The 71534-nt window shown below is 39.1% G+C and overlaps 2 protein-coding genes and 1 long non-coding RNA gene across 16 annotated transcripts in view; 1 reads left to right on the top strand and 2 right to left on the bottom strand.

The window, feature by feature from the left end:
• Positions 1-18201: 18201 nt before the first annotated feature.
• Positions 18202-38124, bottom strand: GASK1B (golgi associated kinase 1B). Of its 3 annotated transcripts, XM_054823387.1 has the most exons (6): positions 36473-36663; positions 34600-35881; positions 27164-27378; positions 23263-23489; positions 22835-22964; positions 18202-20805 (listed from the first exon to the last, which is right to left on the bottom strand). In XM_054823387.1, exons 2-6 carry the CDS (start codon positions 35591-35593, stop codon positions 20728-20730), a joined length of 1644 nt encoding a protein of 547 aa, XP_054679362.1. In that variant the 5' UTR covers positions 35594-35881; positions 36473-36663; the 3' UTR covers positions 18202-20727. The 3 variants fall into 3 exon arrangements, with proteins under 3 accessions (XP_054679362.1, XP_054679361.1, XP_054679363.1); XM_054823386.1 differs by lacking the exon at positions 36473-36663 and adding an exon at positions 38027-38124 and having other exon boundaries at positions 18202-22964; XM_054823388.1 differs by having other exon boundaries at positions 18202-22964; positions 36473-36723.
• A 173-nt stretch (positions 38125-38297) lies between these two features.
• On the top strand, positions 38298-58143 carry TMEM144 (transmembrane protein 144). 11 transcript variants are annotated; one of them, XM_054823396.1, is made up of 14 exons: positions 38298-38804; positions 39358-41650; positions 44406-44491; positions 45645-45844; positions 46419-46541; positions 46941-47040; positions 47562-47642; positions 49542-49623; positions 50776-50849; positions 51748-51866; positions 53140-53259; positions 53749-53846; positions 55865-55918; positions 57066-58143. In XM_054823396.1, exons 4-14 carry the CDS (start codon positions 45706-45708, stop codon positions 57147-57149), a joined length of 1074 nt encoding a protein of 357 aa, XP_054679371.1. In that variant the 5' UTR covers positions 38298-38804; positions 39358-41650; positions 44406-44491; positions 45645-45705; the 3' UTR covers positions 57150-58143. The 11 variants fall into 11 exon arrangements, 10 of the variants coding, with proteins under 10 accessions (XP_054679371.1, XP_054679373.1, XP_054679369.1 ...); XM_054823394.1 differs by lacking the exons at positions 38298-38804; positions 39358-41650 and adding exons at positions 41717-41997; positions 44024-44110; XM_054823395.1 differs by lacking the exons at positions 38298-38804; positions 39358-41650 and adding exons at positions 41717-41997; positions 43886-43989.
• Positions 58144-68470: 10327 nt separating this feature from the next.
• Positions 68471-71534, bottom strand: part of LOC129205613 (uncharacterized) — a 13373-nt gene continuing 10309 nt past the window's right edge. For both annotated transcript variants that reach the window (XR_008576800.1, XR_008576801.1), the window contains exon 3: positions 68471-71534. This exon is cut by the window's right edge. This is a non-coding gene — a long non-coding RNA (uncharacterized LOC129205613).

The following is a 71534-nucleotide window of genomic DNA, read 5'->3' as shown; positions in this document are numbered from 1 at the left end:
CTCCACAACCACCATTGGTGCCATCGTATTCTTCCTAGTTACATTCTTAGGAACATATAGGTTCACCATCCCCCAATGCTCATAGGCTATCCGCGCTGCACTTAACTAAGGAATGCTGCGCTGGGCTTTTTTTTTTTTTTTTTTCCCTTTTTTCTTTCTCTTACTTCACACCCTACCTATCCACTCAGTTTTGCTGCCTTTTCCTGAAACCTTTCTAGCTTATCAATGTCTTCCCTCTAACGTAGTGCAGTGTGATTCTTTAAATTTAGTGGAATTAGATTAACATGGAGAAACACAGACCCCTTCTTGTTTTATCAGCTGGAATTCTGATTCTGCACCTCAGAAAAGATTTGCAACTATCTTTTCTAGCAGCCGTAGTGTGCTGCAAACAGTTCAACTTTGGTGTTCTCCCTCAAATTTAGGCTTTTTTCTTCACTTCTCATTAACATAATTATTTTCTTGTTATATATATAGATAAAATCCTTACAAAACTCCTCTTTCCTCCAGAGATATGACTTTAAAAATTCATAACTTTTATAAGTACATTGGCCTACTTCTTTTTCACATAGTAACATTATTTTCTGTTGATACTTGTTACCCCTAGATTCTTTGTGCATTTTCTTTCTTTTCATTGCTGTTTTCATTGCTTTCAATAGTCATTTACATTTTAATTAATTAGTTTTATTTTATATCTTAATTTAGATCAACCATTACAAAATCCATTACATTTAGAATTAACATTAAATTACTGAATAGGAACATCTGGGAAGAATATAAAGCACATATAAATTATCTCCTCATTTGTCTTACAGTTTCAAAAGGAAAAAAACTGGGGAAGGAATTCTTGAAACAAGGACTTTTAAGGACAGGAATACATGCCACTTTAAATGTATTATCTCTGGATTTGTTCTTGAGATATTTAAAATTTGTGAAAAAAATCCCAAAAGATTAAACAATACAGTTATCAGTCTTTTCCTATGCCCTAATAGCAACTAATGAGCTGGTTTTTGGGATCATAACAACTCTTATTCTAAACCCATAGCAGAAAATGGAGGTGAATGTTCCAACTGAGCAGCTAGAAAGGCAATGAGATTCAGAAAACGAGACTTTTTTCCTTGGGAGTAGCACCGCTCCATGTAAGTATTGGCAGTAGGAAGTTAGGAGTTGAGTAGAATGAGAATGGTAAGAGATTCATGCATATTTATTGTTTCCCGTGGCTCAAAAGGACACTCAAAGATGAGGGAAACAATGCTAAGATATCCCACCAACTCAGCACCCCACCATTTACACTGCAAAGATTAATCTATGCTGAAATGAGCACATTGTGAACAACCGTAGTTCGCTGAAGGCATTAATAAGTGTTGACACATTTATTTTAATTAGAAAACAACGAATAACCTGGTTATCCCAGCAGAATTTTTCAAGCCTTGAATCTATCCATAGAGGTGGAAAAGTTAAAATATAACATTTGGATTTTGCCTGTGTGGGAAAGTTTTTTCAGTATAAGTTATGATATGACTTTATGTCAAAAATTGAGGCAGGAAAACCATGTGGCTCCATGTGGCTTGTGGCTTTAACTGCCATATTTTGTTTTGGCTTACCCTATGTCATTTTAAGAGGAGTTTTAGTATGCACAACTGTGCACTTTGGCTCCAGTGGTAATTATGCAAGTGTAACTGACAAACTCTCTCTTGCAGGCAAAACCTTAGTTTTCCTAGATCTGATGCCTGGAGAATAGTTATGGCTTCAGGAACATCCTGAAACAGTCACCCCACAAATCTTGCCTAAACAGCATTTTAAACTCTCTGCTGGGACATATTAAATCACCACTTGAATGACACATTGTGATCATTCCAATCAAACCAAAATAAAGTAATTAAGTGAATAGCATTGGTGTGATGGCCTTCCAATTTTGCAGCTGTACCCATCTTACAGGCACCAAAAGATTTGTTCCTGCTTGGATGAGCAGTGACAAAGAAATAAACCTCTCTCTCCATCTTCTTTGGCAAATAAATGCCTCTGTATACACTTGCTATACATTTGATATACACCCTTCAGCTTATCCAGACTTTTCAATGTATTATACATATTTCACTAGACCAGCCACTGCTTTACTGCTTTTAAAATTTCAGCATAAAGAAAACATTAATCATCAGTCTTAACTTTCCTGTATTTTTTCTTCCCTGTGAGCAAGTCATTACAGTATGTCTGATTATTAGGAACAAGGAACAAACATTTCCCCTCTGTGAAGAACAGGAAACAATGTTTGGAGAACAATCAAGTCAATTCTCCATGGAAAAAAAAATGTAGCAACAGGGGAGAGGCTTGAGTGTTTTCCAATTAAAAAAAAAAAAAAAAAGGAATCCATTTTCATCTGAAGAAGAAGAAGAAATCAGCTTATGTATTCACCCAATCTGACCTCTTTTCTGAAGATGTATTTCATTGTAAAGTATATTTAAATATCAAGTATAACCATGAAAGGAAACCAAAATATTAGGAGTTTTGGACTAAGTATTTTGCTTTCATCTTGTGAAATTCTTGCTTACATCTGCCTGTCATTGTAAATTATGTTTTCAGCAGAACATGAAAAAATGCACAAGATACAAAGAGAGGCCATTCCCCTACATGGCGCACACATGAGCATGCACTGCCACCTGCTCACAGCTGTGGTTTACATGGGGGAGTTAGGCTGGGAAACAACATCAGCAAAGGCAAAGCGACTGCTCTGACCACAGTCCAGCTGGGGTTTTGTAAACATCAACAGTTCTCTTCTCTGGTTGGAGTTTTTCATTTCATTCTGTATTTTTTCCAATATTTATTAAAGATCAGGGAGAAAAAAGGTGAGATAAACGTGTATGGCAGTGGCACATACATTGATTCCCTTAATATAAGACAGTTTGAAGTCATACAGGTATGTATGCCTCCTGTCACCTGTCTCATCCAATTGCATTTCATACTTCAGATTTCTGTTGTATTGCATAGTTCTTCCCTTTGGACTAATAATTAATTCTTCAGTGTGGGGCAATATGTAATTTTGTTGCCACAGCAGCTAAGGAGTCACAATATGGTTCCCCATTTGGCCCAAAGGAAGGAAGTAATTGATGCCAATTTTTAACTGATGAACAATACTTCCCTCTGTGTCAGCTCAGACATGTGGTTTGTGCATCTGGGAGCTAAACACAGGGTTTAAATGTTCCCACTTGCACCCCACACAGCAGAAATTTGATGGAAATTTTTCTCCTCGCTGTGCTGTACAACAGCTGCACTGATCGTCTCAATACCGCCATTAAAATCCCTGGGTCAGTACTCCCTCTCTGGCCCCACGACAAGTGCCATGAGAACATCGACATCTCAACACATTATATTGCAGAAGAAAATACAAATTTACCAGTCATATGCAGCAACGATGTTGCCAGAGCTTACAGTTTTAGTATTGGGTTTGCCCTTTTGGGAAGTATTTCCCAACTTGCTAACCAGCAACAGAGTCTCAGGGAAGGGAGATTTTTTTTTTTCCTCTCTTTAAAGCATATTTCTAGATCTCTTGGCGGCTTGAGAAAATGAAACATACACAGTTGTTGGGGCACAGAAAAAGGGGGCCGCAGGATAGAAGCTAATGTTTATTTGTCATATTTTTGAATTCACTATTTTTCATCTGAACTCATTTCCAGGGATGAAGTCATGGTTTTTAGACACCTGAGTCCAGCATTACTGAAATAGCAAATGCTCCTTGCAATCCCTCTCCATGTTTAAAGCTGACACATTTCCACCACCGAGCTCCCAGCCTTCATGCTCACTTGACGGGAACAGCATAGCCACTCTGACCTTATCGTGTCCAAACCCAAGACATTAAGAAAGGGCAGCAAGAAGATCAGAACTGCTTATTCTAAGTGGAGAAAGACATGTTGCAAAGGCAAATGCAATGAGTGGTGCCTCTCAGATACAAATTCCTACTCGGAGCTCACAGGACATTGAGGAAACTATGTTCCTTAAAAGGCTGGACACTTAAAAAAATTCTGTGAACTGATAACCCGTGAAACTCATTGCCATTAGACGCTACAGAGCTTAAAACACATCAAGAAAAAGATTAGATACATATGGGTGAATTCAAACACTGACAGGCACAAGGACATGAAGAAGCCAGGAAGAATTTGACCTGGCAAGCAGGAGGGTATGAAGCAGTACCTGCAGTATGTAAGGATTATGGGTTTTTTCCCCCAGAAAATAATGCTCCATTGGTGCTTGCCAAAGCACTCAGCCACCATCTGACATCAGGCTGAGAGCTTGTTGATTAATATGTGTAGAATAACCTTTCTGGCACATTTCTTTAAAATTACTGGTCGCATTGTAGCTGTGTTTCAGATTTTACTCCCTCTAGAACCAGATAGTCTGTCAAATGCATTCAGCAAATAATATGTTTACTGAATTTCATGATGTATTAGAAAGCTATTATTCAAAGGAATGTTCTCAATGGTTCATTCAGCTCTGGTCAAGGCTCTGCCATATGGGCTGTTGTTGACTGAATTTGCAAATCCTCCTACACATGCAGCAAAATACCAAGGCATCACAAGAACAACTTCATAAATCTCAATCACCTTTTCCCTTTGCTTGAAACAATGCTGCTATTATCTGATTTGCAAAATTCCTCTTGGGATATAATGATCTTTAGTCCCAACATATCACTGTAGTACCAAGAAATCTTAACTTTTACAGTTTGTTTGCAAAATTAAGCAATTAAGCTTGCAAACTCAAAACTTGTCAAAACATTTTTCATCTCAGAAATGTGGTGTCTGGGGGCTACTTTATAAAACATAAGGAGCAAATTCTGCCAGTAGCTGTCTCAGATTGAGTACCGAGCAAAAGACTGATAACCATATCTTAGAGATTTAGCTATACATTTATCATAAACTGTGGGAATATTCTAGCAAGCTATAATTAGTATTCGTTAATCACAAAAAATGGATTAATTTCTCTTTTTGCATTCCATTCAGGTTTTAATGCATATTATGGACTGGATTTCACCTATTTTGTGTGTCTTTCCCATTTAAACTCATTCCATTTGTACAATTAGAGTTAAAAAACAAAATAAAAGTTGGCAATTGGACATTCCTTCATAACTCTGTAGTCATGCTAAAGAAATTACATATTACCCAAAAAGTTAACTTCCGTTTCCACTGGCACTGGAAAAGCATTTCTAAATTAGCCTTACAGCAAAAAATAACTGTCATTCTGTTTTATCCTGTGAAGATTTAGCGCTGGGTGTGCAATCCCTTCTGACCGGCAGAATACTGAATCTACTGATCCAACCTTTTTCTTTGCAACACTGGGCCTTGTTCTTTCTGTACCTCCTGCTAACTGTCAAATACATATTGCCTTTTTGTACAGAACAAAATTAGGGTTATCTATTGACCTGTATAAGAAGCAACCCCCAGTGAAAACAATAGCAAAATGCTAGTGACACCATTTCTAGTATGGTAATGGGCCTGGCACCACGGGCCAGTCAGAGCCTGTGGATTTTGGCACCACCACATGATAGAGTTAGTCATAGGAATATGCCGTAAAACTTCTCGAAAGGGGGGACAATGTTTGCATTCGGTGAGTTAGGGAATTGAAGGCTACCAGTAAGATCCAGAAAGAGCTGCTATGGTCACAACCGTTGCTAGTAGTGCTATGAAGGGCTGGATATATGGCCACATTGCAATTAGCAAGCGCACCCCAGAGGAACGGGTGTTTCAGGACTCCAGGCCTGATGTGACACCTTGTACAAAACTCTTAGCTGTGGGTGGAAGAGAGAGGGCTGTATGCTGCACAGAAGAATTGCAAAACTGAACTTAACAGCAAAGTTGTAGTCCTGAGTGACAAGCCAGCTATTGATGTCCACAGTGACAGAGGATCTGTTGGAGAGGATTTGAGGAAAAAGATTAAAATCTTCATTAAACTTTAGCTGCTGGCAAGAAACCCATGAGATGGTATCAGGAAGAGGCCAGTCAAAACAAACTGGAGGCTTGGTGTTTCAAGCCAGTTTAAAACATAGAGACAATGAGGAACTGTTTGAAACAACAGTGAACTTTCAAATTCTTTTTATAGTTTGTCTTGAATTTTTCCCAGAAGAACACTATCTTGCTGTGAAAAGTGGCATGCAATAGTGAAAAATTCATACATTTCTGCGTATTCAAAGAACTTAAAAGGCTACAGAATTAATATATATATTTAGTGCACACTTCTAATCAAGAATGACCTGTCTCTATAAGGATTATATTAAACATATATTATGATTATTAAACATATATTAGGATTTTCCTTAGCCTGCTGTTTGATCCCTTCAGACATCTAGTGTATTTAAATCATTATGCTCTTTACTATTTACTCACTGTCATGACTGAAAGTCTTTCTATAGCAAGAGCATGACTTCACATCAGAGGCCTTTTAATTACAGCTTCTTCCAGTATTTTCTGCCTTTTCCTGGCTTTCCCCAGCTTAGCCTTACCTCAGTCCCACATCCCAGCCCTGCAGTGCCAGGATGTGGGAGGAAAACCACTTTATACAGGGCAGCTGGAGAGGAAGTGGAGATGGAGACAATAAGGCTCAACTGAAAGGCTAGGAGGGAAAACAAAGCTTTGTCTCCTAAATTCTTTTGCCTTAAAAAAATTTGCACCTCCAATTTGCCTTAAAGGAATTGCACCTCTGAGTCCTTAGGCAGCCACGACTGCCAAACACAAGCTGCCATACCCCCTCTTGCCCCTATACACACACCCTTGGCTGGGCCTCCCTTCCACTCCTCCACAACGAACTTTAGCACCCCTCCATTTCACTGTCATCTTCGAGAAGAAACTTATGTATTTTCATGTTCTCTCTCCCTAAACTACCTTCCACTTGAGAAAATTTGACCTTGCCTGAGCTATATTATACATACGCTGTGCCTGGCCTTGCACTTGCCTTGTGACTATGTGGACTTGCCTGGTGGTCACCATGCTGTTGGCTGAACTTGGTTTCACTGGACCCGCTCTGTCCCAGCTGGCTAGGGATGGGGGGACAGCACTCTTGCCCCTGGGGCCAGCATCAGCTGCCAGCTTGCCTCCACTCCCGCAAGCCCCTGAGAGAAACGGCTGGGGACAATCCAATCTTCCAGTGTTCCTCCTCATTGCTTTCCCCATTCTTAGGAAGGCGATTCTTTCTCTATGGCTAGTACTGGGGACCTGCCTTTTAATGTGATGCATTCAGCTGATTTATCCTTAATCTTGCTTTTATTTTTTCTGCTTTGCTCCATTTCTGAGCTAACTCTATGACAAGCAGCCCAGCCTAGATAACCAATCCCATACACAATCTGCATCCTAAAAAAGACAATTTTTTCCCAGTCCCTGTGTGGCTGGATGGTTACACAGATGGTATGACCATCCCTCTGCATGAAAATTTTGGCTCTGGCATTGTTTGTCTCACAACTGAACACTCACTGTCCCACAATGTCTCCTTCATTTACACTGAATTGTTCAGCAGATTTACAAAGTCTTGCATTCTCTGTCTCCACTTTTCAGAAGAGCAAAAGGCTCAGGAGAGGCTTTACTGATCACTTCTGCCAAAGTGAGCAAAAATTTTCAAGGAGATGCTTTATGGTATTCATTTTCCAGTGGCTGACTTGACTCGCCATGCTCCATTAAGACAGAGTTGTGTACTAAGTAAGCCTCAGAAATGGAAAATTGCATCTTATGGTAATTTAGACACCCCCTCCCCTCAAAAAAAACCAAACCCCAAGGTTAATTCCTATAGGATATGTGCTGGCACAGTTCCAAGCAGCTGGGTTTGCACAAAGCAGCCGGGCTTGCACAAAGCAGCCTTTTTTTCTTTAATAGATTCTGGTGAAGTTTTGTCGCTGTCTATAAAAATTGCCTGTATTATCCTGAAAATAGAAGCAATTGAGCTTTCCCTGACCTGATCTGGAGGAAACATAAAAAAGCTCATCTTGTTAGGAAACCTAATTAACTTACACTCTCAAAGTTCATCACAAAAACTTTCTTGAAAAGTACTTGGGAAAGCAAAGGAGGCCTCAAAAATGCTGTTATTTACCATCCATTGTGTGGCTGAAACCCATTCTGATTCCCAGAGTGTACTCTGAAAGTTTTCTATGTGCAACAATTGCACAACAGTATGCAAAACAGACACAGGATTTCCTAATATTCTCCAGTTTCATGCTGGAGAACTGTTAAAAACAACTATTTGCATGGTTTGCTGGGATTCAAGGATAGGTTCACAGCATCATCACATTGCTTTTGCAAATGCTAAAACAGAAGCAAGGGTGCTGGGTGCCCTAAACAGAGATGTTCATCCTGCATCACAGTATTATTCTACACCAAGGATTATTTTTAGAAACAATCTCCCTATGTTGAGTAGTCAAAAGACATTTAAGGATTTATTTAATTTTCATTTAATATTTTTGTCCTGTTTTTTGTTTTCATTGAGGTCAGCTTGAAAGTGTTTATAAAGCTAGCTTAGAAAGCTCAAACAGTGAGTTCTGCATGGCTGAATTATAGAAAAATAAACAAAACTAACCCTACTACTATAGTTAAGTATCTATCCTTTTGGATTTTTGGTTTTCTGGGTTTATTTGGGGGAGGTTCTTTTCTTTTTTTAAAGCCTGTCTTCGAAGTATTGCTCTATTCTGGATTTTACCTGTCTCTTTTGAGTAATTGATTTTGAAGTATGTCTATCGTACATTTTATTTTTAAGGACATCACTAATTTTATCCTCAAAATTATATGTATTTCAAACCCCTACCAGCTCTCTATTTGTTGAAAATGTGATAAAATCAGGATTTGAGAAGAGGAGGCTAAGAAAACATTCAGTCAGAATGTAGAAAGAAGTCTATATATGTGATGTATGGCTCCCTTTAATGTACTAAGGATCTTGATCTTTGAGCAAAGCAATTTACAGAAATAGACGATAGCTTTGAAGACATTATTTGATACACTTGGAAAAAATACGCAAGTTTTCAGGTGCAGAACTCCAGTCACTTGTAATTCAATGGTGCCTCTCTTGCAATTTTTAATGTAGTTATTCTTATCACAGGTCAGTACATCAGGTAAGAGCCGCCATTTTACCAGCTGTGAATCAAAGTACATAGGCAAATAAGTAAAAGTATTGCTATCCTAATGATAGTCATGAGAATTATACACTTAACTACACTTACAAATCTGTGCTCTAGCTATTTGCGTAGAAACATACAGGGTACCTGATGTGGAAGAGAGACCTGAGCACTTGTGCATGAGCTGAACACCCATTCCCACAATCCCACAGTATAAACAGGTCTTTCTGCCATGTTTTGTTTAAACATGCAATTATCTTTTTAAATACTTGCATCCTACTTTTGGGCAGAAAGAAAATGCCATGGAACAATAATCATGTAAAAACTGAAGCTAGACCTCAGACAAGCTCTACAGGCAAACTAAATTCTGATTTGAAAGCTTCCAAGTTAAGGAGTGTTTCCAAAACTCAAATAAAAACTATCTGATTACATGTAATTTTTAGAGTGCTCTGGTTTTTCAGTCCATCATAGTTCATAAATGTTCTTTTATGTAACTGAAGTGTTTTGGATGTGTGAGAAAGTGTATTAATTTGAAGTTCTGAACTACATAAAAAGCTCCAGGAAACTGGCTAATTTAAAAGGAGATATTTCTGTGTAGCTGTAGGTAAGCCATCTGACAGACAAAATGCCTACAACTCTGATGTTGAGCCTTAACACTGGTGTTGCTAACTCCTGAAACACATTTTTGTCTGCTCTCAGAGCTATGGTAAAAAATAATCACTAAGAGAAAGCAGCTGCCCGTAGAGATATAGAAGAAACCCGCACAAAAGTAGGAGATGAAAGGGAAATGTGTGTTAAGAGCCAGTGGAAGCACACAGGGCTTCATCAACAGCCTTCTGCTCCCCTGGGGGCTTCGCTTCGCAACCCAGCACCACCCGGCCGAGACAAGGAGCTGGCAAGTGTCACCCCTTCCAGAACTTGGCTCCGAATCAGAACAGTCTAATTAAAGATTAATGCTCTGTACTGAAAATTAATAACTGCTTCACATCTCTCAGAGAATGAATCAAAATCTTTTCATATTTTTGCAAGTAAATTAAAGCTGTCTAATTGGATTGCAGCTTCAGGAACTGCAGGTATTCACCTGCACACCTTGGGATGATTGTTTTAAAGCTGATTTGAAGTCAGCTGTAACTCATAGCATTTTAGGAAATATTTTGGCATAGTAACATTAGGTCTGTGCACAATTTTCTGAGTAGAGTTTAAAAAAATACATCACCCTCACAAAGTGAGAAGTCAAAGGGAATCCAATGGTTTCAGTGTGCCATACTTTTACTAAAATATACCTAAAATGCTAAGTAATGAATACTCATTTTAAGAACTGTTTGATTGCATCTTTTTGTAACTTTATATGATGTGGCATCTAAGAATATATCTTCAATGAAAGAGAAATCAGGCGAACTATATGAATGAGCCCAGAAAAATGTACTGTGAGAAGCAGTGCAGAGTCAATGCTCGCTTCTGCCCTTTGATACATTTTTCCCCTGTTGTGACAGGAAGAAATAACTTCCATTTTATGATTAACAGAAGTTATGTTCTCAAGATTCATTGCAATGCTCGCACATACATCGTCAGTGTGGATTTCGTAACAAACAGGAAGACGGCTTTTACTTTTCAGATCCATTTTGACCACTCTGAAAAATGTTAAATGTTCAGTTTCCCAACATTTGTGTGTTGTAAGAAAACTCACCCACAGAAAACTAAGCTTTCTCCAAGACAACTGCCTAGTTTCTAAATCTGTTTTATTCATTCATCTTTTTGGTTATTATATTTACACTCAGTTTGCTGCATTATTTTAAACTCCTTTGTTTTTTGTCTTTGACTGTCTATTTGGAGCAAATTTCTTAATGATCTTACTCTACTTTGGAAATCAGAGATCTAACACACCATGCTGGGAAGCACAGATTAGCCTGATTCCCGAGTGAGCATGTATCATCATTATCACAAGCCTGAGCCAACAGTTACCATATTCCCTGGGACTGCTGCCATTAGGTCTTCAGGGAATGTTCTACCAGATTTTAAGCAAGGAATGACCATTAGATAAAATGGCAGTATCCAAACAGTTTAGACATCCTGTTTTAGCTGGATATGTATTCTGAGCTGAAATGATTTTAGGATCGGGGGGGGGGGGGTGGGTTCTGACATAACTATTCTGCTATGCTTGATCCATATCACTTTGCACCTCGAAACTGCAGCATTATGTAAAATGTAGCATGTACAGTGCAGCAGCTTTTGAACTGATTATGAAACCTGAACAAGTAGAGAGCTCTCCTCAGACAAAAATTCTTGATATTACATATTTGTGTTAATTCAAAGGTGAATTATTTGCCAGAAGGCACTAATGTCCTTCCTCATGAACCACATTAGCAATTTCTAATTTATCATATCCTTCTACACAGGAGCCTATTAAATTGGTTTAAATAAAAAACAACTCTGAATTGTATTTGCAAAATGTGTGGAATTATACTTGGATTGTTTGTTAAATGAAAAGTATTGTTAATATAATGGTGAAAGCTTCATGTGTGGTTAAGAATATAAAGTGTTCATTTGCTTGTGTTCTTGCAAGACCCTTGGAGAGCATTCACAGGATGTCTCTGAGGGGTAGATTTTGCATCTGGAATTAATGGAAAGATGTGTCACACCAAGTCCAATCTAGCAATTCACTGTTATCTACTGTGCTTCTGAAAAGTTATTATTTATTTTAGCAAGTATAGAATATATTTTGGGATCATTAAACATGCTGAAGAGCCTTACGCTAAAGTTACTGTAAAGAATGCTCTATTAAAAAACCCACCAGTATAAATAAGAAAGAGAACCTCATTAGGAACACATAAAGAGCTTATGTGGATAATTCACAGTTTCCATTTTTGTGAAATCACGCCCAGGGGTGTATTTAAACCTTGTTAGTATTTAGGGAGGAGCTGGTTAAACTGAGAGAGAACCTAGGTACAACCTCACATTACCTAATATTCCATTAGCTATCTTCTTTCCAAATTATATTGCTAGCCCCTTCTTTGCCTGTGATTCACGATGTGAGAGATGTGCCACAAAACACAGCACACCGACTGGGCAATCTCCTAACTGAGCCAGAAGGAAATGATGAAGGACGCTGGAGGAAATCACCTATTTCCATTGGGAATTAACAGCTGCAAACTTGGCCAAAGCCATCCTTTTCCAAAGGATCCTAATGGTCAGAGCACACTTGTGAATTGAAGAGTACCTGGTCTGAAATCCTCCACAGTTAAATAGTGTTTGAATGTAGGTATTCCACCTCTCCATAGGGGAAGGGACCATTACAGTTGGGAAGGAACCATTACAATAGTTTTCTGAAAGGGATCTTTCTGAATTTCTTCTGTGGAACCCATTCCAACAGGCACACAGAAAATTCACCAGAAATCTTTTCAGGTCAGAACAGATCTCTGAAATGCAGAGGAATCAGGCTCTGGTCTCCACTATGTTCACCATCCCTAGGAAAAAAAACACACTAGTTCCATCAGGTTTTAAGCACAACTCAGTATGAAGATCAAAGGTTTATGGAAATTTCTGTAAACAGGAAAAGTTTTTTCTCCACTGAAAAATACCAAAGTCATATAATGCTTCATTTCAGCCCAGAATGCCTGAATGTATCTTGGTGATATCTGTATGCCAAGTGAGAAATGGGACACAAAGCTTGGGAATACGGCGTGTAATTGCAGAAGTTTCCCTGGAACTGGAGGTTCAGGCTGAGCCTTACAGGACACAACCTTTGCTTCCATTAATGCCAATAAGGACTTTGTCATGGACTCAAAACATACCCAAGAATGGCCCAAAATCAGCAAAACTGACCATAAACCCTCTTGCAACACAATCCTGTTGTGCTTCCAAGACCTGAGGCTGCAAGAGTGGCCCCCAGGGATGAAGTCTAGAAGAGAGGAGATGAGAGCCGGCTACGTGAGAAAGCGTGGCCTCCCTTTATGCGGATCCCACAGGGAAAGTCACCCAAAGTGCAGGACTTTTCCACGCTTTTGTCATCATATAGTGGCAGGGAGGGTGGCAGCTTATAAAAAATTTTGTTCGAGGAAAGCGTCTTCATTTTCTTAAGCATTCATCCAGTCCTTAAAAAGTACAATAGCCATGATACTGAGCTCCACCAGTTGTTTTTGCAAAACGGAATGACGATCAGATCACGTTTCCAGATCTAGACTTATGAAGTATGCTTTTCTTTGATGATTAGTGGTCCCTCCTTACAAGGCATATTTACACAGTTTTTGGTAGGACTTCTCCCCTCCACCAAAGAGGAAAAATGATTTATTTTTCCTTGCTAATTACACTATTGCCTATACTTAAAATCAGGGAAAGCGAATAGGCTGAAAATTTGACCCTAAACTACATGTGGGAGGCAGGGTGCCAACAAGTACTGAAACACATGCAAGTTCTGTTTTCTTAGCAGGAAAGGCAGCAATTGTGAAAGCTCGAGGATATCTACACTGGGTGGTAAAGCTGACAGCAGAAAATCAAAGAAATCTTAGCACTAAGGCAACAGTGTAACAAAAAATACACGTCAGCTCTCCACGGCCGTGGAGATTATCAGTCAGATAAGACTGTGATAGAGGGTAAGAATTCTTTCCCAGTACGGTGTTGACTCTGCTTAAGCTTTAATCTGTTGTTCTTTGCCTTACGGATCTCTTGCTTCAGAACACAAACACTAACAAGTTGACAAAAGCTGTGTTTGCACATTATAGCTACTTGCAAACTAGCATTTCAAGTTCAAGTTTAGACATATGAGAAAGCAAAGCGAAATGAAGTGGAAAGCTGTGATTTTAATGGGGATTTAATCTCTTTTGTTCTTTGACCTTTTGTGGCTCTCGGAATACATCAACGCTTCTGTCGCATGAGTTGCCTTATTGACTTAGTTCATGCTGATACAGCCATGCAAGCATTCAAGAGCCGCTAGAAGTGTTCGTTTTGATGGTATTTCGCACTCTTTCAGCACTCTGTACTCTAAGCACTACCCGATGGGGTGTAAATCCTGGGAACCAGCTCAGGCCCCAGCTGCGCTCCCAAGCGCAGTGACTCCTGCAGCTGGCCAGGAAGAGCCTCACACCTCAGTTAGAAAGCAACTTTAGAAAGCAACTGCTCAGGTAGCTGGCAGTGCACGGAGTCAGGGGGAACCGCCACGTCTGCTCAGCATCTTCTCTGCGGAAGGCCAGAAAAAGGCAGAGCAGCCCTTGAACAGAACTGTAACATCTCATAACTTTTTCATGTCTGATGATTAAGAAAACAACACCTTGCATTTTCAGTGTATAAAACAGGTAATTTTTAATTCCCCTTCCCTGCTCAGCTAACAGCCCAATGATGGAAGTCTCCTAAAGTGCAACAGGAACTGAATGACTACAAAAGCAACCCACAGCAGAAGGAATGAGCTAGCTGAGGCCCGCCACAAGAGTGATCAGTCCATATGGAGCCAGTGGTAATTTGTGGATTACCTATGTGATAACTGGTCTCATACTCTCTCACACCAGACTCTTAAAAAAAAAAAAAAAAAAAAAAAAAGCAAACCAGGCTTCTGGGATTTCTCATCACAATCTATCTCTCATCTGTGCCCTCCTCTCAAAAATTCAGCCAGATACACTCTAATAATGATACACATTAAATAAATTAGGAGATTCTCTCCAGGCATTTATTTATCCAAGCAGCAACCACAATTCTGGATAGTAGCAGTGATATCTGCTATAGCAGGAATATTTTATGGAAGAAAAAGATCTGGTAAGAAAAAAAGATGTTACTTTTGTATTTGAAATGTGAGACACAATTGGTACCGATGCTTCACAACGTTGGAGACCACCAAGAGAAAAACAAATGAGTATTTATCAGCTGCGAAAGAGACTTGCATCTTGTAGGTATCAGGTGCAAAATAAAAACTACAGGTGTAGTGTTGGGAGTTTTTTATTTGAGTGGATCAGCCCCAGAGGGAAGAAAGGTTAAGCCTATTACATGGAAAGAATCAGCAAGATTTAGGAGTATCCTGGATATTCAGAGAGCTGTCTGACTTCAGTAACCTTCCTGCTATAGGCCAGTGACAGCTGTGATGGTAGAACTGTCCATGTGGTCATGAAAAGAGGTAGCAGAATGAGGGAATGGGAGTTTGGGGACAGATTTGTTACAGCCATGTGGGCCTGAGCATCTGATTGAAGATAAAATGCCTCAGATGCTTTCCTCACACAGTAAGTTTTTTAAAGCCAGGTCTTGTCATATTTAACAAGACAAATCCTTTTCTCTTCCTTCAGCATGGCGCTTTTATAAGGCAGCTCTAGCTTCTGCTTGGGTATCACCGGTTTACTGCAACTATGCTGCGGCTGCCTTCAGAGTATGCTTCAGTCAGTTCTTACTTTAACTTTTTGACTGCATATTTCTTTTTCAGGAGACCTGAGGTAGGAAAAAATTAGGTGACCAGAAAAGACCTTGTCTTAGGTATGTGATATATCCAGGTATATCTGAAAATTAAGATCTATGACCTGCAGTTGTTTCAAAATTCCCAGAGCAAAGCAGCTCACGGGACTGCCAGCTTTTACCATCTGTCAGACACAGCTCTCACACTTCATAAGGCTGGCTTTCACACTGGGGTTATTTTCCTTAACAGTTAATACATTCTATCCAAATCTCAAAGTGTTTCACATAGCTAGCTGAAGAATACCTCTGATAAGGCATGCTTGTGCAGCTTAACAGACCTCCATGGAACGCCATGCCAGCTTTTCCATTGAAGGAAATATAGATAATGTTCCTGAACAGTGACTGCTGAAACCAAATGATTAAATAAGAAGTAAATGCACTGTGGAAGGCTAAAAAGGAAATAACTACTGGAACTAAACTGAGTTTTAGAGAAAACCACTTATTTCAAGATCTGATTCAGTTAAATAATGGCATTGGTATACCCAGTACCAAATACAGATAGAACAATGCATCACAGTGGGGGAAAAATGTTTCTGCATTTTGTGTGCATTTCATCTTTTCCAAAAGAATAAATTCCATGGAACAGCTCTTGGAAACCCATCCTTAGGCATTAGAAGGTTGCCACCTGCTTTCTTTCTTTCATCGTAAACAATGGAGACTCACGACACCCAAGCATCTCCATCCTTGCAAAGAAAGATAATTTTATATATTCTTATAAATAAGGAAAAGGCCTGAACAGCTTACAGCTTTGCAGCTGGTTGAATAGCCTTCAAATATAAGAATACATGGAATTCCTTCTGAGCCCCACCAGCGGGCCACCTAGCCCAGTAGTACGTCTTAGACTGTAGCAGCGTGAGGCGAGCATGTGAGCCTGGGGCAGTATCTGTGGCCCCTTTCCCCTATATTGCCCAGCATCCAGAATTGTATTAGGAATGTTAGAGGATAAGAGCTTGCCTAATTCTTATAAAGTCCACATATAAACTTGCTCTCCTTGAATTTGTTTAATCCCCTTTGAATCTCCTGATACTATCAGTTTCCACAGTCCCTTGTGGCAGCAAGTTCCAGAAGCTCAATACCTGCTGTGTGAAGAACTCTTTTTTATCTCCTTAAAAGAGATGCTGGTTTCACTGGGTGCTCCGCACCTCTGGTATTGCAGGATTTGCTGAATAACACTTTCTGCATTCACCTCTTCCATCATCTTCATGATTTTTTAAACCTAAATTACCAGCCCCTCCAGCTTTCTCATCTTCAAACTGAAGAAATCTCTCCTTACAAGACAGCTGTTTCAGCTCCTTGATCACTTCAGTTGCTCTTCTCTCTATCAACTCTAACTTCAGGTCCTACTTCCTGAGATGTGGAGACCAGGCTGCACACACAGCCCAAGATTTAAAACCTCTCTAGAGTTCTTCACTATTAGTCTGTCATATGAATGCACAAAAGAGCTTAATATCATTTGCATCCTTGGAAATTTCACTGTTCTCTGCCTTCTCTGTGTCGGTGATGGAGATGACAAATAAAATCAGTCCCAGCACTGATCACTGGAGGACCCCATTGCTTGACTCTCTTCCATGCTGAGAAGCTCTAGTTTTTCCTTGCCATCTTTTAATCAGATTTGAATCCACAAATAAAGCATTCTTCATATACCATGGAAAATTATTTTTTAATAATGTCATTTTGAAATGCAGTTCATATATTTCATGACACATAAAAGAAGATATTGCTGCACTGCTTATTTTATTTTTTTTATTTCAAATGCTTGTATTTGGCTAAGTGAGGGCTTCCCACAGAAATACAGGTGGAACAGGCTGATAGTCTTCAAAGAAAACTTGGAGATCCTGCTTGGAGCCCACCGATATTTGTTTAGAGAACTTGCATGCCAGTTTCCATACTCGTGCTGTATCTCAGGCAACTCTCCTTCTTATTCGTTTGCCACTCCCCTCAGGTCTCCTTTTGACCTTAGGGTTCAGTTCTCCAACCTCTGAGAATATGGATTAATCTAACTGACTTAAACTGTTCTATCTGGAAATGGGATCATTCAGTGGAATTGTAATGAATTGTAATTTACACAAATGCATCTGAGAGAATGTAGCCTCAAGTATGCAGTAATGTGCAAAAATAAATAATGTTTTTAATAAATCAAATTACTTTGTGTAGGAAAGAGAATGTTTAAAAATGTTTCAACATCTTTGTGTTTCCCATTAGCCTCTCTTGGATCATGGTAAAAATGTAAACTTCAGAGACCAAAAGTTCTTAGGCTACTTTAACTCTGTGTGAGTCGCTATTCCACGTAGAGTTCAGTGTCTTTCTCCTATTCCTGTACTTTCTCATAGTCTATTATAGTTTACCAGTCACTGACCAATACTTCTGTTCTGGCATCATAAATGGGCATGGCCTTTTCTGCTCGACGTTTGTGTACATAGGCGCTGTCAGAATGGCTAAAGAAGGCAGCAAGTACTAACGCTGCAGCTACTGGAAGCTCTGCAGCTATAGTGAAGCAGCTTAGTAAGAAAGAGTTACAAGTCTCGTGAGTAAACAGCTAGAAAATGTTTCCACAGGAAGAGCTTCATAATCTGGCTTGGATTGTTTCTCTGCAGAAGCAGTTTCAAGGGCATAGTTCCTTCTAAACTGTATCTAATGATCCACACATTACATTAATATTTGTTACGGTTTTGTTATTGCAACTTAGAGATCTGAACTGAAAATCTGATTAAGATATTCTTTTATTTTGTATATTCCTGGACATTATATGACAATAGCAGCAGAGATTCAAACAATTCATTACTTGTGATAACACTTTTACTGTTACTAATAAAAGGACAAATAAATTGACTTTTAAAATGCACAAAGTCCAAAAGAAAATGCAAATTCAATAACTAATATAAAACTCAATAAAAACATCTGAGTTGATGTCACTCTGGCAGATTAGCTCAGATACAAACATATTGCTGTTTTTCTCTGCAATTGTAGGTAGAAAACTTTTAAGATTCTACAAATGTGTTAGCAAGGGAAGAGTTAATCCTTTAAGAACAAAAGTTTCATCCATAATAATGTTTTGTTTAAACTTCAACTTCTGTAAACCCGAAATTGGACTTGCCCTCACAAATACAATTCTACATGTAAAGAGCATATTGTATAAACTCTTTATTACCCAAACTGACCATTTTATAGAAACAAGCCAAGCTATATCTACATATACATGTATGTTTGTGTTTGCATACACACACACGTATGAAAGTGTTCCCAGAATTGCTACTGGAAGCTTGTCCCTTAATATACCCTAAATCTGCATTTGCTCATTTGAAACCATGGAATTTATCATTTTTTAATATAGCATGTTATAGAATACACACACAAAAAAAGAAGGAAATTGCTCTCATAGCGCTCCACAAAAATTTTCATGTCCTCAGCTTCTGAAACATTTAAGATAATTAACTTGCTGGCAGGCTCCCGAGGAATTTTATGGCATCTGTGCCTGTGCTACTTATTTTAAGCTCTGTCTTCCACAGTTATGAAATCAGAAAACTCTCTTGATTTTCTTAGTAATTCCATTTCATGTGGTTCTGGCTTTCAGGCAGATTCAAGAATGACATAATCGTCTTTTCCCACCCACAGGTTTTGGACTGTTGCCATTGGTTACACCCTTCCGAGCAATGTGCAACATGAATCTTTGATCCTATATGCCCATAAATGGAAGACAGCCCAGCAAAGATGACTAAAACACAGTTTCTTGGCTTTCTGTCGATCACCACCGTAGGTAGAGTAAGGCTTCTTCGGGTTTTTTCCCATCGGTTAATATTACTTAGGCTACAGCACAGGAATGTCAGTTCAATGTCATGGTGTTTTAAAAGGAAGTGGACTGACTTCCCAATAAATTTACTCCTGTTAGTGAAGGGAGAGCAGATATCGTGAATGTAGTAGCAGCGAATAAACAAGTTCTGCAAAGTGCTTCTTTTGTATTTGTTACTGGATCATTTATGCAAACGCACTCAAAAAGTACAGAATTCTTCATTTTTGTAAAAGAAACTAGAACTTGGCTAGTACGTACTTATAAGCACTATCGCAATCATACTTTGTATTATTAACAATACTGGATTCAAGTACCAAGCTCCACAGCAACAGGATAAACACTATGGAAAAAAGGCACTTTCCAGAGTTTGTTATCAACATTAGAGAATTAGAAGCAATTTACAGTCCAGTCCTACTGCCCAATCTCACAAAGCCTCTCCTAACCTCCCTGTCAGACTGTGAGAGTGTTTGTATGCGTAAGAACTACAGCCTGTCAGCACAGCAGAGAAAGCACAGCCTCCAGCTGCGTGCAGGGCAACGCTAAGGCACCATTGGTAAGGTGAGAGCAGGGTGCAGAACGCCTTGCCCTAGGCCCAAGTTCAGACTGTCAGAGAGGGCAGCATTCCTTTGCCCTTGGAAAGCGTAATGTGCGCAGTAGTGGCACAGCTCAGTCTGCCTTGGCCACTCGCTCTGGACTCACTGGTCCCTGCAACAGTTCTGAGAAGACAGTGCCTTTACGTGCCTGTTTGGTCCATACTGGACAGCGCAGGGAGACACACCCATCCTTCCCCTTGTACTTTCTAAGTCTAAATATTGTTTCGCCCTGCAGATGAGCTCTAATGACGACTTGATCTGGATGCCTCTGCCACCAAAAGTGTCCAGTAAAAAACACCCTTCATTTCCTAAGGACATTCATTTGCAGGATTTGTCCCCAGAAGAGCTGCTCTTTACAGTTATGCTTTTCATGGTTGGTCAAGTTTTTAAGTACTGCACAGCGTCATGGCTACTTGAACCTCTTAAACTCAGGACTACTGAGAGGCATTGCTCCAGGTCAGCTTCAGGGCAATTACTTACTAATTGGAAATTACACTGCTGCTTTAAGAGCTGTCACTGAACGGCCAGGCAAATAAAAAAAGCATGTATCATGCTCAAGGAAACACTAGTCCATGTCCAGATGAAATGGAGAAAAATGCATCAAGTTATTACCATAAAAATAAATGACCTAACTTGAAAAGATAAAAAATATCCTGAATTCTGATTTCTTTCTCTTCTTGGCCAATGCATCAATTCTGGAAAAAAAAATACCATTAGGCAATACGAGGCAATGACTCGGCATCAGGATGTGCAGTCTAAAGATAGAAGAGGAGAAGCCAGAAGGCTGAATTCTCATGGGACTTTGTTTCACGATCAGGTACGCTCTTGTATCTCCACCTGGCCCTCTTCTAAAAGTTCAGTGCAAGCTGAGAGTCGTGCCTTTCTCTCACTGCCAGCAGTGTGTGATGATCCATTTGAACAGGTATCTAGCAGGAAGAAAACTGTGAGATAGGCTAGAAATGAGACAAATTGATCATAACGGTCACCAAAGAGTGGAATTTACTGCAACAGGAATTCCATGTGAAATGGATCCAGAGGATTATTTCTTTCTCTAGGTTCTGTTCACAGTGCAAGCTACAGTAATATTTTTGTTTCTGTGATAGAAATTACCTGGCTAATATGCTACACCATTTTAAGAAAGAGATAATATGAAAATCCTATAAAATTCTCCTTTGATGCTATTAAACAGTCCAAGGCACTCTAAAATGTGTCCTCTCAAGGCAATAGTTAAGTTCTAGGAAGTTTTTACAAATTTATCTGCCCTTTCCTGACAGAATAAAACAAAAGATTATTTAGATGGCCAAGGTCCTAAAATTTTACTAAGTATCTTTAACTCTGCCTATAATGAGATCCATTTCCTCTAGTAATGCAATTATTGTTAATAGCTGTTCTGATACCAAGAAAATCTATTCTAGCTGCAGCGGAATTGCAGTTATTTAAAAGATTACATTTACCCATCCACATTAACATAGACATGAAAAATTTTAGTTTCTCATTAATACCATTATACAAGCACTTTCAAAAATATTTTAAAATCTTATACACTGTATATTTTTTTTTACTATACATAAAGACAAGAGTAGCTATGAAAGTATTCAACTTCTGCCATTATCTCATGGCAAGAATATAATAGATATTTCTCTAGAAAGACAGTATCAGTCTAAACAGATAGATAGAAGGTATATGTCATGATAGACTGTATCAGTTGATATTTTATTTCTGGAGCAGATGAAGATTAAGAATCCAAAGTGCTTATCCAACCTTCTCTAACAACCTGACCTGTGGGAATACTTGGGGTGAGTCGTCAGCTAGAACGATCACTTTGCAGTGGTCAATCTTAATGCAAAACCAGAGCTTGAATTGCTGGCTAGAGCCGAGCACGCAGCACAAACATTTTCGGTGCTGAGTTTAACAACACTCACATCCTTAGTAGGTCTGATTTTTGAAAATATTACAAAACAATATTGTAAAGAGTGTTGCAAAACCAAAATGTACACTTATTTAGCAGCATATTCACACAAAGGTAAAGCTGAATTTCTTTTTTAAAAATTGTGGTAATAAAGGACAATTCTGTGAGTAACACACAGTTAATCAATAGACAGAAAATATCAGATCATCCACCCACACATCAAAACAATGCATACTGAAAACAGTACATTGTAACAAGTGACTCATGACAAATTGTACTCCATATTGAACAGGTAAAAATGTATTTGTCAAATTAATTATAATTGTTAAAGCCATGTTCTCCTCACTCTGTTTTTAAATTTCCCTCATGTCCAGTACAAACGCCTCTGCATTTAAAAGAGTGGAATTTAGTCCTCAGATTTCAAAAGATAAAATAAAATAAAACAAAATAAGCCTTTGAAAATGTTGGCATTTTAGTATTCATAATCAAAAAGACAAAATCCTGTACTAGCTATGTTTCAGCAGGTAGATGCGATGACAGTTTTCATCAATGTACTATGTGCTTACAAATCTCTCTTCCCATTTAAATTTGCAATAAAACTTTTACTAACTTGGACGAGGGAAGTAAGAGTAATCCAGCCTAATGTACTGAAAATCCTGTTGCTAATTTTCAAAGAAGGAGTGTTCATGGTACCTACATCTTACTACATTATTTATTGTACCATTTGTACCATTTGTTTATTTTTCATTTCATTTCACTGGTGACATAGAAGAGACTGCACTGTGTTGAGCTGCAGCTGACATTTAAATGTTGTTTTTACAGCATGTAAGATTTCTTATTTAAAAATAAATGAAAGTTTGGAAAAAATAAAAATTAAATAAGCCTCTGAATTAAATCAATTTTACTGTCAGTTTTTGCCTCATACAAATTTTTTTAAAGACTATGTCTCAGATAGAAACAAGACTGCTTCATTCATTCATGGGTAATACTTTGGCTCCATGTGCATTTATATAAGTAAGAAGAATTTTGGACCTCCTTTCTATTACATCAATAAGCTGTTCGATTCCTTTTCTGCCTCCTTGGCTCTCCCAGTATATTTTGTCAAGGAACAAAGACTGAAGCAACTTCTCACGTAAACGCTGGCTCCTCAGCACTGAAACTGCAGATTCAGGGAATCTGGAAGAGCACAAAGAAATTTATCAGCTTTGCCATCACTCTGAATTGCAATATTTATGTTGTGATTTAGCAATCAAGTCCATGAATATAGACTGCGACTCAGCAAAGGAAGTCCATGCATGCCAAATCATATGCATGCAAATTGTATCTTTTACAGCAGTGGGATTACACATACATTCTTAGACACATCCTGTAAATGTCTTGGTTCAACGTTATCTATTCCAGTAACTTAGGGTCTCATGCTCAAACTGGGAAGAAATTATTAATCTTTTTATAAAGTTAATAACTTAAAACTTACTCATTGATTCCTTGTAGTATTTTGAAGTCAAGATTGTCCTCGTTTCTGTCAAAGAAACCCTTATTGTCTATAAAGGCCAAGTGCCTTCGGTCATGCCTTCTCTGAACTATGTGTGTCAGGTCAACAGCATCCTGATCACTACATTTCAGCTTCAGTCCTTGCTGTACGCAGGAATCCTCCTTGAGAGGTTTGAATCCACAGCAGTTTCTGTCTAGTCGATTATAGATCTAAAACAAAGTAGAGCAGAGTGCCAAGTGAAAACAATATCAAAGTATTTGGGGCAAAGTGTCACTGTAAGACATCGCTCACTAACACAGCTGACAGGAAAGCAAGCTCAGGACAAGTGTAATTAAAGTCAGCGGTGAAATGGCATTGAAGACCTGGTCCCTGTACTTCATGTACTGTTAGAAGCAACTTCTGAGACTGCATATTTTATCCATTTTATAGCCATGATTTGTTATGTCAGTAGAAATTCTTTCAAAATAATGGAAAAATACCACTGTGTAACTGGAATAACAAGGTGGTGAATACAATTCTATTTTTTTTCAGAAGGCTGTAGGTTTTTTTACATTTTCTCCACTGGAGAACAATAGAGATAGCACAGCCTGACACACGGAGAGTCTCCATTTGGTGGGACCTATTAGACTAATAGTACACCAAATAATTGGAAAGATTAGTAAGGGACACAGCAATCCATCAGAAGCTACAAAATATAAGAGGATTTTGCGATAATCACAGAGCAGCCTCCCCGAGTTGCACTGTGGTATATACCTTAATGAAATTACGGCCTAAGCTATTTTTTCCCATGCGAACCCTCGCTTATTCATCACGCAGCACTTAGCCGGAAGGAATACATATGGTCTAACTTTAGCGGTGTAAATGTTAAGCTTAGTCATTTATGTTCCCCTTCATAAACTATGACAAGAACGAGGCTCTCCCAGAAGAAAGGATGCCATTTTAGGGTAACCATCTAATACAGGAAGGATAAATCACTCTTTGAAAGTGCTTCTACCCCTGTTGACTAGATGAGAGTAAATACAAAACATTGCCAGGGCCCTGGGTGCACAAATAGGCCCTGGTTGCCCTGAGCAGCCTCACCTGGGATGTCCACACACCCCACCTCTGCCTGTGGGCCCAGGGCACCATTTAAGCTCAGGCCTGGCACATCAGCCCTTCTCTGAGCCCTTCTGAGGGTGGAGGGTGTGTGCATCTGCTGCTTGCCCTGCTACCTGATGCTCCTGGATTGCTGCTGGGGCTCCTGCTCCTGCCTTGGAGCTGCCTTGTCTGTGCCTGATGCTCACTGGGCTGTTAATGGAACCTGTGGTTTTCGCTGCCCTGCCTGCTGTGGGGCTGCCCTGCCTGCTGTGGGGCTGCCCTCAGCTCCAGCTCATCTCATCTCCCCGGGAGCAGCCTTGCTCCTGCTGGCTGGTGCTTACAGCATGGAAGTCTGGTCTGGCGCAACTAAGGCTTAATGAGTAGCTTCTCAAAGGTAAATAATTTTTTCTGTCTCTGTTTGTTGTGCACTGTTAACTCTTCAAACTGCTTTAAGCATAAAAGTATTGATGTTCACACAAGCCTTCTAAAATTAAAATTTTATTTTTGTGACACCTCAGTGAAATGAACTGTTAGGACCATTCTCCTGACATAGAACTATGTTGCATGTTGAAAAGGCCTCTTAATTTTGTTCATCAAATCAAAGTCTGAGAGTTGGTTTGTTTTTTCTTAAGTATGTAGTACTGTTGCCACCAGTCTTGCTGGCAGTTTGTTTTCAGCTGCAAAAATCCTGAGGGAAGGAATAGTTTTCTCTTTTTCCTTCTCCTTTCATGAGCAGCATTCAGCATCTGCAGGCACTAGAGCCCCTCTTGCTCGCAGTGTTCTAGCTCATGGGATCTCACATTCAAATTATCCAAAGGATTTGCCAAAAAATGAAGCAGAGACCTTCCAGACAGACTCACTTGATGCATAGCCCTAATTCATCTGCACCACACTTCACTGCATGGGTTAAATACACGAGGAGATCATGCTTTTATAGACAGCCCCTTCATAACATCTTGCATTTCAGTGTTAAGACAGAATGATGGGACACTCTGGAATTGATGCTGCAACCTTAATAGTTTAGCATTGGTTTTTGTCGTATATTTATGTACATGAAAGGTCCAAACCCCTAAAATTAAAGAAGCCACTTTACATTTAATGTCCTTATTTTACCTGAGTTCTTGCAGAAGGCAAGTGAAGGTCAGCTATAAGCATTTTTCAGCATGCTCCTATGTTTTATAGCATTTGAAACCAAAGATTAGGAACAGCTATTGTGGGCACAAACCATTCTTCTGAGGGAAGTATGTTTAATAGAGAATACTTTTCACCATTATTCTTTATTTCTGAATGACTCATGAAGCACAGATTTAGTTTTTTGAACTCAGAAGATCTTCTTGGCAGTTTTTGTTTTAGCATCTTCATGTTCTACTGCCGATAAACTTTGAAGTCAAGTCTGAGAGCACCCAGATAAAATTTTAATCTTTAAGAGCCATAAGACCTACTTTCACTCACTTTCTAGTATGCATGTTCTTGTCTGATAGGCAACTGGAGGTATAAATCACTCTGATACCAGCTACTATTCTAAGAGTAATTTGTTTCTTTATTTCATGTACAGTTCAATCCTGTTGGTACAGTTCAGTCCTGTTGTATCTTATTTTAACTGACAGCTCCTTCTGGATAGTAGGAATTCTTTTATGAAGATTAAAAACTTGTCTTAGGAGACCTTAAAATTAGAAATCAACACAGAACTCATGAGAATTTTTAAACTGCTCAACAAGAAGACAATGGCATGAAAACATTAACTGTGACACAATCTGTACTATTCCTACAGGGGCATTACTATGTTTAGCACCAGAATAATCCACATATGACTTTATACCAGTTTCTAAGAATTACTTGTTCATAGTGGGATTAAAGATGGAGTCAGACAAGTGACAATCTAATTTTAGAGAATGTTCTGTTTAACAAGTCTGCAAAAATGTAATTAAAAAAATTGGAAACATCCCTTCACCCTAGAACAGGACTGAGAATGACAGGGATAGGCTATGCATAAACCAAGTCATGATCTTTATATTTCAAGAAATGTAACTCTATAAAAAGCTGAATTACATGAACAACCAAACACAGTGCATAAAACTAGTGCTTGCTGCAGTTTTAAACAAGCCAGTAAGTGCTGCAGGAGGCTCAGTCACCCGGACCTGTCTGACAGGCAAAGACAATTGGAAGTAGTGCCATATCTCAGGAAGCCGTAAAATTAACTTCCAGCCAGGTGGTTCAGTTCAGTCCTTATTAGTACAGGGAGTGTATTAATATTCTACGACATAATTGCTGCAACTGTCACCACACATTATGATACCACTGGGCAGAGCCCTAGTTTGGTGTTATTTAGAGAGCTAATGATTATGTGCAATACCTAATTGAAGAAGAGCAGTCATGTCATTCATCAGTTGCTGCTCTACTCTTTCCTTACTAAGTCACTGGCTAGGTTTTTAGAAAGAAGGAAAATCAGCCACTACAATTATCTAGATCCAGATGTCAGCTGACCAAACCCACTTAAATTATCCGTGGGGACTGGGGAGGTGCAGGAAGGACCACACAGTAAAAAAAAAAAAAAAGAAAAGAAAAAACCCAACAGATTTACAATTGTGAACATAGTGAAGAGCTATGTTTGGTGAAACAAGGAGCCAAGGAGAAACAGTATGCCTGCCTCAAGGTGAAGTAAAACAAGATATCTCAAGACAAAAGCCTTTGCTTCCTCTTCCCCATTTTAAAAAAAAAGGAAATAAACTAAAATTACTTTTCTAGGAGTCCCATGTCTGCTCATGTGACTTTTGAGGCAGATAGTTGCATTCAGTAAGTGTTTTACCTGCAGAAGAAAATCAAAGAGTGCCATCTTGGACCATTCATGATGATGGATTTCAGTACAGCCCCACTCAGCTTTGGGAACTTTACCATTCTGCCAGCATCTCTGCTTCAATAGTTGCTGATATCGCCCCCAGGTTAATCTCACTGAAGAATGGGTATTATTATCTGTTGGACTCAGTGAGGAATCCCAGAGAATAACAGGACAGGCTTGACCATCTGAAAAAGGAAAAACAGATCATCAGTATAGTGTAATACTGTCAGACTTGATCATTCTTTAGATGTTGCCTAAGCATCAATAATTATACCATTTTACAGATGTGGCAGGAAAAATGCCCAGGGACTAATAACTTGACATCCTTTGGTTACTGTGGTCTTATTCCACATCTAAAACCAGCCACCACAGGAATGGAAGAAGCACAGACACTCTAAATGTCTTTGGTGTATGGAAGGCTTTCTATATTTGAAGAGACTGATGTACAAAATCGTATACTAAACCAGACTATTAAAAGGTTTATAGGTAGATTAAGAGCCTGCAATGCCACTGTGAAGCAACAATGTAACTTCTCTCTGATTCCAGTGAACCGATGATGATTTACAAGACCTGAAAACTTACATCAAAGTATTTTTTGCATAGTGGGCACAGAAACACTAAAATTCCTACACTCAAACTAGATTTATTTTGTTACCTTTAGTCTTTTAGGCCTATAATGTATGATTTCACAGTTCTGAAATGATATGAGAATACTAGAGAGTGTGAGCTTAGCATGAATAAACACTTTGACAAGTGGGTTGTTTGGTTTTTTTTACCCAGATATAACATGATACCTATTTTGTATGGCAGCTACTTTGGCCAAATTCTTTAATTCTTCTGCGTAAAGAATATTCTGCTCTTCCCTGAAACTAAGTCAAGGGCCTTAGCTTTGGTGAATTCAAGTGTTCAGAGCTCTTAGTGGGAAGAAACCTTGGCAAAGAATTTAAAATGAGCTCTCCCTGTATAAGAACTGATAAATACATTTCACCCAATATCAAGTAATAGGCATATCTATCTTAGGAAAGTGGAACTCTCCTTTTCATTGCTGATGCAATGCTGCTGCTGCCTTAAACTGTCAAGGACCCAGGACTGACTGTGGCTTGTACACACATTAAAACAAAGAAATCCTTTCTATTTTTGGGTGGAGACAGAAGACCAAAATATGATGTCTCAGTACAGAGAGGAGGAACCATTTAACTACAAAGCTGCTATTTACTAAATAGCAAGTGTTGGAACATGTACAAAGCTTTAAAATTTATTTTTATTCATCTTGAAGGTCAATGAACCTAAAGTTCACACTACTGTACAATTTATTGCATATTTAAATGCAGCCTGAATTGTCTCTTTGTCTTCCACATGCCCAAGGAGTCAGAGATGCATCTGAAAAGAAACTTTCAGAGACTTGCATGAAGGCAATGAGATCCACAGCACCACATTTGATATGAAGCTTTCAGAAACTTGCATGAAGGCAACGAGATCCACAGCATGTTCTCCAGAGGCAAATCAGAGAATAGCACACAGAAAACAGGTATCGGTGCCAACGGCAAGCTAAAAGCTGCTAATGTGAATGCCCCATCTGTAAGCAGCAAGAACTGTTAAAAACAGATCTCCATACAGCTGAAGCAAAAAGCAACTTGTTCAAAGGATGCTGATTGATCTAAAACAACTGGTAAGAAATTATGTTTGCCCATACCTAGCAGTGAATCGTGTAAAGATCCATCTTGTATTTGCCAACCGACCATGATAGGCCCCACACGCAATCAAGCCCAAGAGAAAAACAAACTCCTCTCCAAAACCAGAATGTACTTGACCTTCTCTCTGCCACAGCTTGCATATACAAGGTAGTCCTTCTCAAGCCAACCCAATGTGCAGCTCCATCACCTCTTTAACTTTCCTCCCAGTAGCCCAATGTTTCCTTAGGAACACAAAGTGTCCTTCCATTAGGAACGTCAATCTCTCTTTCACTAGGATCAGTACTGCCTTTATGAGCACCATGCTCCATGCTTTCCTCTGCTGAAAAGAAGTGCTGAGCACTCCTGTAAACCAGGCTTCTCCTCTACCAAGGTGCCTTAATAAGGATTTAGGAAATTCATTTGGGAAATCCTAGCCATTTCCCCATCTCTCTTGCTCTGGCTCCATCACCTACACTGTAGATGACTTCAGCCAAGTCAAGCCAACTATCGGCTAAGCTTCTTTTCCAAGCCAGTTGGAGAAAGTCTGCATAAGCATTGGGAGCTGTCATGAAAAAGGACAGCTTTCTTCAGGACCAGCTCTGATCTATTATTTTTATATTTCTAACAACAGCTTATGTAACTCTTCATGAATTCTTCCACAAACCAAATACATAAATGGTCTTCTAACAAAACAAACATCTCCTGTCTACCCAAAAGGGACATGATAAACAATAGTAATATAAATACTTAAAAGATGTGAATAATATCTTGCCAGTTTCCATTAAGATACAAAAACATTTTTAAAAGACCAAGGCTAAATACAGGAAATGTTTGCATTTCAGAGGAAATGGGAGCAGAAAAGATGAGCCAAAATAGAATCTTTCAACTTTGTAATATAAATTGCATTACAGGAATATGAAACGGCAGCTTCAGTAAAGAGCAGTGATTCAAAATTTTGACACTTGTAGGAAAAACATGAAGATGCTGAATTAAAGCAGATAAGGGGTCTGAGTCATAGTTGCATGAATTGGCATGACCCCACTGAAATCAGTGGAGCTTTTCTGATTCACGCCTCGTGAGGATGGGGCTGAAGTTAACTGAATGGTGAAAAGTAAGGCCTGACTAAGAATCAGAGCTTCCAGTTTGATACAGTCAAAGCTGAAGACACATCAGAATACGTCCAGTGTGTTCTGCATGCACTTCTTTCCTAATCAGCTTTATATATCAACATAAAGGGCTACTGCTTTTCTATTGCTGCAGCTGCATTGCACTGAATTCTACCCAAAGCTGACTGACTTAATTTTATTTTTGTCTGCCATTTTAGATTTACAGATCTACTTAATTATCTAAAGATGATCTGCAAAATTACATGGGAAAGATTTTTTAAAACTTCTGTTGGAACAGCTTCCTAGTAATTCATATAGATTTTTAAACATAAAAATATTTCTAAAAATTTCTTAGGCCCTTTGGAGAAACTGTCCCAGGATATCCTAAGTTGAATAAGCTCACACAGATGAAACCTCAGGCTGTTGAGATTAGACTACCTCTAGGTACTCAAACTGCTTCATGTGAAGCTAGGTAATGTATCACTGCATGGCTTCTTCAACATAGGCATCATCTTTCTTAGATATCCACACCACTTCAAAATAGTCTGTATGCTTCATGACCACAAAGATGCTCTTGCAAAGGTTACTCTTCCATCTTGTGCTCTAATTTGTATCTACAGCACTTTTTCTAACTTCCTCAAAAGAAAATATTTTCAAACGTGCCCATGAAAGCATCATTAAAAAAAGCAAATCTTTCATGAGGTAGTTAAAGCCCTTTCTCAAACTCCTCACTGTTCACTGTAAAGCAGTACAGCTTACCACTGATGCATTTGAAAGAAACACGTATTATCAGGAGAGGGTAATTAGTGTAGAAAGATGAGAGGGACGGACATACAGAGCGTTACTTGAATTTTAAAGCTTAATATTAAGTTCCAAGGAAAAATATAAGGGACAGAAGCAGAAAGCAGAGAGAAATTGGCCATTTATTTTTTTCTTTCTTCCCTCTGCACCTTATTTGCAATGTTTCTGTCCCGCGCTCATACAGATGTCAGAATTAAGGAATGCATGAAATGTGCGTCAGCTGCTCTCTGGACTATGGACTGCATTATTGACTATACATGAACTCTTCCACCCAACAAAATATTGGAAATATGCCCTCTGGTACCCTTCTGAGAGGTACAACACTATGGTATAAGTTGTTTGGGTTGACAGAAAACAGGACAGATAAATTGAAGCATTTTGGAGCATTCTGAATGCATAAGGCAGCGTTAGGTTTTTCTGAGTCTTTTCCCTGACATTAGTGGTTCACACTGTCTTTGCCTGCTTTCGCATAGCTTCTGGTGGGATGGCAAGGGCAGGCTGACAGTGCAGGGTATACCAGGGAAAAACCTATGGCTCTATTTATCGTCATGTAGAGGACAGTAAAGGAAAATGACAAGTACAACCAGTGGAGCCATTTATCACATGTCATTCATCTATTTGCACTAAACCAACCATGAAAGATGTTACTTGAAAGAAGAGTTTCTTGCATGTTTTAAGAAAAAAAGTGGTTCTGGATAAATTGTGGGTTCAATCTTTAGCTAAAAAAAGCCCAGCTGAACTGAGTACACCTTTGCTTATTCTTCTCCGCACAGGATAAACATATTTAGCCAAACATGATATCAGAAGACCAGGGGGTAAGAGGGCTGGTTGTCAGGCCCTCAGCAAGTAGTGCAACAACATTTCATAGCAATAGCTGTGTATTTTGTACCAAAAGCTGAGTAAAGAGCTCAGCCTTGTTGCTACGACCCAAGGAGCCAGAGTCTTATCCCTACAGCTGCCAGCTGCAACACAGGAGCAAGCCTGCTCCAGCCCATGTTACTCCAGTGGTAGCTCAAGCCCTAACAAACACTGACATCGTCCTACCCTGCAAATGCTGAGCTAGAGGCAATACATGCAGTCATTTTACTTAGCTTCTGTGCAAATTAAGGTAGAGCTGTGACACCAAGCCAGTCACTGAAGTCTCTCCTGTTCCTCAGGTTAGGGTGATCAAATAATGAAGATTCTCAGTCCTGCAGTATTAATGTGACCATCCCAAAACTCAGACACACAAGGGTCAGCCTCCATTTTCTTCACAATAGACACAGTTTTAAAATTATTTCTCGGTGTTTTACAGGCTTATCCTTCTGTCTTTATAGGTGTTTTGGAGCTCTGGACATTTTTCAGGCTTATCCTTCTTTCTTTATAGGTGTTTTGGAGCTCTGGACATTTTTCACGCATTGTAGATAGCAATGGGAGTATTGAATGCCTGCTTGCATATGCCCAGAATCATGCTCTTTTAGTCTGTAACACTGAACTCAAAAGGGCTTTGCCCAACTGTACTCCCCAGGCTTTTTACGTTTGGCCAATTCATTGCAAAAAATACCAGTGAAAGAGTTAGCATACCTAATTTTTCCATCCATGATGGAAAAAATAAGATAATCTATAAAAAATTCACAGTTAACACTTTAAAGGTTTTACAATTAAGTAGGGAAGGTAACGGCAGCAGACAGAGGACTTGCATACAGTATTTTGCTAGACTTTAAAAAAAAAAAAAAATCAGGGGGGATTAGTGGGAATAGGGGAAACAGAACCTGCACAGGGATTTACTAAGCGGTGCTTTGAAACTGCTTTTGACAAAATGAATGACAGTTTTGAAAAGCCCATTTTTTAAGATTTTAATGCTACATCAAACATGTCTTGTTATATCACATCACAACTGAAGCAAGCTAAAGGGATGTGTCAGAGAGAGAGAGATGTCAGCCCAGAAATTATGTACATTCACACATGCACAGTCTCTAATCCTGCATTGCTTTCTTTCCCATATGAATAACCATGATTCACACAAGCTGCCCTGTAAAAAACTTTGCATACAGCACTCACCTAATCTTAATTTAAATGCATACGGGTTACAGAAATTATCTCACTAATTGTTCATATTATTTTTAAGACTATATTTTGTTCATTATCTCAACACAGATGTTTTCCAGATTATGCCAAACACAATCACGTAAATAGTAATGAACTCAAGTAGATATTAGGCATCTGAGCTCCAGAATATTTCCAGGCTAAAGAAATGGAGAGAGACAAGGTACAGTAACTGTTCCAAATGCTCTGTTCACCCTTTAGCTGGAAAAAATGAAGTGGGACCAAAATAATGCTATTTCTCTTCTCATCACCTAGCAACGCTCTTCATGCTACAGGAACATTGCCAGTTATGAGGAAAAGAAAATTAAAGAGGGCAGAATGACTCTCTCTGTCCCAGACAGTCCCAAACATACTGTAAGTGACAGACACTGAGCGATACGATGCACAATTAGCCTAATAGCAGTTTTCAGAGGCTTGCAGTCTGTCATCTCTGCAGCCACACCGTGCTGCAGAGTTCCTCCAACTGAACTACCTTAATGCCTTATGACAGCTCTATAGCAATAAATCTTGTTCCTAAAAATAAACTAGGCATAATGTATCTTCCATGCTCTGCAAGTATGAATAATATTCTGAAACCTCTAAACTGTTGTTCCTAGAGATTCATTCACATTGTTGTACAGGCTGCTGAAGGAAAGGTTTACAAAGCAGGAAGGAATCAGAGATCACTGGGTCATCTTCCTGCTATCAGGCTTTACAAAGTCATTCTTGCATTACTTTTTTTTAAGAAACTCAGAGTGATATAAAAACATTTTGTATAAGCTCATTTCAGCAGCAAGAAATGAACAGCAAAAACATAGCTTGCCACTTTAGCACTGATGCATTAAAATGCAACGTAGTTCTTTCGGATTGTGATTTGTGACTCTACAAAAATAACAGTCAGGCTGAAGGCATATTCAACAAGATAGCAATGTTAGAAATGAACTTACTTCTAGCTCACATTACATGTCTGAAATCTACCTTTAATTTCATGAAAGGATAAAAATTATTTTTTTTATTTAAAACTTTATACCTATCATGTAACAGGCATATTGAAATATTTACTGTGTATATTTTTGTCTGCATAATATATAGATGTGTGTAATGAACCTCAAAATATACAACAGGATTCACTGAAATGTAGTTGGTTTTTCTTTTAATTACCAGAAAGAGGGAAGCACTTTTTTTTTAATTTTTTCAGTTCCCAGAGGTATTAGTACCATGAAAGTAGCATCAAGCTTTTACAGGAAGTCCCCCTACCTCTCAGAGTAGGTTATCTGACTAAATACAAACCCTCTGTCCTACTACCTGAGAGGTGAGTTCTTGTACTCACTTTCAGCAATATTTTATTGAATTCAAATCTAAAAGATGAGAGAACTTAAAAAAAATCAGAAATACCCATTGAATCACAGGGTATTCTGGAATTTCTTCCACCAGTTTCACTTCAGGCAGTCTGTACAATGTCATGCAATCTACAGATGACTCCCTCTTTTTTTCTCATTCCAGACTCTCATGGAAGAGAAATTGTTACTGCCCTCAGCAGCCCAATGGTATTTGATCTAAACTTTGGGGCACTGCATCCTTCAAACAGGATAATTGCACTGCAGAAATTACACACAGATACCAGCTTTACTTCCCTGTAACGATGGGGTTAGTTCTCAGGCCCGCAGGAGTTAAAGGTAGCTGCTGTGCTGCAGTTAACACGGGAGGGGGAAAGAAACCTCAGCATCCCACCTGCAAGCTGAAAGCCATAGGAATGTGTTACCTTGGAAGAACTCGGATCTCCTGCTCACAGAAGGTAAGCTCCTGTTCAGCCCCAAGATCCTATCCAAATGAAAGGCAAACACCTCACTCATGTCGAGAGGTCTTTTGATGATGCCACAGTGTCCCTGGTCACAAGCAGTTCCTGTGGCACTGGGACCCCCTGCAAAAACTACCAGGACTGCTTTGTGAGAAGGTATTTCTTGGATGCTCTCTATCTCAGAATCTGCCAGCATGCGCATGTTTAGGATGTCTTCTTTGCTCAGCCAAGAGGGAGAGCTCTCGCTGTAAATCCTGATATTGCTTTCCTCAGGCTGGGGCTGTGCCTTTATAGCTCCAGAAATGCCCCCGGGTCTCTGGTGGCCCCTCTCCCTGATCGCCATTCCTTTATGCCTGTGATCATCCAGTTGCTGCTTTCTCGCCTCCAGAACTATTGCTGTTCTCATTGTGCCCGCGGCACGTGTGGCCCTCCCCAGCTGTTGGGCAAAGGCCTCTTCCCGGCCCATAAAAGCAGCTTTTGGAAAGTGTTTCCCGTAGGACAAAGGGGTTGCATGTTTCTTCCTGCGCTTTGGCTTCACTGTGCCTCTGATATTGGCAGGCTTGCTGCGCTTGGACCGCAGGGTGATATAAACTACATTGGGTGGCAGCAAGGTCCCATTGCTACCAAGGTGGGGTTCCTGGAAATTGGGTGGTGACAGGGTGCCATCCAGTGGGATGCCCAGAAAAGGAGTTTGGGCTGCATCTTGGAGACTTCTGGAACTGATCTTTTGATGTCCTCTGTGCTGGGGTAAAACATGACCCACTTGACTGACGAGGAATCCCAGGTAGATCACACATGCGGTGCCCACAAGCAGATTCCTCCTTGTCCTCGGGCGCCTGCAAGTCCAGAGCCTCAGCACCCGTGGGGGGCACAGGCAGCAAATAAACAAGTTTTTGATTTTACTGGGCTGATCAAAGGTGGTCATTTCTCTAGTGAATCCACATGATGAAAAGAGCATAAAGTCTTCCGTACTTTCCAGCCAGGATGATGATGCATGATTTCCCTTCCCCAATTTCTATTTCTCCTTTTCCAAATAGCTTCCAGCATGGGTGATGGACAGAGGCTACTGATATGCCTGGGAATGTGTTTAGTACTAAGGATGCCGACACTCCACCTTCTCAAGCCGTTAAATTCTTATCAGCCACCACAAGGGAAGTGATTGGCTTCAGAGAATGAATGGAGCCAGCTACGTAAGCAAAGTTTACTGACTTGTAGTCTAAACTATCTGAAGTATCTCCTTTGCAAACTGCAAAAAGAAAAGAGTAGTAGCATTTCATTTCTTTACTTACATATGGCATCTGTGGTTCTATATTTTTAAGAGACAGAAGTTCTAGATGAGACAGTATGCATCTAGAAATTTGTCAGTATACATCTTTCACTTTCTCACAACAGTATAAATTAAACACCAAAATCATGAAATACAGGCTCAATTTGCAATCTCAGCTAGCTGTAATCCAGCATTGGAAGAACCCAGATCATTATCATCTTTTTCTTATGAGACAAAGTCTTCACTAAACCTCATGTTATGGAAGTGCTGTAAATTATACAATATTAAGTACAAGTAACTGTAGCAGTTAAATATGCCTATATTTACTAATAGAAAAATATATTAGCAGTGCCATGTTTCCCTAGCTGAATATAAATACAGTTCACATTCATAAACAGACATTAAAGATGGAAGATGGTTAATTCTCCTCACTCTTGTGAAGCCATAAATAGGATCTAGCTATATTTTTTTAAAATAAAATGACAGTGGCTTATATATCCTTTCAAAGAAACAAAGACAGAATAAGTGCACATTGTATATATATTGTTATAAAAATATAAAATCTCTTACCTATTCAGCTTGACACATCCTTTGTTCTGGTAAACTCCTTAGGTTAATAAAAGTAACTTAGAGCTGACGTTCTCAAAGTATTCTAGCACATATTTCAGTTTTAAGTATGGTTCACATTTAGGTATTTCATTGCAAGCTAAATGCTGTTTGGAAGCTAACCGTATTGAGAGGTGGCTTGCATTTGAACTGCTATAAACTTACATGAACTTCACGTTATTAAAAAAAAAAAAAAAAAAAAACACCCAAAAAAACCCCAGCAACCCCCAGCAACTTCTATTTTAAATTCTGTCATGAAAAGTCCTGTGAGGTATGTGCCTTCCAAAAGTGCATTCCATCCATTTCTAACTCCTGAGGGCCCTCTAGTGCACTGCACGCATATGTACTGAAGAAATTCCCATTTTCCACCTTTTTTAAAATTTAAAATAAAAAAGCCCTTCTGAATTTTAGAACATTTGGGAATCCTATGTTCTTGTAATGAGAAGTGAAAAACAGACAGTGGCTTTTAAAATGCTGTTAACATGCTATTAAACAGCTCAGGGGCCTTTCCTATTTGTGCTTTCCAAAACGAGGCATAGCATAGTCGCTATACAGATGGAAAAGCTGAGGCAGGGAGATGTTAAGGGCTTGCGCAGAGTTAGCAGTGAGACACTGGCAAAGCTCTGACTTCTGACTCCTCGCCTAGTCTAAGTACAAAATAATAAAAGTTATATGTTCACTGTAATTCAAGCTAATGAAGATTTTCACTTCTCCGTAATTAATACTAAGGGGAATAGACAGTTAAGGAATTGGTTTATGTTCCAGATGGGTCCAATGTGAATTTATAAAACTTTGTGAGTGGATTTTTTCACTGGCCATCACTTTACTTTTTGTCAAAATGTGTACTATTAAGATTTCAACATCTGTGTCTGTTACCAGGAAAAGAGCCTTCATATCACCTGCTTTTTCCAAATCTGAGTTCTTGGAGGAATAGGATTTCTAAGAAATCTCTCTGGCCACTTAAGGTCTTCTCTCTCTTTTTTCTTTTTTTTATTTTTTTAGTTCAAATTTGACTGAAGGGACATATGCCAAAGAAAGAAGATTAATTCAAAAAGCTCCAGATAAGTGTATCAATAAAGTCAGTACAGATGTGGCTACTGCTGCTTAACATTTTTTATACTTTAAAGAAGTTGCCAGAGATGGACATTATTAAATCAGCCTTAGATGCCTGAGGGTCCCTCTGAACGATGGAGGGTCATTAGTGAGCGGTTCCAGTTTAGCAGCCGATTTGACCAACAGACACCATACATGGCTGACAGTGAGAATGGCCTCCTGTATCCTGTTTAATAATGGTGCAAAGTGAGTGCAAAATATCAGCAAAGTTATATGGATAAAACCAGGGCAAATAAGGGTAACTGGGTATTGCAGCCTGAGTGCAAAATTTCACCCATAGCATATTTACACGTACGCATGAAAGAATTTTTTGAAATGTCTAAGATAAGCCCCCCACTCTAAGAATAAATAATGGAAAGTAAACAGATCTTTTAATTGCACCTCCTGGATTCTGTTTTGACTTACCGCTTTTTTTGACAGCAAATAATTCAGCATTAATCTTTTACCCCACTATATTTCTTCCAAGTGTCTTAGAATGACTTTGGGTTTTTTCACTTTGTTTTGCTAATGTCACAGTGTTCCCGAGTTAGAAACGTACCACAGTGCAACAGTTGTTTTCAAATGCCCAGTTCTTGCATGCAGACAGCGCCATGACCTGTCCGTTACAATCAAGCAGTGCCGAAACACAGACCATTCCAGGTGCTAACAGCTTTCCTTTGCTATGAACTTTCTCTTAAAGTTTGAAGCCTATCTAATCTTCCTACTGCAACTCTCTACAGATTATCTGGAGGAAATGATAAAAGGATATGGAGAATTGTTCTTCATTCCTCATTTCATTTGTAGCCTTGCAATTAAAATGTAGCGTACCCACTGATGTACAGTGTTGACTGCTGAGGGGGTTTTTGAGGCTTTCTAAATGTGGTGATAGCAATATTTCCTTTATTTTTCATGTTCAGAGAGGAGAACTCATTCTTTAATTGTTGCCCCATAACATTCTTTGGACTGGATAGTGGTAGGAATTCAGCTAAATATCTTGTTATTTTAGCAGATATTTGCCTCTAGTTTTGGATCTTTAAAAGATAACACATCAAGACACATTCTTTTTTTCAGCTCTCATTGTGTACAAGTCCAGCGCCCCACTAGATTTCACAAAACAATGAAGGCTGGAATGGCTATGGACTAGTTCAGAAAGCAAACACTTCTTTGTGTTTCAGGAAAGACAAAGAAAATGTTTGTTGTTCAGGTGAGTAGTAGTATTCTTTCTGGAATCATTATTAACCCAAAGTTGCAGCAGGGCACTAAAGGGCGTTACTGAACTGAAAGGGTGCTTCTTCTGTGATCATAAAACATTCAAGACCAATTTTTTGAAAGAATAGACTAAACAATGCTAGTTGTCTGACCAAATTCTGGCCTAGGTTATTGCACTTAGCCTGTAATGTCAGTTAGGTTTCATATTTATTCCTTGCTCTAAACTATATGTGTGGTATTGCCATCTGTATCCATTAAACTCAACTTGTCATGCATTTCTTATATACCCATGTTTCATGACCAGTGTTATCCCTTCCTAAGTTTAGGAACACAGGAATATCAAAACTAATATTGGAGAATAGCAGTGAATGGAAGAGGGAAATTTAAGAAGTATTTTCTAGTCCTTGTCGTTCCTAGGTATAGTTTGAAAATGTAAATGAATAGCTGGATTTCCAATTATTTTCTTTTGTTTGTTTGTTTAACTTCTGAAATTCATCTCGACCTGTACCTGCATTTGTAGAAGAAACTAGATCAACCTGTATTTGCAGGAAGGACTGCCACCCAGGGTGCTGCTGATGGTGCTGGATAAGCAACAGACTCTGAAGCAGCTGGCAGAGCCAGCACTGCCGCCAGCCTTCCTAGCAGTCTCTGGCTAACCCGCAGGCAGTGCAAGCAGCACGAGCAGCATCCCTGAGCAGCAGCATCCCTCTGCAGGGGAGGGGTGGACTGAGCCAACGACCACCAGTCACAAGCTCCTGCGTCTTGACTCGTGCTTGCAGCCTCAAAGAGCACCATCCAGTTACTTCAGTGCTCTGCTCCATTTTCAAATCTCTGAAGATGGGAAGATGATAGGAACCCATTTTTCAGGAAATAACAAAAATTCACCAATTCACCAGAAAGTTCTCAAAACTTCCTGTTCACAGGGTTTACACATAACTCATCCTCCTCTATGCAATCTCCTATAGCCTCTCACCTTCGCATCCTTCTTAATCCTACCAAGTACAGCTTCTTCCTTCTCATCTGAATTATTATTCATACTCCTTTTTTACAACTTCTTTCGTAGGTTAATCTTCTTCCTTTTTTAATCTAGCCTAAGGACAGCCTTTTGGGATAGTGAATGCTACAGCTGGAGAATTAAAGAAAAACAGAGAAAACTATTAGTAACAAGAGTGTTACAATATTATTATCATTACAAAAAGGTACCTAGCAGCTATTATGTTTCTCTCCAAATTCTCCAGTTTGTATTTTTAAACCAATACATCTCCTATTTCTTCATCTAACCCTTCCTTCTTGCTCCACTCAGTCATTTCAGTGTTAAGAGATATGGGATTTAAAGATGCTTATTTTCATAGTTTTCCAAGATGTCTTAGTTTGGTTCTCCCCATTGTAGCTATGACTGCAGAAGTTGCTGTGATTCAGCAAAGAACAAAATATTGTCTGTGCTGGTTTGTAGAGCATTTTGCAACAAAAGACGCTCTTTAAGTGGACGCTTGTTATATTTGTAGAAGGCTCTGAAATTTGAAATATGAATGTTGCCATTTTCCATTTTAGTAAATATTGTGCATTCATGGAATTCCTTTCCCATATACTTTTCATCTCCAACAACCTAGGATTTCAGTGAAACCAAACAGCACAAATTAATGAATCAGAATCTGTCCATATTTGAGGTGTTTCATTTGTACCATCAGTGTCATTTCAACTGTTGTGTTAATGAGAAAAACGATGCTCCAAAACCAGCATGGTTTGAAGAAATAGTGAGAAGTAGATGAAACAGTGAGGAATAGGTGAGTATCAGTTCAAGTGGGGTAGAGACAGTAATCAGAAGCGATTGCTGATGACTCCCCTGAGATCCATTCTTCCAAATGAAACCAGGTGCGGGACTTTTGGAAAACATGTTGTTCAATATCAAGATTCTTTTGAAGCCAAGACTCAACACCCGTCTTTATCCCTGGACACTTGAAAGGATGTAGTTTCAGGCTAGGCTCCTTACTGTGCATGCTCTTGCTTTCTATGTGCAGGCTGTTCAATGTAAAAGATTAATACTTTTCTTAACATTTTCTTTTTTTCTTAATAATGTAACATGTAGACTTGTATTGCCCTTAGAATAAAAAGTACCTTTTTTTTCCCAGTCTACATTTGTGATTATTGCACAGGACGTTGTTCCTCTTGGATGCGCTACAGCTAAACTGTTTCCATAGAGACGTTCTGCAGTTCATCTATCTAAATGTCACACGGACAGACAGTTATGTTAAAATGATTGATAAATGGTCCACTCCTAGCTTTACCGAGTCCACAGGCCTGGGAACTTATTCTCCAGAGAAAAATTCGTATGTCTTTATTATGGATAACACAGATTTGATTTGATTAATACAAAGCATTACTTTAGAAGGCTTGTGCTGTGTTTGTAAGGAGATCAGTTTGGGCTGCCATCTGGAAACTGTACTCCAAGAGGACAGAGAGAAATGTTTGCTTCGTGACTAAACGTGCTGACTAACAGTCTGCGCTTTAACTGGTCTGGGTCAAATCCTTACAGGGAAATCTGTAAAAATCTCTTCTCCACATTGTGAAAAAGATTTTTTTTTCCCCACTCAGATTTGGTTGTTGAACAACGCGGGGGCTTTCCAGAGCAAAAGGTGGTAATTTTTGTGCTTAGGGAGGCCTCAGGAGTGGGAGAGGAGCGCAAGGAGGGCACCCTTTCCCCTCGGGTAGCAGTCCCGTCTTCAAACCGTGCCTGCAGCCCTGGGCACAAGCTGCCAAACCCAGGGCGCCTTTTATGCCATGGGTAGTGTGGTAACAGCGACAGCCTACGAAATACACAGGTGCACTTCCACTAAAAAATAAGTGAGTCTCATCAGCTGCCGTTTAAGACCGGGGAGGGGTAAAGGCGCTCTTATCACTCCGTGAGTGCCTAAATTTAAGCCTTCTCTTAGCGTTTCAGGCTGACAGCCCGCACCGCAGGAGAGCCCCTCCCGCCCCGCTGGGCCGCCGCCGCTCTGACAGCGCCGCTCCGCACCCCGGGCAGCCTCCGCTGCGGTCGCCTGCTGCGGGGCCAAGGCGGGCGAGAGGAGCACTCAGACCTGCCTCGCCCTCCGGCTGGGGCAGCGGATGGGGAGGGACAGGCCGAGGCGAGGGGCGGCGCAGCGGGCGGTGTAGGCTCGGGCGGGAGGTCGGAGCGGCGGGCGAGGCCTGTGCGTGAGCGCGGCGGTAGCGCGGCGGGGGCTGGCGCGGAGGGGCGCGGGCAGCGGCGGTGGGGGCTGAGGCCGCACGGAGGGCCTAGGAGAGGGGTCAGCCGGTGCGGGCCCATCCCCGGCCGCCTCCCGCCTCTGCCGGCTGCGGGAGAGGAGCGCCGTAAAACACGCCGCGGCGGTCAGCCGGGAACAGGGCACTGGGGAAAGGAAGGTGTCCGGCAGGAGAGGGGGTTCTTAAGTTTCCTCTCGGGTTGCGTTGCCGAGCCGGCTGGCGCTGTCTTCAGCGGCGGCCTTGGCCGAGGGCTGGGCCTGTCCCGTCTGCGGGCCGTGTCTCGCTGGGCCTGCCCTGCGGAAGCCCGGGCGTGTTGGCCTCCATAGGAGTAGCCACATCCGCTTCTGTCGAGAGCTCAGCTGCGTGTTTTCCCTTGTTGGGTGGTACAGCTTACTGAAAATACTGCCCGAAGGACGTCTTTCAAAGGCGTTTGTCTTAGGGGAGCAAAGAAACATTTCTCTGGCAGTGAGTCAGGGGTCATGGTCTCACCTGGGGATGCTACTCTGAGCCACCTTGGGACTGAGAGGAGTCTCCTAAAATAAGGATGAAAGTATCCGCCCTTAATGGCAAATAGATGATAGGAGAAACTTGCAACCTCTAAAAATACCTGTTCAGTTAGCACAGGCAATTTCTTTCTGATCTTGGCTGCAACATGGATCTGTCTTGAGATGGAAGCTCTCAAGGACAGGCTTCTTGGTTTCATGCCTGTCTGCAGGGACTGTAGTGATGTGTTGCTTTTGCATTAAACAAGCATCATAGTTGATTGTGTCTCTGTGCAAAGGAAGAAAATGGTGGCATGTTTCTCAGGAAACAGCGAAAATACAGATCACAACCTTCTAGTGAGGTAAACCAGTGAAGTTAGTAGGGTAAGGGCAATGTGTGCCAACAACATTCCATTAGAATTCCTCTGCAGATTGGGAACCCTGACATGCCCTTCAGTAAGGGCTACTTAGTGGAAAAAAAAACCCTTCAATAAGAGCAACACCTTCAGTTGTCTGTGCTTCAGTTTCAGATACAGCCATTACATTCTGATGTCTCAGCAGCTGCAGTAAGTGGTTCTCATTTGGTGTCCGGTAGCTATAAACCTTTGGAGGCGTGTATGCTGCAAGTCCATCTGGCAATACCTAGGATTGTAGAGAAGAGGCTTTTAGTGAACTCTGAAGTGCAAACTATGTGCAAAAAAGTATAGTCAACTTAATGATGTGTGCCAGTTCATTATTTGCTCTTGACGGTGGATCGTACAATCGTAGAACAATTTAGCTTGGAAGTGACCTCTGGAGGTCGTCTAGTTCAACTCCCTGCTTAAAGCAGTGTATCGTCAACATTAGAGCAGGTAGCTCCAGGCCTTGTCTGGTTGAGCCTTCTCTTGAAGGCATTAAAATGGAGTTGAAAGTTGGGCCTGAAATTTAGCCAAATTTGGGGACAAAGTGCCCCAAAACCTTGAAAAGTTACAGAGTATTAAACGGTCTGAATGAAGTATGCTCTTCCTTGGTTAATTGGAAGTTGTGTTTCCTTTCCATTTTTGGTGTTATGATTCTGGTTCTCCAGTTGTGCAACAGAAATAGGCACAATATAGAGATTTTTAGAAGATAAAAAGCAAGCAGAAAAAGTGTGTTGCCCTGCAGCATACGGGTTTTCTCTTACTAGATAAACTGAAATATTTTAAAAGTAACATTTCCCTGTACATTAACAAAATCAAAAAGGCTGATAAACCACTTTAAATTTTAAATGTTCTTAGTATTTCACCTGCATAGTGACTTGTTTAAAGGCTAAAGTACCGAGTCCTGCAGTCATAGAGGTGCGGTGTAATCAGCTTTATTACTATGTCCTGAACAGTGTGCAATTCTTCCTGTGCAAAACCCAGCTCTTGTGCCTTACTTGTCCACTGAAGAATTAAATTTATTCACTCAGTCAAGTTTGGTGGAATGAAGATAACTGATGTAAGCCTTTATCTATTTTAATCCATTTTTTTAGTGTCACAGTGTTTCTTAGCTGGTGAAGTCAGTCTTTGAAGGAATCTCAGCATTATTATTTTCACTGCTCAGTGTCGACAGGTCCCAGGTAAAACATACTTTACAGAAGAGTCTTAAATACAGTGAAAACTTCCTGGAGAAGCTTATCCTCTAAGTAGGCAAGAAAGGCAAAGAATGAAGGAGAAAAAGATAATAAGATAAATGGAATACCTGTGCCATTGTACCTTTCATGATGTGTCTTTTAAATGTCATCTGTGTTTTTGCTAAGTACTCAAGTTAAAAATAGGCTGACATCTTTCAAGGGGAAAAATTACAGAAATTTAATGGTTATATTAGTTGTAGGGTTGAACTTTTCACCTACTAATGCAAATAATTAATTTCAGCTAACACTGATGGCCCTGCCGAAGCTGTAGATAAAAGCACAACCTCAGCAGATGCTGTTCTCTGTGTCCTAAGGACTCCAGAAAAGGTAAGACTGGAGGGTGAAATAAGATGAAAGAATGTGCAGCAGCTCAGCTCCTCCTTTTGTGGGGAATGTAGTCACAGCACCCCTTACAAGACTTGGCAAAATTTCTACCATCCTGTTTCAGCATTTTTCCTCCAGGTAGTAGCTAGTCCACTTACACTGGTGAATGTTAAACTGTATTAGGATGTCATTTGATACAGTGTAAGTAGCGTTACTTTGACAACAGGATTGCATGCATATCTCTAAAAAATATGCCCCTTTATACTCATAGCATATTAAGTATCTTGTTGCCATTTGAAGTTAAATTTCCAGATGTTTTTCTTATATGTAGTCTTTTAAGTGTGGTGTTAAGATTATGTATGCAAAGATCATGTTATCATTGTCCTCAGAGCCACCTTTTCTGTCAAAGTCATAATCCATATTAAAAGTATATATGTGGTACTTCTGTTGAGTGTAACCTCAAGATGAATCTTCCACTAAATACCTTTTTTTTATGCAATTTAAAAAAAATCTTTGCCTTTCTTATTACAGTTCTGTGGAATGAATGAAGAAACTTTAGAGGCAGCTTCTCCCTTTGTTCCCCACAGAAAAAAACCAACCCTTTATTCACGTTTTGTATCAGCTAGAGCAATCCCTATAGTTCCCTTATGACCCTATATTGATCCTACTGTGGCATCTATAGAATCTCTATGCCTGTTGCTGACTTCTAGGCAGTGGGGCTGCACGTTGCTATAGCTTTTTCTGCCAATTAAGATTTTGTCTAACCCCTGCTTTTTACACACCCCAGTGTGACCCTAATTTGGCTACAGGAGTAAGGAATATTCTGATAGAGCATCTCCCTAAAGTGTCAGGGCTTCCCATAGGCCTCACAGACTTCGAGTGCATCTGTACATTCACATTGCTGTATGTTTTCAGACATGGTTTTCTTTGAAGCTGATTATGAAACACACAATAGTGTTTGGGGTTTTTTTTCGTACATCTGTTCGTAAGTTTATTCCCGTTTTATGGCAGCTTTTCATGGGATTCTACAGTTTACTTTGCAGTTCTTTCCAGCTTTTGAGAGATTGATAGGTAGGGTCCTTTTAAGTTTCGGATTTCTAAGCTAGGTTGGTATTATTTAATATTCCACATGTTTAATTCCATTCTCTGATTTCAGAATCTGTCAGGACCCACAGCAAAACAACTCCACAAAAAAGGCACCTGCCTGCAGAACAAAGATGAACATCGGGAAAGCTTACAGTACCTTGAACATCAGCAATGGAACAGATCTAGCTATTGGCTTTACCTCTTCCACAGTAGCTGTCCTTCTATTTGGGACAAACTTTGTGCCTGTTAAGAAATTTGATACTGGTGATGGTAAACTTATTTATATTCTTTTCTTGGGTTTGGTATTTTTGCTAATAGGAATAATATTTTACCAGCAAATATGAGAGTTTCTATAGCTAGAGTTAGAAATACCGTCACAGCCTTAATCCACAGAGCATGCGTGGATTAATCCACATAGCTAGAGTTAGAAATACTGTCACAGCCTGAGCCCTGAGCTTTGCAGGAGTTTTGTCCTGTGCAGTCATCTGTGTTAGCTGCTACTAGGGTGGTGGGAGAAGTTTGCAGTAACTGAACTCTTTGTTAGAAACCTCTCAAAATCTTCCTGTGTTTGAGAATCAGGGTTTGTGTAAACCTTGTTCAACAAAGTGTCTTTTGCAGTTGTGTATAAAGAATGCATGGTAAGGAAAAGGTTGACAGAATTATAACACCCCGCCCTAAAATACATCTTCTGAATATATTGTAACATGGTTCCATGACATTCACAACAGAGATGGGCACCTTTCAATTTTTTCTGTACTATTTTATCTAAAACATAGTGTGTTAAGAGATTCACGCATGCAGTGTTCTACAAGTTCTCGATTGTGTGCAATTGATTTTTCTATAGGCATGTTCTTCCAATGGATTCTCTGTGCCTCCATATGGATAGTTTCTTTGGTGGTCAATTTAATACAGAATTGCCCGCGGTTTTGGCCTCTTGCTATGGTTGGGGGTTTTTTGTGGGCTACAGGTAAGGATAAAGAGATTCTATTTCTTGAAACACAAAGTAATCCTAAGTCTTCATAAAAAAAAAAAAAGTGATAAAAACTTTTCCATATTTAAGGTAGTAGTTATTTGGTAGTTATTTGGCTTTTTAAAGTCTCAGTATGAATGGAGCTGCACCTTTATAGCAAATATTATTTTATTATGCTTATTTTATAGGCAGCAAATTCACACCAAAAATAACTTTAAAAATGGTATTGAGGAAAAGTCTGTGTTTAATGTATTTGTTTTTTAAAAACAGTATTTCCTGCCACTTTGTAGTTGCCTAAATTTCTTTGCCTTCTGAACAGTCACAGACTCTAAAACAAAAATATACGAGATCACAGTCTAGTTTTTAACCAATTTTAATCTTATTTTTGTATTTCAGGCAATGTTTCAGTTGTCCCTATTGTTAAAACTATTGGCTTAGCTCTTGGTCTTTTGATATGGGCTTCTTTTAATTTGTTGACAGGTTGGGCAAGTTCAAGGTGAGTATGTTTAAGTCTTAAATCATACCTAATTAATGTTGCCTGTTCTTCATTAATAACTGCTGTGAAAACACTGTCACCAGTAAAGAGGATTTATCATACATTTAAGATCTTTTTCCCTCTCAGTGAAAAGTACTTGGGTTATTTTACCTTTTTGCATTTCCTCTGCCTCAATAGGAGGAAGAATGCCCAGTGATGTTCATTAAAATAATTGAGTGAATAAATACTGTATTTGTTAATGTAAAACTAGTACGCTCTTTGTATTTTTTCTTCTACAGCACAGGCTGATAAAATAATTTAACTTCAATTTTTAAATACCCAGATTAAAAAAAAATTAGTTTAAAGATTATTTTTGTAAAGTAGACGTAGCTTTTTTCAAGCCAACTGAAGCACCAATCCAATATTGCAAACATAAACTTAAGCAGAATTATTTCCATGAGTAAAGATTTCCAAGGCTGGGTTATAATTTAACTATTTGTATGCAGTCAGTGCAACTAAGTGAAACTGGTTAAATATTCCAGGTTTGGTTGGTTTGGAATTGACCCAGAAGAGGTATCAAGACCAATCCTAAATTGCATTGGAGCTGGACTTTCACTATTAAGGTAAAAATTTATCCTTAAATTTCTGTGATGTAAAATATATATTTAATAACCACAGGGACAATTTAACTAGAGGACAAATGTATTGAAGTAGTTTTTGCAAATTGATATACTGCAGAATTCGTGAGCTATCCATACCTAGCTGGTGAGTGTTGTATTTCAGAATAGAAACACACATGATAGCCAGTACAGTGGTGAAATGTTATTCATAAACACAGAACTATATTGTTATGCTGGTAGGCGTGTTCAAGGCAAAGCAGTGATGCACTGATTGTCTCCCTAGCTAGGTTATTCAAATGGTTCACTTTCCCCAGATTTTGAGAGAGGAAAAACCGAGTAGAAGAATCTTGGTGAGAAGACCTCTGTGAGATTTCTGATCTGACCTCACTCAGTCAGAGATACAAATCCTTCCTCTTAACTGTAGAATATGCCACAGATCTGTCAGGGTCCACAAAAAGCTTCTGGGCTTTGCATTATCTCTTGTCCTTAATAGCTCCCTGTCTTCTGACTCTTAAGCCACACTTAACAGCTCCCAAATAGTGTCTTCCTTTGGGATCTTCAGAAGGACTTCTACTCTTATTTTTTGTGTATTATTTGTATAAGTGCACATTTTGGTCCAAACACAGAGGAAAGAGAGTCTTTGCTATGTAACAGAGTTCTTGCTTTAAAACTGGGTGGCCAGGAAGGTCTCTCTAGGAACATAATGGTGACCTTAAATCCCCGGGGCGGTAGGTTTGCCATAAGCATGTTAAACAGCAGATGCACAGAATGCCTTTAGGAAAGAAGGGTGTTAAGACCATGGAGATGATAGAACCATTGCTAGGAGACAGCTGCTCTTAGATTCATGAATTTTGCCCCAGATCTTCCTCTTTCCTGAGATTCTGCAGCTTTTTACCCATTGCCATTACATGTAGCGTGTGATTTTGTGAGGTACTCATAAAATACTAGCAGTACTGTTATTCCTGCCTGAAATTCATTCAGCTCACCATGTGCTTCCTGCCTGTTTTTGAGATATCATGGAGGAGTGATCAACAGGGAGAAAGATCCTGACCAAACATGTTTTCCTGGCAAGCTGCACAAAGCCTGTGTATGTTGCTCTGCAGAGCTGAGAAGTGTATATTTAATTTCAACCTCCTGTGTGGAACCTGTGCATGTTTGCCTAGTCCCTCTGGAGGAAGCTGACATCCTTTTATCTCTATCCTTATTCCTTCAGCAGATGAATCACTCTTCAAATGGAGGCATTCTGTTTACAGCTGTGAGAAGGAATTCCTAAATCATTAAAATATCTTGCATAAAAATAAAGACCAGATCCTGCCCATTCTGATATTTACGTGATTTACTGGATCTGGGGGCACAAGTAGTAATGTTACCTTTTCTTCTTCATTTTATTCACTTAGTGCACTGGAGCACCACTGAGCAATACCCCTTCTTCCACATGCACGAGGCCCTGTAGGAGCAGTATTCCCTTACTCACATATGATAGAAGACTGAAAACTAACATTTTCCTTGAGCACAGAGCCAATTCTGTGCAGGTTTAAGTTGTTACATACAGAATTTTCATGCAGATATTCCATTGTATGTGTGGTTTAGTACAAACGGGCACTGTTGACTAAAGCAACTGTTGTTAGTATGTGATTGTAACTACACACTGTAAAAAGGAGACATTTCAATCTCATTACTTAGAAGAGAGATCTATAAAGTGATACAAAGATTAATTTATTTTCTTACTTAGGTTCTTTGATAAGACTGTTAAAACCAATTGCATTTTTAAAATATATTGAAGTGACTCCAGGGCAATAATGAAAATAATGTGCCTCCAAATAAAACTTTCGTCTCTAGATGCTAAATGTTACGTCCTTATGAGCTGACATGGTATTTATTGGTGTATTTTTCTCTTCTGAGTGCTGTCATATTTCTTTTTATAAAAACTGAAGTCCAGAGTTCTTCAGCTTCATTAGAAAGTACACCTTTACTGAGAGAAAGTGTAAGTACTCTACAGTTGTTACTTTACAGCAGTTAAAGTGCATATCCATTTAAAACCAAAAAATTTGCTTAATGTTAACGAAATTTGCTAAGATTTGTGGTAGACTACATAAAATACATAAATATGCATTGATTGTATGTAATTTGTGGATCTTGTATATCCAGTCGAATGTGAGAAACCGAAAAGGTTTTCCCAAGTGTTCTTTCTCTATTGTCAGCTTTAAATGGCTTAGAAGTCCTTTTTCATTATGACAGGTTATATAAAAGAGTGTATCACTTTCCTATCTGAGAAGAGGAAGTAATTTTAATTAAAGCTTAACTATAAAACTAGGAGGGTGCTTAGATGGAAGGCAAAAGGGTGTATAACTCTTATCCACCAGATTTTTGCCACATTGCAGAGCCAGAAGACTGTGGAGAGTCACTGATTCTCAGCATCGGCTGTAGCACAGGTTGGAGGCCATGGAGGGGTGCCAGATTGGCTGTCACCCCTTTGGGAGCCCGAAGTATCCAACAAAAGCAGGGGAGCAGTAGGTTCCTACTACCATTGTACCTTACTCTTGTAGGTCGGTGATGCATCAAAACTCGATTCCTACCTGAACAGAGCGCCCTTCAGTTTTCTAGCTGTGCTTAATGCTCATTAGAGGTTCCAGTCTATCAGAGCAAATCACAGAAGACAGTCTGTCTGCAGGATTAGATTAAAGGAATGTCACAATTTCTTTATGCTGCAGATAGGAGTGTTCATGTCCCTGTTTGCAAATAGCCCTGATATTCTAACAGCAACACTAGAGCTATCAACACAAGGCAAAAACACATCATAAATAAAATCTATAAATTAAATCTTTCACTAAATTTAAGGAAGGACGAGTTTTGAAAGTTAGATCTACCTGTATGCAGATTTAAAAAAAAAAATGCTAGTGAGTGTTCTATTATGTAGTAAACCCAAAATCTACATCCAAACTCATACTTGTAAACTTTGAGGTAGGTAGATCCAATTATTATTTTGTTGTTAAAAAAAAAAAATTATATTTCTCCTTTCTTCAGAGTATTTCTGTAAATTCCTATTGTTTCTCCTTCCATTTTAATTTTATTTACTGTTCTATTTAATACAATGTTTGATAATAAAAAAAGAGTGAAAACTCTTCTTTTTTTGCAGTCTATTAATGTTTCTGAAGATACCTCTGATGACTCATGGGTGAACAGACTTTCTCCAGCAAAAAAAAGACTCATGTAAGTTATTAACAGTTCTTTTACTGGTGCAGGCCAAGTAGCCAAAGAAAGTAGCTGAACACAGAGGAAGAGCAGAACTTCTGTTCTGTGGTTTTCCTAGCACAGTCATGCACTAACAGTTTTTAAAGTACTACTCTAGGGTGTGTATCTATATACAGCTGCATCTGTTAGATTTTTTCTTTTGAATTGTTGAGTGTGCTTTACCTTATCAAGTAAGCATTAGTTGCTACTACAAAAGAACAACATTTGCAATGTAAAAACAATAGCAACTAAGTAATTACAGAGCTGGTTTTTTTTTAATCACCTGGTTGATTAGCACTCCAGTATGGAAGGAGCCTATGCTAATAACATGCTTTCAGGTGTGATTTCCAAGTGAACACATCTGGAGAAGGCAGGGCAGTATGGTAAGGAGACAGCAGAAGTGCTCCAGGGTGGCAGCAGGAACAGGTAGCAAGGGGCCAGTGTGGGGAGTGGAGACAGCCAAGAACACAAGGTTCTGGAGCCAGAGAGTGAACCTGGGAATGGTTACAAAGATTGTATAGACTGCAACAGTGAAACTGACGGTGGGAGCATTTTAACTGTATTTTTGTTGTTTTTCTCGTAGCTCTGCTTTTAGGAAATCTTAGTTAGTTTATTTCTCATTAATCTAGACTGCAGGCTCTTTGGGCAGGAATTGTCCATGTTACTTGGCCACAAAGTATAGGAAAACTAAGTTATTACGTTGAACCATTTTTACACTAGAAAATAAAAATGTGCTAGGATACATTATTTTTATAGTGTTGCTAGCAATTTTGCAATGATACAGTCTTTGACTGCAATACTAGACTTGTCTTAAGTGTATTGTCTACTTCCTTAATTATTGGTAGCCTATTTTCTGTGATCTTTGCTCTTTTTAAAGAGGATGTAGCCTGGCTGTAGTAGCTGGAATACTCTACGGTTCCAGTTTTGTACCAGTACTTTACATCAAGGACCATGGAAGAAGAAATGAAACTATATACGCAGGAGCAAGTCAATTTGGTAAAGGCTAATAGGTCACTTCCACTTTATTTCATCAGTTTATTGTGGTCTCCTGCTTTCCTAAAGGCATAGAGCGAAATTCTTGATATGCCCAGAAATATACCATGACAACCTATCAGTTCTGCACTATGTTATATGTTGTCATAGTCATAGTACTAGCACTCCTTGTTTCCCAGAGGTGAATTACACCATTAAAAGAACAGTGAGACACAGCCCTGAGGATACCGTACTTAACTCACAGAATTTAATGCCTTCTGAAACATAGCCAGCATCCTCAAAACACAAAGCTCATATGCCTGGAACATGAGGTAAACAAGGGCACAAGCTGTACCAATTGCCTAATTAGTACACCAGTAAAGGAAGAGGAGAAGCTTGATCATAATTAATTGATGAACAGAAGAGATATATAGCAACATATGTAATTAAAGCCTAATTGCCAGTTTCAAACAATATTTGCCCAGAAACATTTTCCTTAAAATTTAGTGTATAGTCAGGTAATACCAGCAGTAGCTTGAGAGCAACGTGTTGCTGTTAAGAAAATGTTATGTCACATACAATTTTCTCTTGAATACTGCAACTTATATATTCCCCAGCTACACAAAACAGATGTTATTGTTACTGTAACTGCCTTTCCTGTTGAGAATTTATAACTCCAAGGAAATAGAGATCACCTTGCTAAATGCTTCTGCTTTAGTATATTGGAAGTACTCTCTTTAGCGCATACCTAGTCCGTAAAAGATTTGTTATTGTTAATGATTACAGTGATCAAAATTGTGATACGTTCTTCAAGATTAAAAAAAAAAGACAAAACTGTGCTGTGTTTAGCTTACACAGTACGTGAAGTTGTCTTGCCCTTAAATGTGCAGAAAAGAAACAAGGCTATATACAGGAATGCAAATGTAGATGGCCAGGAGAGGATGTAATTATGCAAAATCCCCACCCCGGTTTTGTAGCCTCACCTGAGGATTTTTTCAAGTTTTTAATAAATTATTTTAGTAGTTTGACCAATAGAGTTCCGAAGATGATAACTTACAGAAATGCACAAAAGCTTGTGATAAATTCTAGGGTTAGCGCAGCAGTTAATTCACGTTTAATACATGTGCAATTGACCACCCACAGTCAGACTGGCGGCTGTATTCGTCAGTCACAATTGAATTTGAGGTGTTAGCAATAGCACCTTATGTGGTTTTGTCTATGTGAATGTTGTCAGTGAAACAAATTTAGTTAATAACTGATGTTTTAGACTAATACAATTTTGTAATTCCTCTTTCAGATTTAGATTATGTTTTTGCACACTTCAGTGGAATATTTCTTACAAGTACCATCTACTTTTTGATCTACTGTGTAGTCAGGAAAAATAAACCTAATGTTTATCCCCAAGCCATATTGCCAGGTATGACTTTTTTAAATGAACAATTAATTTCAGTTACTACTTCTGACTGTTTCGCAGTGATTAGTTCAAGCTATGTGTTGGAATTGTAGTTCACCTTTCAAGTTTCTTAATTTGTCTTTTTGTCTCTTTTGAAAGATGACTCCTATTAGGTTCGTTAATTAAGGTTAGGAAACATGATAAATTTTGTTCTAATCTGAAATTATAACAAAATGATATTGCATACGGTGGATTTCCAAAAACTGACTCTACCAGAGTGGAGAGCATGTTTCCCAGAAAACTGTAAACTTTAATTAATTTGCTACTTCAGTTGGAGTAGCTGACTTTATCCCTTGAGCTTTGGTTTAGATTATCAGAGCCAGCTTGTTAAAGTAGTTAACATACTAAAATACATACATACAATTTCCATATCATGCCATAAATATAAATGTTCCACAAATTGCTGTCTCTACCTTGCTGTGCTTGTTTTTGATCGGGATTTCTTTTTTCTAGGGTTTGTTTCTGGTGTGCTTTGGGCAATAGCCAATTGCTGCTGGTTCATAGCCAATCACTATCTCAGTGCTGTGGTCAGCTTTCCAATAATTACTGCAGTAAGTATATAAAAAATAAAATCTGTGACTGGAATGAAAAGTGAAGGTTTCCCCTTCCCCCCCCCCCCGCCTTTGTGGAATTAAGTTGAAATTATGATGTGTCCAGAGCATTTTAATTAAGAGCATACATTGCCTTTTCTTCTGCTTGTCTGTGCTAGCCTTTAGATTTTAGGAACATACGTGACTGTGACAAGCACCATCTTGGTGAATGGCAAGCATAAAAAACAGAGGAATTGAAAGTGTGAGTCTTTAGGTTATGTAAAAGCCAAAGCTCTGTAACCAGAACTATATCAATATTAAATAGTAAACTGAATTGATTAAAAGAAGAAACTTTTTATGCTTTCATCCCAGAAAGTACATTTTGTTCTGGATGTTTTAATTTGTGATTTTTATCCTCTAGCAGTCATTTTTCTTAAGTCAGGCATTTTTTCTTTTTACAGTTCTTGAACACACAGAACAGATTACATATTGCTGAAAATAATATTCTTATGCAAATGAGGGAAAAATAAGTTGGCCTGTTTTGTTTGGTTTATTCCTATTTGTGATACTGTACCTTTAAAACATGGTTAATTTCCAGGAGCTGCATAAATTCCATCACTAGGTAAAAATAAACTTTGCCTTTACTCCCTTGCCAACCTACTAGATGGTGCTGCAAAGGTGGATAACTTCTGGCAAATGAGAGTTCATAAATATCAAAAACAAAGTTTTGCTGAACAGCTGTATTTTGGAAGCAAACTAATGAAACAGTGTTAATAGGGATTAAGCTTTGCCTCAAGATGCAGTAAATCAGAATAAACTCTGCAGTATGCAATGAAAAAAAAAGGCTTGGGATCATTCTAATTAGAAATTGAAGGATTAATGGAAAGCGGCTTTAGAGACTCAGTTATCAGTATGCCTAAAGGGCAAGGATATAAAATGACAAAATGAAAAATTTAAGGACAGCACTGATGAGAAACTGCCTATCTGGTCCACAGGTTTGCAATTGCTGCTTTACTTCATCCTAGAGAGAATTTCAGACAGCTATTCATCACATCCCATTAACAACTTGCTTCATTTTTAAAATGCATTCCTCTCACAGTGTACATTATGTAGAAAGTGAAATAACACCTTAGCTGTTACTCAAATAATAGTTGGCAATTTCACTAGGAAACAGCACCCACAAATACATTCAGCATGAGACACTGTTTCCTGCTGGCCTAAATCTGTGTGCTATCAGTGATACTGAAGATGGAGAGAGGAAGATCACTGTCCAAACATCTGTCAAGTGTTTCTGAGAGCAGCTCTAATGGGAAGCATGAACAGAGCCAGTTTTCGCTTCATATTCTGATAATATTTTCTCATCGGTCATGAAAATTCGAATCATTGCTCCCACAGGGGAAAAACTATATAACCAGGAGTGCCTGGCAGTTATCGTTGCGTGTCATTGTTTCCTGTTAGCTAGGAAATGTGTATGACAACATCATAGATAATCAGTAGTTTTCCTGACCTGTCTGTCTGTCTGGCTTTACTTTGTCCAGATGCCTGCTATACAGGAAAAACATTTATGTTCCTGTTTCTTGACATCATACTGAGTGATAAAATCAAACTTCGTCCAACTAGGTAGTCATACTAATAAAGGAAATGTTAGGAATATCCATGATAGCTGCTAATAAACCTGAATAATCCTCTGAAATGTGGTAAAATTGTGGACTGTAGTTTGGACTAAAGTGATGCACATTTGGAGCCTGCTAAAAGAACATAGCCAGTGCAGACTCCACAGTGTCATTTAGAAAGAAATTGTACCTTCTCTGAAAACAAGTCTCTTGCCTCTTTAGCCCTTCTTGAAGATTTTATTGTGTCTTACTTTGTAAAGATTTCAGTGATATTTATGCTTTTGCCATGAGTGCTGTAATTACATGGAATGGAAGGGCCTAATAAATTTGTTAACCAGACAAAATTCAACCACTCTGAGAACAATAATGAGGTGGCGGCACATTTTAATGAAATGCTGTAACATACAAATGAATCTTATTCTTTAGGGTCCTGGCCTTGTTGCTGCAATGTGGGGAGTCCTTGTATTTAAAGAAATCAAGGTAATCTTATTAGATCTCTTACCTAGTCTCTCTTGCTTGTCTCTAGCTCTAGGGAACAGCATGACTTGGTATACAGCTCTCTCTTAGATTTCTCCTCCTTACAAGTATCACGTTATGAAGCTGAAAGTCATATCATGCAATAGTAAGTTTTCCAAGAAAGGTAAAGAACTGTGAGCAATTTTTACAGGAATGAAGATTTGAATTCCATAACTATATGAGCAGCAGTGGGAGTAAATGAAGACTGCAGCAGGGCCAGGAGGCAGGATGCCAAGCACAGCCTGCAAACAGTCTTTATTTGAGCCAGTTCTTTCAGCGGGGGCAGGGGAATGAGCAATTGTCCTAATAATCACATAGACAAGTAGATTACGCTTTCAGGATCAGATTCACCAAAGGACCAAAAAGAGACAGAGGTTAGTTGGCCTTGCTAATTACAGTATAGTGTAGAGATTCCTGAACTGATATGGCAGTGATTGCCTAGAACAGGTTAAGTTACTGTACTGGATGTTAACGTACATGGCAGAAATTATTTTTCTAGTGGAATTTGAAGCATTGAATGCTAGCAGTGTAATCCTCAGGTTCCCTTAGCTATCTGTCCAGGATCCTTAGGTAGCTAATTTTCCATTAGAGATCATCTTTCCCAGTATTTCTGGTGAATGTGTAAAAATACATAAGGCATCCTTGGATTAGGAACTAGAAGTTCTCTGTCTCCCACTGCAGATTAATGTTGCACCACGCTAGAAGATCATCATGTTTATTATCCAAATCTTTGTGACTCACCAAATCTTTCATCCTTTCCATACATTTTAGAATAGTCTCTGCATAAGTGCTTACTGCTTAAAAATAATCTGAACATAGACAAAGGCCTTTAAAAATACTTTTTAAAATCACTGAATTAATTTTGTGAATATTTGACTAAGTATACGGCATCATAGATTGCTTGTATTAAACTGTTTTGAACAGCAAATATGTTCCAAACATTATATGAAATAAAATGGTATAAAATGTATCATTTCCTGTAATGGATTTATTAATTTTGTCATAAAATGAAAACCTAGTTCTTTATTTTACTTTTTTGTGTGTGTGTGTGAAACGGGTACCTATTACGACAACATGGTATTTCTCTTTTTCTCTCCCTTTGGCTATCCAGGGCCTGAAAAACTACGTGTTACTCTCAGTAGCATTTTGCATCATTTTGGCTGGATCACTCTCCACGGCTTTTTCTAAAGTTTGAAAGGATCCTGCGGACCAGTAGATGGTGCTACTGTTTAACATAATCAGAAAGACAAGATTGGTATATCGCAGTACGTGATAACTTTCAAAATGTATGACCAACATTTACCATAACGTGCTTCAGGCAAGTGAAAAAGAAAACCTTTGCTAAATGTTCCCATTTGGCATGAAAGAAAATCTGGAAATGTTTGTTTCTTGGAACAGTAAGAATGTCAAAGGATTTTTATTAAATAAAGCTAAATGATTTTATAGTTACTAATTTTTTTTCTGGTTCAGGTACTAAACTTCATGTGATCATAAAATGTATTTCACTGTTGTGAGGGTGGATAAATGGATTTTAATTTTTAGTCTGCAGTACTGTGTGTATTTGCAAGCTGATTTGTTTTATTATAATATTCTGTGTTACTGACTTGAATGTAAAATATGCCTTGGAATATTCTTTATGGAGCTGATACACATGAAGATATGAAGCGGTTTTTTATTTAGAAACATTCTTTAAAGTCATCAGTTTACATAAAAATTTTATCTTTCAATCACTTAAGAGTTTTGAAGGAAATACAGAAAAAAATGGTGCTGTAAAATAAATTGCTTGTGTTTCCTGCTAGTTTCTTTAGTTGCAAGAACCTTATGTAGAAATCATGACCACGGTACGAATATTTGGGAAAGTTTGGGGTTTTTTATTTCAGTTCTATGGAACTTTGCAAGTAAACATTACATTTCTGTAACTTGCGGTGTTGCAATATGAGCCAAGTATGTGGTTCAGAGTTTGTTTTCAAATAACTTTGGGCATTTTCTGAATGCTTACTTTTCTGTGTAGCATATTCAAATCTTAAAAATTATGTATGGCAATATTTATTACATTGAAGCATCATGCTAAATCCGCTCAATCATTGTCCTGTCCAAAGTAAGGTCATCTCTATGTAAATCACTTCTGCCAGTTACCGTCTAACTTGTTTCTTTGAAAAAATAAATAAAAGAAGTAGTTTGCCTAAAAATGTTGTAAAATCTAACCAGCTTCTAACTACCTGTCCTGCTAGAAAGCTTTAATATCCAAAGGAGATTCTCTCTGAGGAATGTTATATCCGTTGCTGCATGACCACCACCGCTGTGGAGAACTGTTTATTTTCTTACTTGTGGCAGCTAACCTTCCTATGTGGAATGGACATTGTCTGAACCTTCTTCAGTACATTTGACAACCCCAGCTCCTGCAGACTTCCCTTGTTTGCAATGTGCTTATCATTTTTCTTGTTCTTTGCTGAACTCTCACTAAGTGGACTAGATGTGTCTAGAAAAACTAGACGTGGCAGTCGGACTGCAGTCTTAAAAAACAAAGAGCAGCAATAGGGTTGGGTTTTTTTCATCCAATTTGCAAGCTCCGTTCGTGGTTAACTTCATAGTATGACACTTTTTGCCATCACGGCTTGATGTTGTTAAAGTGTTCAGGCTGCAATCAAAATTTCTCCTATCTCTTCCACCCTTCTTTGTCTACTATTTATCAGGTTTGATCTTAGAACTGTTACTTAGCCCACTTTTTCCCTGTCCCATATTGTTTATTCCTACCCAAGTGTCAGAACTTGGTGTGTGACAGGTTTCCCCCCACTTAAGGCATTTCTCTAATTTTGCTCTGCATGTTAATCCTGTCCTCCAACAAGTTGGCAGCATTTTCCAGCCAGATGTCATCTGCAAATTTAATAAACATACTAATTTGTAAATTATTTATGAAAATGCTGTATGATATTGGCCTATACTTTTTGGAAGTTAATACAGGACTTCTTTTCACTCTGACAGGGAACAGTTGATTACTCTTTTGAGTACAATTTCCCTCGGTCTTACAGTGGTTTTATTTAGACTGCGTTCTCCCAGCTTGTATATAACATCTGATACAGTTGTTCAAGTCAAGATACATGATGTGTACCGCCCTGATGCTTGATATTGGAAAGAAAACAGGTCAGGTTTCTTCCTAATGTCCAGGTGAGACACAATTTCTTCTTGACAGATCCTTGACTGTTACTCACCTAGCCATTATTCTGTTGACTCAGACGTCTAAGGAGGAGTAATTTGTTCACATGTTTATGAAATAAGTTGAATTGGATGTTTATAATTTCCCTGGGTCTGTTTCCCTTCTTAAAGATCACAAGAACTTCTATGTTCCTGGAATATACCCCATGCCAGAAAATTGCTGATAAACAAAGAATTAGCCAAACCAAAATACGGTGTTCTCTGGCTCCTCTACAGATGTGCTTTAATATGTCACTTCTTTCCTAGTCAGTATTAGTTCTTGTCCCTATGTCGGCGCTCACAGTTGTGTTAACAGTGACTATAATTTAAGTGAGACTTGAAGGGTGCTGTGCACTTCAGTTTATGATGTCATTCCTGAACAATGGCAGATTATATCTTATTTCCAGACAGCTACTGACAAAACCACTAGTCTTGTAACTCACTATTTTTCTAAAATAATTACAATGCAATACAATATTTGTGAAGATACTGTGATTGCAGCACCAGTCCACTTTGATGTACCAATGCAATGCTCTGGAAGGAACATCTATTTAGTTGACTTCTACCCATAGGTCACCTTCCACGTTTGGTTAAAGTCTGCAAGTACAGTCTACACTGTTCAATGAGGTATACTCTTCGATAGTTTGTGTGAATTACTAACACCTCAGTCTGGAAAAATGGTTGCAAAACGTTCAACCAGAGCTCTCGGGGGAGAACTGTGTCTGCGTGGGCTCGGGCAGTGACTAGCTTGTTCACACTGCTGCCTCCAGGGTAGGGCTAGCTTTTGAGGATTGTGTAAGACCCATATTGTACAACAGGTCTCAGGCCCCGGAGATCCCTAGAGCACCTTCAAGGGAGAACAGGAGCAAGCAGAAACAAGGGTCAGAGAATCAAGAGATGCAAGGATACATGGCATGATTAAAACCTGAGCTGAGCATCAGAAAATCAAAGATGCCTTTACTTAGCACAGCAAAGCTCTGGGAGGAAAAATGATCAGGGGAGCAGATGAAGCTGTGTGAAGATGTTGGAAGGGTAGGTGTAGTGCAGAGCAGAGCAGAAACACAGCATGGTGTTTCCTACTCGCCTTCCACAGCTAGGCAAGCCACAGTGCTCGCTGAAGACTCAAAGCAGAGGGGCTGTTGTGCAGTTGCTGGTGGGCCTGCACCAACTCTGCCTGGTAATGTGCCTCCCCAGCTGTGCGAGGAATTAACAGGGTTGCTCAAGCCGGCTTTGGGACCCAGTTTATCCCTAACCTTGGCCACCTGTTTCCTATCCTACACTGCAGTGAAGTGCCAGAAGCCTTGTGTGCTACTGTGGTATCCTGAGGTTCTGTTTGCTTTGGAGCAGTGAGTATCCTGAGTGAATGCGTCTTGGGTTTTTCCATGTTTAGCCTGTCAGTTTTAGTGACAGGACAAGCTGGCTACTAGTGCTGTAGTGGAAATGTTGTAACAGGTTAGCGAGTAGTAGAAAAAATTGTCCTGGCAGTGCCTGGTTTTACTTGTCTCAGTTCAGATCCTGTTTTGCTTGCTGCATTTGTTACTTGCTGTGGTTTGAGATAAATCTGAAAATGGGCAATGAGGCTGAATCTGCTACATCCATCCCTTATTAGAGGACTGGCTCTGTCTCATGCTGGTTGTACAAAAAAATGAAGCTGGCTTATACCTTGGCAGTTGAGATGCATTTAGGTTTACGTTTTAGGTTTAAGCTGTTACCATGTGCTTCAGTTTGCTTTAACTCAAGGGTCTTTTCTAATGTTATCTGAAGTTTCTACTATCTCTTTTAAGGGATGCTCTTAAGTTAATGTCTGGTATGGGCACAGTATCCATCTGCTGGGTACAATTATGGGGAACAGTTGAATCTTCTGGGGCAGGAGCACCTTCACGTTGCCTGGTTTCTGTACAAGGACATTGGCTTTCTGAAACAAACAAAAAACCTGACCTCCTGTCCACAGCAAGTACCATGTAAATGTGTGTAGTTTGATGCAGTTCTCTGCTCTGTATTGTAAAGCTATGAGATGTGCGAATGTAATTGCTGACTGCTAGGGCATTAATGAAAATTCTTGTTTGTGAAGGCTTGAGTGTGACCTTTAGTCTTAGTAGATATCCTATTGGATTTGTCTTGCCAACAAGAAAAAAAGCCCACCTCTTGCAGCTCTTTCCTGTGAAAAATCCCTTGTGGTAATTCATTAGGATTTATGGTTTAAATATGTATTTATTCCAAAATATTTTCTTATGATGTTCACTTGGAATATATTGGATAAATATTCCACTCATTTCTGAGATTTTCTTGTTCTTGAAGTTTCAAGTTTGAAGTAACACTGGTACTTCTTTCATGTTGAAATGCTGGATTAACAGATATCTGTTTATAGAGCTGTTTATACAGAACAGTCTGGCGGCAACTGAGTTTAATAAGAGAAAATTCTACAGCTAATATAAATTATCATGGCTCTGTTTATATCAGTGTGTTTTTATATCAGTGTAAGAACTGACCCAGAATATTTCTAACTTTTTTTTTGGGGGGGGGGGATGGGTGTTAATTTTTCCTATCTATAACTGAAGAAAAAGATAAAAGTAGGACCAAGGTGGAAGAATCACATTTCTTGGACAAAATCATACTGTCAAATATTTGTTTGTGCCTGTTTAATAACTTCTGAAAGCAAGCTCAAACATATTCTTAGAACTTTTCTCAGGTAATACTGAGAGGCAATCTAGCCCTTAAAATATAGGTAGGCTGGGAGTTTCCAAGTAAGATTTTTGTGCAGTGTTGGGAACCAGAGAACTCAGTGTCACCTTTTTTAGATTTCCCCTGTTTATTCCTTTCCCTATGTTTATTATTAATAAATTTTCTGAGACTCACTGCCCTTCTTCCAGACTTTTATTCCTTCACATTCTTAGTAAAAATGATTGTTATTTGGAAAAAAAATTAAAGACATTAATTCCTGTGTCTTCAAATGTGAACAGTGAAAACTGGCAATTTTTTATCCCTATATATATATTTTATATTTTATCTGTATCATAATTTTCTTTTTCAACCAATATTCAAAGTTGATTATATGCTAGTTCCATAGTCTGACCTGATCCTTGAGCTTTCTTGCATCTGCCATGAAAATAAAATCACAGCCAAGATGATGCATGCTAGCAATTAGTATCTTTAAAAAAAAAAAAAAAAATTGACCTTGCTTGCAAATGAAAGACTGAAGTTTAATGCTGTATTCCGTAATTACTGAATGACTGATGGATTCCACTTTCCTTTAGCTAATAGGTAGTGACTGTGGAGCATCGTATTTTAGCTGATACAGCTGATGTGGTGGTTCTTACATTTTTCGTGATAACACAAAACATTTTTTTAAAATCTAAAATATATATTCTCTTTAAAGTAAACACTGAACAGTTCTTGTGCCTCTTGTTGCACCAAAGTGCAAGAGAGACAGAGGAGAAAAGACTTAGAGGAAATGGGACCTGCATTAGTCCTGCTAGTATGGGTGATTCAGGCAGCCTGACACCACCATGCGTTTTCAGATTGTGTAACTAACTCCCAATGATCTTACGGTTTGGTATTTATATAGGAACCAATACGCTAGTAATGAAATAAATTACACATAGAAATACATTAAGTTATTTCCCATGTCCTAGCATTTTTCATGCTGTGGTTCTTCTAAAAAACATTTCCTATAGAACTGGGAGACAAACCACACTGTTCCCAGGGCCAGGGCAGGGGTGGGGAAGGAGAGGGCCTTCACCTCGCTGGTTACGGAGATGGGAGAACTGGTGGCACTCATGTCTCTGTGCCCTTTGGTTTGCTGCAGCGAGGGAAGTAACTCTGTCCCAATGCTCCGAGCTACTCTCACCGAGCCCATAGGCGAGCCTCAAAGAGCACTGTCCATTGTTACTGTTCATGGACCAGAGAAAAAATTATGGCCTCCAACTGATGAGTCATTTTTCCCTTTTATTGTTTACGGACGAGGGCTGGGGAGAGGAGCACTTGTTCAGGAGCCGCAGAATGATAGCTGTGCCCCACCTGTATTTACACATCTGAGCTTTGATCCTAACCGAGGAAGAGCCCCAGGAACGCAAAGGTCACGGGCTCTTCACAGATGCAGCTCAGGAGAAGAGCCGATCTGGTACTTAACTGGAGAGTAATATTTCACATCAAGCGCTGCCTTGACTCTGCCGTTCATTTTCCAATTGATTTTGTGCGCAACTGAAAGGTTGGAACTTGTTGTATAAAACCACATCATGGCTTGTGTTCCTTGAAGCATACTGTGCTCATCAAGTTCAAAGGAAACAGACTGTTGGCTTGTTGCGAATCCTCCAGATGTACTTGCAGGGAGCATGCATAACCTCATCTTCAACTTCTGTTTCAGATGTTTGTGTCTAGCATTTTTTAGTGAAGTAGTTGAAATTTAGTTCATAAATCCATACAAAAGCTACTATTTCTAGCTAACTATAGCTGTATATGATTAAAAAATGTGCTCATCTGAATCTTTTTAGAGGTTGGCAGCATTTTGTATTATGTGATGTTTGTAATATGAACAACAAGATATTTTTAAAAAACGAATTAAGCGCTTGCAACTTGTGACTCTGGCAACATACATTGTATTTTGTTGGCTTTCGAGAGGCTAGTCACCACAAAACTTTCTTCTTTCACTCCTCTAACTTTGCAGACATTGAAGTAAAATGCTTGTGGTTTTTTTTCTTCTCTGGTGCCTGACATATTCTTTTTCTTATCTTAGCAAGCAGCAATCCATTCAATGAAGCTATAGTGAATCTCTGCAAAAGGAGGATAAGCTGAACTATGTACAATCTTATGGTTTTGGTGATATCAAGCCATGCTATTCTTTAGCAGATCACACCTTTTGTTTTAAATTACTTTTATTTGGCAATTACCAATCTTGTCTCATTCCCTGCTTTTCTGTTGTTGAAGGGAAATAGTGGTACTATGAAGACGGACTGACCTAATTAATAGACTTCTGCCACTGAATCAGGATTTCACTCATGTTTCTCATTATGTGGGTTAAGTTGATTTACGATGCTGCCGCTATCCTCCTGTTTGCTACTAACAGACACCTCACAGCAAAACCAGTGGATAGGATTGTGACTTTTTGTGTACTTATGGGCAAAAAATCAGCTGTATTAACTTGTTTTGCTGTGAAAAGGTCACCTGAGGAAATTCTGGGAACGGTGAATGGCACCTCAGCCTAGCACATTAAGAAGAGTATGTCCTTGCTACTTTTATCTGATTGTTGTGACAGATCTGCTGTTTCCTAAAACTTTTTTTCTTTTTGTTTTCCTTTGGTAAGAATTTTAATTTTTACCTGAAGAGAAAGGCTTTGCAAACACCTGTACTGTGCCCTGCTAGGCTTGCAGATTTATTTGCTGCTTGTCCTAGTTAGCATAATTTCCTTGCCTTTATAGATAACATCTTGAGTTTACTAGAAATTCAGAATCTTAGCTGGCGTAAACACAGTTTTGCATATGACCTGTTCTTCATCGGCTATGCCTTAGGCATTGCGCATTAAATATTGTCTGCTGTTCATGGCTAGGGCTGTTTAGGGATGTGATGTGTGAAGACTGGTGGGCTCTTTCAGTTTTAAGTCTTCATGAAATGTCAGTGCGATAACTGGAGCTGAAAACACAAGAAAACCTCTGTTCACTGGGCCTCCATGAAATATGGCCTGACCAGGATTTGGAGACCTCTTACATCTCTTTCATGAGGGAGAACCAAAACAGCATGGTTGGACTCCAGCAAATGGATTTCCACGTAGTTGCATAGCTAGAAAGCATAAAGAGCTGCTACACCGTGAAATTGCTTCTGAAAATTTAAAAGGAAGCAAGCACTCCAGCACAACTGTTCCCCTCTGTCTTACATTAATTCGTTATGTCTTTGTATCTGTTGCTAGAAGCATTAGCTTTTAGATTAATGACAACTTGCTGATGGAAAATTATTCAGAATATCAAATTTTAGGGCTGCCATCAAAGCATTGCAAAGAATGTCACAGATTCAAGTGACTGAGTTGTGTGTATCTGCAAAATACAGAGACCCTAAAGGTGTAAATATCAATATGTGTGTGTATAGACGTATAGAGATACACTTTAATTTAGATGCTTAGAATTAAGAAGGATCTGGGAATTGCTGCAAGTGGCTGTCTGAAAATGTCAACTCAGTGATTAGCAGCAGTTGAAAAAATGCTAGGGGGTTAGAAGTTATTAAACAGTAAATGGAGAAATATCACTATGCCAGTGTACAATTTCAGTTCACTGATCTCTGAAATACGTGTATAATGGATTTTTAAAAGTCATAAAGAAACAACATATCTTCCCTTGTACTGCATAATTCCTTATTTAAGTAGAACAGGACTCCTCAGCCTGAATTATAGAACCAAAATGTGAAAATAACATGCCAAAACATTAATAATACGAAGCACATGAATAAGGAATGATTAGGCACTATGGGTTATGATGCAAGAAGCATTGAATGCACAACAAAGTTATTAGAGATGTGGTTTGAAAGACAAACGTAAATTACTTTTTCAAAGAAAGTATAATCTGCATTTTGAAACTTAATCTCAGAAGATGCAGTATGCGTTAGCATTATAACTAGGTTCTGAAGCAATTGGTGAAAGATAAGGCTTTCACTACAGGTGATCTCAGTGGAACCTCTGGCTCAAGCCTTTAAGCCACCTGGTTTCCAGGAGATATCTCCTGATAGAAACTTTTTGGTCCCAACCATAGGGGAAAAAGTCACTCAAAGTCTAATGCTTACAGACTTCAGCTAGTCTACTGCATATATAGACCACTTGATATTCCAATCATTAAGATAGTCGCATAAATTTCATGGCTAGATTAAGTAAATAAGCACCTTTTCAGTGTAATTTTTTAACAACTTTCATGATTGGAATATTCCCAGTGTAAATGTCATGGCTAGTATTGACATGCGGTGCTTAAACTAGAACTTAACAGATTTTAAATGATAAAGTTTTACATTGAACAAGAACATTAAGAGTCATAATTTTACTAAAACCTCTGAAATACTAATTCTAACACAGAACCTCACACAACCAGAGGCTGTTTCTAGGAGGTGTGTATAATACAAACTGTACCGTGCCTATTACAGATTACACTTTGTTTACATTTCATCTCCTATGGCTTCTGTCCTGCTTCTTACTGCAAAGACATTTCTTCATGGAATCCACATGTGACCTCTTAGTACAGATGGGGAGCACTTTTGATTAGGAGTGATTGTATTTTTTTCTGCAACTTCTGTCCAAATTTGTGGCCATGGTTTGTGTTAATTATGAAGGCAAACACAAGGAAGAGTGTAAGTCAAAAGGCAAAACTCCAGAAGGCAATAAACCAGAAAACATTAGAGAGGTGATTGAGGAAAGCAGAAGGAACACATGATGAGAAGTACAAGCAGAACATTGGTGTAGGACTTCCAGTAGAAGGACAATGAGCTTTTAATTAAGATATGGGAGACAGGCAGGAATTCAAGAAGTACAGATGACAGATCAAGCCAAGAGGAAGATGATCGTGTTTTCAGTGCACTATAGTAATAAAATTAAAAAGCAATGACATTAGAATAACAATTTCTAATTACCTGAGTTGAGGGAATTTTCAGCAAATCAGTCTGAATCTGGTGTATTGAACAGATTAGGCTTTTAATTTAGGGACTGTGTCATGTTTTAGCATGACTGCACGCAGATATCTAACAACTCGGAATCTGTCTCTTCTAGCCTGACACGGTGAAGTACAGGATGCTGAAATAAGCAGAGTCTTTGCACACTTCTGATGTCTGAGAACACTTTCAGTAATTCCCCCCACCACTGTGGTATCTCACCAGCACAATTTCTTTTCCTAGTTAAATAATAATTCCATTATTGCTCCTCGTGTCTGTTCTCAAAAATAGGACTCTGCACGAATTTCCGTTGTGGGTCAGTGACTTCCTTTAGAAATCTGTAGGCGCTAAGACTAGCTAATAATGTTTGAACCTATTAGAGGAAGGACACAGCTGAAAAGCATAATAGTGGTTTAGTCCTCTTATGACTACTTGAATGACTATCGGAAGCAAATGTAATTTGTTTAGATAAAATGCTCTTGTATGCAACTGAAAATATTAATTCATAGTGTAGTGATACTTCTGTCAGTTGCATAATGGAATTAAATGCTCTGCTCACTTTACCAGGAGAAGAATCTTGCCATTTAAATTAAGTACATCTCTTAACAAACGCTGCCGAACTGATCCATATACTGTCAGTTCATTTCTAAGGCAGTATCTCATGTAGCTCCCCTAAAATTATCAGAAAAAAAGTAGTTACTGGGGAGAAAATAATTCTACTGCTGGTGCTATGATCTAAACTGCTAGTGCATGTGGGGGTTTTTTGTTTGTTTGTTTTGGGGGGGGTGGGGTTTTTTAATAGAGAAGGCTGTGCATGAGGAATGTTAAAGAACTGGTCCATTTGCCAACCTGCCTTATCTTTTAATTTAAGCTCTCCTACCTTTATATAAATTCTGTACTTCTGTATTGTGCTGCAGATGTTTGTTATATTTTTAAATATGTAAGTCCAGGCCCATAGTCAGTTCTTGGAAACAGCAAGTATGTGTCTGTATACCATCTTGATGCCAGCATGAAGGGATTATTTTGTCTTGCACACCAGCGGATGAAATTGCAGCCTTCCAACGCTGCGCCCACAGGGACCTTAATAAGGGAGGCTAAGATGTGCCAGTCTTGACAGGAGAGTCAGATGGAGGCAGATGTATACGCCTAACCAGTTCCTGCATGGTGAACTGGAGTGTGGGAAGAGGAACAATAATTTCCGAAGAAAGGGCTTTGACAATGCTCTCAAAGCAACTTGGCTGGTGAGAAGCAAGAGACAGGCAATTTTAAATAGTAACAGTGTGCTTTGGTCAGGAAATGATAAAATCTCTCTCTTGGTAGCAGGGATGCTTTAAACTCTTCAATCAAATATTCTTATTCTGCCCACACCGCTGTCTGTAAACCTGGGCAGGTGCAGAACAGAAGGGGTGGGTGGTCTGCCTATTCCTGTAACCATCCATATCCTCACTTCTATACAAAGCACTGTTGTTGGAAAGAAAATCTGAACTATTCATAGGATCACTGTCTGTTTCTGAGATGAATCCTAAATTTTTTTTTAATCTATTGTGATACCTGCTCCAGTATTTCCCTCTTAAATGTGTGTTGTGATTTAACGCCAGCCGGCAGCTCAGCCCCACGCAGCCGCTCGCTCACTCCCCCATGGAGGGATGGGGGAGAGAAATGGAAGGGTGAAAGTGAGAAAACTCCTGGGCTGAGATAAAGGCAGTTTAATAGGTAAAGCAAAAGCTGCACACAAGCAAAGCAAAACAAGGAATTCATTCCCCACTTCCCATGGGCAGGCAGGTGTTCAGCCATCTCCAGCAAAGCAGGGCTCCATCATGCGTAACGGTGATTTGGGAAGACAAACGCCATCACTCCAAACGTCCTCCTGCTTCCTTTCTTCTTCCCCCAGCCCCTTATATGCTGAGCATGACATCATATGGTATAGAATCTCCCTTTGGTCAGTTGGGGTCAGCTGTCCCCGCTGTGTCCCCTCCCAACTCCTTGTGCACCCCCAGCCTCCTCGCTGGTGGGGTGGGGTGAGGAGCAGCAAAGCCCTTGGCTCTGTGTCAGCACTGCTCAGCAGCAACTAAAACATCCCTGTGTTGTCAACACTGCTTCCAGCACAAATCCAAACCATAGCCCCATGATAGCTACTATGAAGAAAATTAAGTTTATCCCAGCCAAACAAGCACGATGTGGCCAGGGAAAAATTAAAACTGATTACGTGACAATATAACCATCATTGTTTTGCCCAACATACAGAAGCCTGTAGAACTCAATGAAGAGGTTACTATGGTAGAAGTTATACCTTAAAAAGAAAGTTAAAATGTTTGTTAATCAGAGGAATAAAAGCTTCTGAGTGGTCTAGTACATATCTCTATAACGTTTCCTTGTAGAAGCATCTTAACGTTACCTCCGTACTTTTTGTGATACCCCTATTGCTTGCAGCATTCTCTGACCTCTTGCAGTACTCTACTGTGCCAATCTCACTGCTCCCTTCTCATTCTGCTTGCCTTCAAAATAGTTTGGCAGTAAGGATCTCAAGCAAGGGGAAAATATTTCTCAGGCTGTGTGGAGAAGAGCTACCCCTTTCCCTTCCTAGGAAAGCTTGCCTTTCCGTGCTTTAGTCAGGTGAAATCTCAGTGAAATTGGGTTAAGAAATAAGCAATAATCAGTAGCTCTGGTATATTAACAGATAAAACTTGAGGTTAAACTACTCTCTTTGAAACAATTACCAAATAACACTACCTACAAAAGCAATCTGGCCATAGCATAAATATTTATTTCTTGTAGCCACAGGCCTGGTTGTCAGGATTAAGTAACTTCACGTATTTCAGTCCCTGTTATTTTAGGGTACTAATAAGAAACCTGACTACAGTAAAATGACAGTACAATCTGCTAAAATTACAATTTGTGAGCTGTTAATGGTACAATTTGCAATTAGGATTACTTCTCAATTAGGTTTTTATCCCTCCTTTAATTTTTCTTTGCTTCTGTGGTATGCAAGAGGGAGTAAATGTGGTTATCTGCTGCAACACTTATTCTATATTTTAGTTCAAAGATTTTCCTGTAAATTATAAATAATGAAGGTTCAGAAAAATTATCTCAGCTTATCTTAAGCTGTGCTGAGAGTAGTCAAATGGCTTAACATGAATTATTCAAAACAGAAAAATGTATTTTTACATTTTTTACCTATTACTTACATTTCCCATTTGTATTTATCTTCCTTTTGAAATCTATGGAGTAATAGCTGAGGAAAAAATATAGATATTTATATAGATTTGTACAGAAGTATAAAAAGTATATATAAAGAAGTTGAACTTATTCTGCTACATTAAAGGTCACAGCAGTGAAAAAATGCGTAACAGCATTACAAGTTTGGGATTGCCATTTACCATGAGCCCAGATTTCTAATGATGCAATGTTCTCAATAATAGAAGGAAAATCAAAGGCAACTAACCATTCCAGATTTGCATTCTGGGTTGCCTCATCACAGTGAGGAGGAAAAATAATTCTGTCTTTCCTAGTAAGGTAGAAAAGCAACCTCCTTACCTTGGACCGTGCAGTGTTGGAAACAGGAAAACTTAGGGCACTGTCCCAAAGCAATATATGTAGGAATGTGTTTTAAAGTACTTTAGCAGAAGTAGTCGTGTTTAATCTGAAAGATGTTCTCCTCTTTAGCAGTGTGACCAATAAGCAAGTCAAACAAATAGAGGAGTATTTTTCATGGGTAGTTTTGCTTTTCAGTTAGAGAGTGAATTGAGGTATCACTGCCTTGGAAAGAGTTTGTGCCATCTGCAAAATATTGGGAAAGAAATAAAAATGTGGAATTAAACTTCAGTTTGTATATAGTTATAAAACTTTTTTTGCAAGAGGTATCTAAGGCACTCATTGTGCTACAATGTATGGACAAATAGTAAGGCTCTGCTGTAGGAAATCCCTGCAGAGGCATTGCGAAGACCCTCACTGCCAGCCAACGGAGGACCCACCCCTTGGGAAGGTGAAATAGGATGAAGGCAGTTGAGGACGATTCTTCTGATAAAAGCACCAGTTTTTAAGCATCTCAGTGTAAGGGAGGATTCTAGTTTCTCATCCCTCCAGACCTGATGAAGCTGAAGGGCTGGTTAACTCGCTCGTTCCTAACCTGGTGAAGGATTAATTTGTCTCATGATTTGACTTGCCCTGCATCTCTTGTTTGCCTGTCTAACGTGACAGCAGTTTGGTGCTGATTTCCATATAAAAATTATGACTTCTGTGTTTTGCTGAATGTAGTGGGGTTTTTAATATTGCTAAATTTTGTTATAGGTATGTAATTTTCAAAACCAAAAGGGAGTTAACTTAGTCTTTAGAAAGTGAGCAGAAGTTTAGTATCTTAATTCCCAAAGATTCCTTAAAATCATATCCTAAGTAAACAACCCAAAGACTAGTTTTGATCTGATTTCTACTTGCTTTTATATAGAAACAGAATTAAAGAACAACAATTTTTGGCCAGGATGGTATCATCTTGCTCTGGCTGTGAATAAATCAATGTCAAAAATAGCCTTTTAGAATAATTGGTGTTTATTCAAATTTAAAAGAGAACTGGCTGAACAGAGAGCTTTGGCTGGAACTCAGGAAAAAAAGGAGAGTTTATGGCCTTTGGAAGAAGGGGCAGGCAACTCAGGACAACTACATTAGGCTATGCAGGGAGAAGGGCATAGTAGGGCCAAAGCCCAGCTAGAACTTAATCTTCGTACTACAGTAACAGATAATAAAAAACGTTTCTATAAATACATTAACAACAAAAGGAGGG

This window comes from Grus americana, chromosome 4, assembly GCF_028858705.1.
Source record: "Grus americana isolate bGruAme1 chromosome 4, bGruAme1.mat, whole genome shotgun sequence".
Classification (NCBI taxonomy): domain Eukaryota; kingdom Metazoa; phylum Chordata; class Aves; order Gruiformes; family Gruidae; genus Grus; species Grus americana.
The sequence above is the reverse complement of the archived record's forward strand: the minus strand, read 5'-3'. Positions and strand labels throughout refer to the sequence as shown.

What these genes read in the sequence shown, in the direction of transcription:
- GASK1B (XM_054823386.1), bottom strand. Translation starts at nt 35,593, where the DNA reads ATGCTCTTTTCATCATGTGGATTCACTAGAGAAATGACCACCTTTGAT. An exon ending in GAGATCCGAGTTCTTCCAAG is followed by an intron (nt 27,379 to 34,599) that starts GTAACACATTCC and finishes TTCCTTTTTCAG; the next exon opens with ATGGTCAAGCCTGTCCTGTT. An exon ending in TCTTTGATTTTCTTCTGCAG is followed by an intron (nt 23,490 to 27,163) that starts GTAAAACACTTA and finishes ACTTTGTTTTAG; the next exon opens with ATCTATAATCGACTAGACAG.
- TMEM144 (XM_054823396.1), top strand. Translation starts at nt 45,706, where the DNA reads ATGAACATCGGGAAAGCTTACAGTACCTTGAACATCAGCAATGGAACA. An exon ending in GGGTTTTTTGTGGGCTACAG is followed by an intron (nt 46,542 to 46,940) that starts GTAAGGATAAAG and finishes TTTGTATTTCAG; the next exon opens with GCAATGTTTCAGTTGTCCCT. An exon ending in TTGTATTTAAAGAAATCAAG is followed by an intron (nt 55,919 to 57,065) that starts GTAATCTTATTA and finishes TTGGCTATCCAG; the next exon opens with GGCCTGAAAAACTACGTGTT.